Source organism: Cupressus sempervirens, chromosome 7 (assembly GCF_028749045.1).
Source record: "Cupressus sempervirens isolate cs-2001-9-10 chromosome 7, ASM2874904v1, whole genome shotgun sequence".
Taxonomy (NCBI): Eukaryota; Viridiplantae; Streptophyta; class Pinopsida; order Cupressales; family Cupressaceae; genus Cupressus; species Cupressus sempervirens.
In genome coordinates, this window is record NC_143124.1 from 76,821,724 (window position 1) to 76,893,812 (window position 72,089).

Genomic DNA, 72,089 nt, shown 5'->3' on the forward strand with positions numbered 1-72,089 from the left:
GGGTGTTTGTTTTCATTTTCTTGGCCTTTGAACCTTTCACCGCATATCTTGTGACAATGTCCTTAACTGGTGTAATCACAGGTTTGTAATATAAATCGTTAGTAATATAAATCGCATTGAACTGCTTTGAACTACTTTGAACTATTTTGAACTATTGTTCAAAATGGTTCAAAATAGGGGAAAAAGGGCTGACCGCGTGGGTTTAAGGCTTTGGCTGGGCACTTCAAGGGCATTAAGTTTCTCATGCGACAAGGTAAGTGGACGCATTTGAGAGAAAAATTAAAATTGAAAGTGAATTGGCGACTATAAATGTGGCTAACAGGGGCTCTGACTAGGGATTGTGTATGCGGAATACACAGAGAACTCAGAAACGGGGAAGAAAAATGAAACCAAAGCAAAAGAAAGAGAGGTGAAGCACAACAAAAAGAATTATGTACACGGGAAGAGGAAGGAACTACAAGAGCTAAAGGCTGACTAACTTTAGGTCCTGCCCATTATAGGTAAAAGGCAGAACCGTCCCATCTGGATATTTCAGTCAAAAGGTATTCAGACCAACTACTCCTAAAATGAGGAAAGGACCCTTCCAAAGAGATTCAAATTTTCCATGGGCTCCTTTAGGTTCTCTTTTTTTATCCCATAGAAGAACCTCATCACCTTTCAGAAATTGTCGTGGCCTGGCCCACTTGTCAAAGATACATTTCACCTTCAGCTGGTGTTTTGTTATGTGGTCAACCAATTTACTTCTTTCATTCTCAAGCTTATGAAGATACATTACCCTTCTCTCCAAAGAGTGTTTAAAAACTTGATCTTCAATTACTGATTGTAGCTTCCTGGCAGATAGTTTCAGTGGTAAAGATACTTGAGCTCCAATTCCATATACTAGTTCAAAGGGAGCCATGCCAATCGCTCTCTTTGGTGTGACCCGGTCTACCCATAATGCCTCATAGAGCTTTTTATGCCAATCTCTAGAGTTGTTAGATACCAATTTTTTCATTATTGCCACCAGATTCTTATTGCTGGATTTTGCGTGCCCATTCCCTTGTGGAAAATAGTCTAATGAATGAGCTAATGACACACCATATTCATAACAGAAAACAGATAGTTCTTCAGAGGAAAAATAAGAGGCATTGTCTGAAACTATTTTCTGAGGTACCCCGAACCTGGTGAAAAGATGCTCCAATAGGAAATCACAAACTACCTGTGAATTGGCTTTCTTTGTATGAATTGCTTCCACCCATTTGGTAAAATAGTCTGTCGCTGTCAGTATGTAACAATGCCTGGCACTGGATGGTGGATTCAGAGGTCCTATAAAGTCAATACCCCATTTCTGGAAAGGTTCATCAATGACCACAGGTCTGAGGGGTAGTGCCGCTAACTGAGGACGCCCGATGAAAAGTTGGCATTTTTCACATCCCTTCACATACTTGTATGCATCCCTGAACACACTTGGCCAATAAAAATAATTCCTGAGTATCTTGAAAGCGATAACTGTGGATGAGAAGTGACCTCCACAGGCTTCAGAGTGATAGGTCTTCAACAATGCCTTCTGTTGTTCTTCATCTACACACCTTACGAAAGTTCTATCAATCCCCCTTTTATACAGAACACCATCTAAAATCACATACTTTTCAGCTTTCAATCTGAGATTTTGCCTCTCTTTATGATTCATATGGGAAGGGAATTCACCATACATTAAGAAATATGCAATATCTAAAAACCATGGATCTCTCAAACTAACCAGCAAAACAAAAGGGGTTTCTTTAGTTTTTGCAGAAGAGATAGCTTTACTTTTGGCCATCAATTAACACAAGCCTTTTCCCCTTACCAGAGAAGTAGGTTTGATTTTTAGGTCAAACTCTTGAACTTTAGCCACCCATATAGCCCTCTTATTCATTCCTACTTCTTGTTGGGTTAAGATACTCTTGACTGTAGTCTCCGGTACGTACACAATGGAATGGCAATGCAAAATATAATATCTGAACTGCTTCAATGCCTTAACCACTGCGAATGCATGTTTTTCAGTTTGAGTATAATTCAATTCATGCTTCTTTAATGGGATACTCATAAAAGCAATCGGGGCTTCATTCCCTTTTTCATCTGGCCGGGTCAGAATACTCGATACTGAATGTTCAGAAGCATAGTAATAAATGATAAAATCTTTTTCAAAACTTGGGCTTACCAGCATGGGAGCGTTTGCATTAGCTATTTTGATGTCTTCAAAAGCTTGCTTGCCTTCTTGTTGCCATCTGAAAGGGTGCTTCTCACTCATCATATTTAGCATGTACCTTACCTTCTCAGAGAATTCTGGAACAAAATTTCTTAAAAAATTTATCTAACCAAAGAATGATTTCAGGTCACTTCTATTGGTGGGTAGAGTTAGTTTCTGTATAGCTTCCACTCTCTCCGAATCAATCCTTATACCATCTCGTGATACAATGTGCCCCAAAAGTTTACCTTCCTCTACAAAGAATATGGACTTCTTAGGATTCAGAGATTCTTATGTTGCCTGCATCTATCGAGCACTTTTTCTAGATCCTCAAGGTGAGATTTCCTCTTCTTAGAGTAAATTGTTAGGTCATCCAAATATATCACAATAATCCTATCTCTCAAATCCTTGAAAGAAAAGTTCATAGCTCTCTAGAAAGTGGCTCCTGCATTGATCAAACCAAAAGGCATCCGATTGTAAGCAAAGGTGCCCCAAGGGGTAATAAAGGCTATTTTATGTTGGTCCTTTGGTGCAACATAGATTTGATTAAATCCTGAGTATCCATCAAGCATGGACATTACTTCAGATCCAGCCACCATCTGCAGAACATGATCCATAGTGGGCAGTGCGTAGTTATCTTTGAGACTTGCTTGGTTTAAATTTTTGAAGTCTACACAGATCCTTATTTCTTCGCTTTTCTTTCTTACAAGGATGATATTGGCCACCCAGGTTGAATGATGTATGGGATATATTATACGGGCCTTTAGCATTTTCTCCACTTCTCTGAAAATAGCTTCTGATACCTTGGGATTATAGTTTTGGAGTTTTTGCCTAAAAGTACTAGCCCCAAGTTTTAAAGGTATGTGGTGAACAAACTCGCCATTTCTGAAGTTTTTTAGCTCTTCATATCCCCAGGTGAAGACATCTTGGTATGAAATCAAAAGTTCAATCTACTTGCTTTTTTCTTCTACAGAACATGTTTTTCCAATAGAAACTAACCTGGGGTTCTCTTTGGTCCCAATGTTGACTTTATCATGACCGTCCTTATTCTCTTTAGAATCAACCTCCTTATTTCAGGAACTATCGTCCTTTCTACCAAAAATATTTTCTAAAGACACCAGACCTTTAGGGATTTTATTTCCTTTTAGCTAAACAATTTATCCAATTTTAGTGAGCTCTTCTCTAACCCATTTACCATCGTGTTCAAAGCCTTCAAAGAAAACTTCGGCAAAATCTCCAACACACTCAAGGAATTTTTTCAACTGAGCATCATCATTGAAAACTTGCCAGTGGCTAATGTTGTCTGGGACCCTGGGTCTGTATATCATTTTGATTCTGTAAGTATCACTTTTAAACTCTGGATGTGGTAGTAATAACGATGACAATACAACCAAAGAATCAGCTTTTGTATTTTGAATGTGAGGAATGTATTCAATAGAGAAGGCTTCAAAAGATTCAATTTCATCCCATACTAAATTCCTGTAATGCTTCAACTTATCGCTCCTAACAAAAAATTGGTTCTTCACCTGTTTCACAATAAGTTTAGCATCTCCTCTTACCCTTAGCTGTTTCACTCCTTTAGATTTTGCTTCTTGTAGCCCCAAAAGAAATGCCTCATACTTGGCAGTGTTGTTAGTGTTATGAAAATCTAATTTGAAAGAGAAAGGGAAGACTTGTCCAGTGGGTTAAATAAGGACGACACCAGCCCCTGATCTAGAATGGGAACAACTTTCGTCAAATTCAAGGGTCCAAAGGATATCTTTGTAGTCTGTTACTTTGCTCACTTCGCATTTTTCCTCTGGCAAGATTACATAGTTCCCAAATTGACATTCTTGGAACAATATTTATGCCTTAGGGTCATCTGAGGGTGTCACTATATATTTGTTCTTTGGTTTAGACTCCAACTTTAATTGCTTCTTGCCTATGGGGATATATGCCTCCAACCAATCTAGTTTGATTTCTCCCCCCAAACCCTTGCAAAAGGTTCTAGTGAGGAGCATCCCGTAACTGGGAAGAATGTCAGCTACAAGGATGGTGAGTTTTACCCTTTTCTTAGAGAAAGCATATAAAATAGCTTGTGCATCTTTCACTTGCCCTATTAGTGGCACTTGTTTTCCGTCCATTGAATAGCAAGAACCAAGGGTTGGATTACAATCAACGCCTAGGGCTTGAGTGACAACTTTGGGCATTACATTATCTGAAGCCCCAAAATTGATAATACAGTTGCTAAGCTTCTGTCCATTTAATAGCAAGGAGATATAGAATGGTTCAGGCTTCCTTTCATCTCTTTCTTCTCAAACAGAGTGCATAGATATGTCGTCATAAGTAGCACTAGTCTTGAACTGTTCTGAAACAAATATTGGTTCCTTGCAATCATTTGGACCACTAGAAGTATCATTTGTGAATTGAACATTATTGGTAGAACTACCTTTCACGTAATGAACCAGCTTGTCTAGTTCTTTAGGGTTGAGTCTTAAATATTCAGCAGGGGAGATAGTTATAGAGGATGACTTGTAGAACTCAACAATATCAAAGGATGAACTACTATCTATTGCCTCCATCTTCTTCAAGGCTTTTGGATCAGCATGTTTAGGGTCTTTCCCTTTAGGAGCAGTTGCATTTGGATTATTTTCAGGGTAAGGTTTCTAGTTTCCCTGTCCCCTAGTCATCACTGTGCATGTAGTATTCTGTAGGGTACGTGAACACAATACCCCCTTTCTCAGAGTTTGATTCATATTCTAGAAAATAAGCCCCTTGATTTTCCTCCTGAACCTTTGATTCCTCAGATGCTTGTTCTGCAGCAATAGCGTTTTTGGCCATTTGTACACAATTTAGCCATTCAGGGCAATCATGTTCATCATGATCATTCGTCATATGGAAAGAGCACATTGTCTGCTTGGGCCTTTCTTCGATTTGTAGTCTCGTGGGAGAAGAACTTGCGGTGGGGTTCTTGTCAGAATTCTGAGGTAGTGATCACCTTTTTGTGTCTTGGTAGGGGTTAGGGAAAGGGCCATGGGTTTTATTCTGTTGTGTCTTCATCATAGCAATATCGTTCATCAATTTTTGTAATACAGGATCAGTGGAATTTGAAGAGCAAGGCATTCCTAGGGTTTGAACTTCTCTTTTCCATTTTCCTACATTGATAAATGCATCTTCCAATTGGATAGCAAGTGCTTGTGCCGCAGCAAGGGTGGCGCATGCATCTTTTATCAAGTGGAAACTTATATCAGGATGTACAACATTGATGAAGAATGACTTTTGACTTTCTACATTAGGCCTAGAAGCTATAGGGATTCTTTGAACCAGTCTGTTGAATTTAGCTACAAACTTCCTCATAGGTTCATGCATTTCCTTTTTTATCTGGCTAAGCTGGAAGAATAGGGAACTTTCATTGAACCTATCTTCGAAGGCATTTTTCATTTCGTCTCAGCTAGCGATGGAGTGATGGGGAAGATGATTAAACCAGTCTATGGTAGCATCGGTCAATGTTTTTACAAATAATCTTACTACGACTTCTTCTGTGGGAAAACTTATAACGGTGCAGGCTGAATGAAAGGTGCTCAAGTGGTCTTCTGTGGAGATCTTGCCATCTCCACCAAACTTGGGTAATACTTCGACGGCTCCTTTCGGCAATGGGGTAGGGTTGACTCCTAGGTTTAATGGTCCTATGTTCTGACCCCATAGTTGGATGGCAGCCATGTTTGGAGGTGGTATAGCTTGCAGAGGTTGGACATTAATAGCAAAAGGAATAAGCATATTCAAGGGGAGCAAAGACTGGACTAAAGGTGAGACAGGGGTTTGTTTTGGAGGCGAACTAGGTCTACTTTGAGATTTGACGATCTTTTTCTTTAGGTCATCAAAATCAAGCAGCAATTTCAAGTTCTTTAATGGCTCAAAGTTTTCATCAAGAATCCATTTTTCTCATTCTCCTCTTGTGTATCTTCGGTTAGCCAGCTCTTGGTGGGTGTGAGTTCAAGGCCTTACTGGTGCTTGAGCTAACCTATCAACAACTACCACTTCTTGGACGTCTGGTACTCCTCTCAATAGTTCAGCTCTTTCTTCTTCTCTTTCTAACACAATCAATACCTACTAGTATTGTGGACCATTCCTTCTTAATCTCCAAGTGGTTGTAACTAAGTCTGCTATCAGGTCTTCTTGAGTATCTTCGAATTGAAGATTAGGTTGTAATATAGGGAAGACCTCATTATGGGGAAGAACCATTTTTATACATAATTCTCCTTAGGGTTTTTAAGGTTATTTAACAAGACTCTCCCCAGTAGAGTCACCAAAAATCTGTTGCTGAACAGATTGTCCCATCTTTACAATTAATTGATTTTACTCTATGCCCATTTCTTAGAGGAAAACAACTATTCACAACAGTTGAAGAAGTTTCTACCCTACTCTTTAACTTCTTCTCTGAATTTTCTCAAGGTATAGCTCCCTTTTCGGATTTACAATGAATTGAAATTATTTTTTCACTTTTACCAAAAAATGCTTAAGGGTCTCTCGATTGCTCTTTGGCAACGAGGTGATTAACAACATCAATCACGAAACAATAATGAAATTGAAAACTAACATGTAAATAAAGTCCATTTCAAAGGATGATCTCGCTTCATTACATGCAACCTTTCAAGAAAAAATGATACTGAAACTAAACTAATTCTCAATCAACTTACATAAAGAAGGAACAACAGCTAAGAATTCAAGATTCATAGTTTTCACTCACAAAGTAATGAGACATAATGCCTCGAACACAAAGTCTCAAAGCGTAAACCCCAAATCTTTAATATATGAATACAATAACTTTCATGCTCAAAGTCTTCTGAAAGCTCAAAGATGCATATATTATCTCAGCTTGCTGTCTTTTTATTTTTAAAACACTGTCTACTACTTAACTATCTATTGCTAAAGATACTATTACTTGAAACTTAAAAAGGTTTAATGCCCCAGCATTTATAGTTTGAAATCCTGAAAAGAGCCTCCATTAAAGCCTAGCTCTTTCAGTTAAAAACAAGAAATAGTTATAAAAACTAAAAAAAAAGATGCCTAGCTATTCCTTTAAACTCTCACGCCTTCACTTGTTTCCTCTTCTTCTTCTTCAACCGTCTGTCGCACTAATTTCCAACTACAAAACGTGGCCACCAATTCTTGAGTTTCGGCAGGATGGGGGTTTTTCAGGCTTAAAAGCCAAGCCTGACACACATCTTTCTGCCACCTGTATTCTTTCATCTTCAAGTTCTATCATGGCATCAGGTTCTGGTTAAAGTGGAGCATGGGCTCAACACTCGCCAACATGGAGAAATCTTCGGCCTTGGGGTGTTCGCTATCCCTGATCTGCTCTGTCACTTCTATGAAGCTCTTCGTTAGCGCCTCTGCATCCATGCTTCTCTCATCAAACTGTAGGATGCCCGTTGGGTTTACTATCTTCATGTCCTTAATAAGTTCCTCATACATGTTAGTAATTCTGCTTTCAATGCTCTGGATTTCTTTAATTACTTCCCTGTAGACCGTTTCTTTCCAGTTCATGTTATTCTTCAAGATGAATAGCATGCGCTGGTCTACAGTTTTCATAGGGTTTTCACCCAGGAACTTAAGGATGCCGAAGCTTTCTATCTCTGTCACCTGGGAAACCAGGGCTTGGCATCGTGAGAACTCTGTTTCCCACACGGGTACTAACATTTGAATTTCCCCTGACAATGCTTCTCCATCTGCGTAGACATTTGTAAATTCTGAAATAAATGTGTTACCTTCCTGAATTATGTTGTTTACCCAGACTCCCATGGCCTCCATCAAGAGCTTCCCCCTTTGCACCTGTCTTGCTAGCAGCTGGCTTTCTGTAGAGTTGGGGTCGAAGGGTTGCGGCAACAGGATGATTGGCACGACTCCAAGATTTACCAAGGAATCGATGTACTCGGCCATGGAAGTCACCATAGCTTTCAGCTCCTTCTTTTCTCTGCTATCCTTTTCTGATTGTGTGAGCATATGATCAGCAGAAAACTTGAAAAAGTTGATCCTAGTGCTCCTGTTTATAGTCCCCAGGTCAATGGAAGTGACCTTCAGTCCTTCGTTATCGATTTTTGTGGAATCTTGCTTCTGTGTATAAGTGGCCACCTCTGTAGTTATCTTCCCAGTTTGTGGGTCCTTTACCAACTGGGCGTTTATTTTCATTTTCTTGGCCTTCGAACCTTTTGTTGCATATCTTGTGACAATGTCCTTAACTAGCGTAATCACAGGTTGTAGGCTTCTTTTCTTGTTTATTGAATTCGAGAGCTAGGAGGGGATGGCAAGGCTTCTTGGCCTTAATTGCATATCCCTTACCAGAGTCAGGAATTTGAGCTGATCTGTCTTGGGGGCTTCTTTAAATTGGAAATCTCCATCTCCACTATCAGATGGCTCCAATCCCTCTCCCGAGTCTAGGCCTTGAGATGCCATATCGATCTTTCGGTCCTTGACCTGTTCTAGAGTTTCAGATCTGGAGCGAGATATTGTCCTGGGGGCCGTTGTTTGTGGCTAGAGATGAGATTTTTCTTTCTTTGTTTGAATGACTGTGTCACCTACAATAGGGGGAGATGAAATGTCAGATTGAAAAAATTTAGGAGAAGAAGTTACTTCAACAGGAGGCTCTCTGATACTCCTATGAGCTCTCTGTTGCAACCAATCATCCATATAGGTAAGGATGAATCTAATTCTTCTATTAATGTCATCTTCCTCTTCTTTGAACCAGTCTACTACCAAGAACCTTGCTTCGTCTGACTTTTTCCAGCCAGGTTCAATCAGATTAAGGCCATTATCCATTATCCCTTCTACATTGAACTTCAATTTGAAAGCTTTAATTTGTTGAAGGGTTAGCCTGGTGTGATCTTTTTGTAGCACTTATTCTTCATTACTGCAATCTTCCCAAATATCTTCTAAATATGAAACAGTCGGAGGACGCATTTCTAGGCCAAGAGTCTCAATTGCATAGCTTTTACTATCAAAATCCCTCCTTCCATGATAGAAGCCAAAATTGAACCCTAGTAAATTGCTCCCAATGATGGAAGCATCATCCATGCTTCTGCAGACAAATGAACTCAATTCAATGGGAAAAAGTAACCTCCAGTTCTATTTTGGCAGATTGTCTTTGACAGCAGAAAAGAGTTGTCTGCACAATTCGGCCAAAATGAAACAATCCAGGGCATACCTAGGTAACTTCACAGGTTCTTCTTCAAAACCTCCAACTCTTAAGTATGTGAACCTGGGAAACTATATATAGAAGCTCCCATATTGCAGTACTAACTTTTGAGCTTCTATGGAGAGCCTTGGCATTTTCGTCTTTTTCAAAGACATATGGACATTATCCAGAAGCACATCATGAAGCTTGCAGAAATCTTCTAAAACATTATCTATTTGCAATAGAGGGCAATACTAAAACACACATTTCTTCATTCCAAGTACCATGAGGCAAAGGGGTGAGGTCGCAAGTACATGCAATACAATAGGTCAGATAGGAGGCCATGTAGAAATCTTCACGAAACTCTTTGGCATGCCTCAATTGTGTCCTCAAAGAGGTAGCAATGATTTCTGCCCAATCCATCCATTGCTCACCCCTCAAAACAGTTTCTATATATCAAAACATCCATTCCTCAAAGAGTTCACATTTGCTAAACCCTTCACACGATGCAACATTACGACCAAGTCATGAATGTGAGGTTGCATGTGATCTTTTTTAATGACTTTCAGCAGCCTAAACCCACCCCCATAATTTTTCTTCAGTCCATTTCCTATCTAAGGTATTTCAAAATATATTAGGATTCGCCCAATATTCAGCCAAGGCTTGGGTAGGTGAAAACACTGCAAAAGTATTAGTCGTTAGATGCAGGACTGAGGCAATAGTTTCTCTCGAAATGGAAAGAACAGGGGTGCCATCTTCGCTCAGAATAATTTTGCTCCTCACATCATAGTGATCTATACACAACTGCAAAAGTTTAGGGCTTACAAATGATGGGGGGAACGTTGCAGCCTCTATCAACCCACTGGTTAACACTTCCATGCACCCATTATTTTCATTAGAATATTCTAAAAACTTGGTTTGCAGGCTTTCTACCTTTACCCCTCATAGATCAATGTCAGATATAACTGGTCTCTTGCATTCCAAACTAGAAGTGTTACCCAGGAAATGCAAGACCATCCTCATGATAATCTTAAAAAATGCAGAGACTAAACAAACAAATCTAGAAATGAATATAGTTGTAGAGCAAACAGGATTGTCAAATTCTCACCTGTTCTTTGTCAAAAACCCAAAAAATCTTTCCTATTTCCTTAATAGCTCCCCATCTATACCAACTTCTCACATGATAATATAATTTGGAGGTAATTACATGAGTTTTAAAGGAAAGTAGTAACTTCGTGTGAGGGTATGGGATAATAATTACCCACTACTTCGACATCACCTCCGCTAGCTTTCGTATGCTTGAAAACCCTTTGCATGAGCTCCACATTAAATTCTTTCCTTTTTTGGATGCTTGAACATTAATCAAATTGAGTCCTTTTGATGGCTTGAAGATCTTCAGCACAATTTACAATGATTATCTTCCTTGGAAATAAGACCGTCCTTTAGACCGCGCTCATCTGACAAGATCACGAGTGAAAGGCAGCGCACTGTCTTTCCATGCTTGAAAGTGATCATTACGTAAGTCTTGAACTACTTTGAACGAAGGTTCAAAGTGGTTCAAAGTGCTTCAAAAGAACAAACCATCGAGTGAGATACATTACCTGTGCAAAGAAAGCATTAGTAATATAAATTGCATCAAACCGCTTTGAACTACTTTGAACTATTTTGAACTATTGTTCAAAGTGGTTCAAAGTGGTTCAGAATGGGGGAAAAAGGGTTGACCGCTCGGGTTTAAGGCTTTGGCTAGGCACTTCAAGGGTGTTAAGTTTCTCATGTGACAAGGTAAGTGGACGCGCTTGAGAGAAAAATTAAAATCGAAAGTGAATTGGCGACTATAAATGTGGCTAACACAATGACGAAAATGATGAAAATGATGACGACGATGATGGTGAGGATGATGATGATGATGATGATGACGATGATGATGATGATGATGAGGAGGAGGATGATGATGATGATGATGATTATGATGATGACGAGGATGATGATGATGAAATTTAGAGGTATACCATAAATCCTTTATCTATTTAATATTCATTTCTTGATAGAAATATATTTGTCTTATATATATATGGTTACATAGTTTATTCATTATCTATTTAAAAGCTACAAGTTTCAACTACATGTAGAATACTGCTAATCTAAATTAACTATTAATATAAATTAATTAAATAAAACTATTTAAAACACATATTGATGCGTGAATGTATTGAGCCTTATTTTCTTTTAGGTCAAAAGCATTTGTAAGTGTTTAGTTTAGAAAAGGGAATTCATTAAATATCTATAAAAGGGAGTTGTACCTAGAAAAAAATTCATAGGGAAAACATAATATAAGTACTTACCCAATTTGTTGGTTAATAATTCTGCCTTTATAGGTGATGCAGAGACCCTAGGTGGACTTGTAATCATTCATAACAAGAGGGACTTCCATAGTGTTCTCACAACACCAACCAAGAATCTTCATAAGATCCCTCTCCTTGATCCAAGCCAACTCCATAACCTATTAGAGTCCACACCAAATTCTTATGCAACCTTAGGTTCTACATCTTTGGAATAATCCCATGAATGTCCCTCAATCCATCCAATGGATTCATCCAAGAAATCTAATCAACAAACTATCAAATGCTCACAATGCCTCAATAGGCGCCAAAATTGAATTCACCTTAACTAGGTGTTTCCTCCACCTCCACACACATCAGACAACTTCAAATAGCATGTCCCCAAGGTGACTAAGCCCTCAACTCATCAGCTGATACAAAAACCCAGTTTTAGCCCTTCACTAGGCCTACTTCCCTAGTAGGCTTATAATGTGAGCCTGATTTAAGTGTTATATTGTGTACATTTTAATGTTTTTAATTTTTATGTGATGCTTATGATGGATTTGATTATGATTATGGTGTGATTATGCTCATGATAATTGAATTACATATGTAGGAAACTGAACCCCTTTCAGGAGCATCCCGCACAGTCTCATGGATCGACAGGTATAAGTCAATACTCCTTATAGATAGTCTATTTAATACACTTATCAATAGTATGATTGATTTCTTCTAAGATCTATCCCATTTGTAGGTACCAATGAATAGGTATTTGTCAAAAGTGTCTTCCTCTAGTGAGGGAAATATAGGAATAGAAGAGGAAAGTGAGACATGCAGTTTATCTAGAACAAGGAGATTAACTAGAGTTCAAAGGACTAGAAGGAAATCCAATAAATGCATGAAATTTTTTCTTGCTCAAGGGGGGTCATCTTCTTATGATGATGAGATAGAAGGTGACATTGAGGTGCCCTTGAGGTACCAACATCTACAGAAACATTGGGTATGCAAGGAACTTCCTCCAATAAACACTGATTTTTGTGTTAACAAGAGGATATATTGCATAGCACCATTATCATTACATGGTTTGGGCCTATTTTCTATGGATGGCATAAAGGTTTCTTACAAAAAAGTTTCTGAATTGATGGAGTATGTTGGACCATGTTACGATTACAAAAGTTGGATGCATATTGTTCAATATAAAAAAATTATGTGCAGGTATGCCCTCTCGATAAATTATATACAGTAGCAAGACAATAATCAAAGTAAAAGTGTGGCTATATACATTGATGGAAGGCCAAAAGCAACAAGGAATATTGTGGGTTTTATAAATAGTACATGACCTGGGTCAGCTATAAAGCAACCCAGTTGCATATTTAAGGCGTGCTAGGGAAATCGTGTATTCATCTGTGTGATAAAATCAATACGTGCAGGGGAAGAGCTTCTTATTGATTACAATTTGAACTGCATAGATGCAAACGAGGCTACTATCATGGGGGTGGTACATACTATTAAACCAACTTCTAATCAATGACTCCAACATACCATTTAGTAAATAAATTTTTGGCTAACATTTATATACTTGATCTTTGACACATGGGCACAATATGGAGCAACCACCTAGAGGGGATGCTGGCGATGTTCCTCCTTCATCTACACATGAGCTGGTAAAACTCATTGTAATTGTGCAAACTAGATAGAAGAAAAATGTTTTTTTTAAATGTTGTTTTCTTCATTGTAGTGGAGTAATTTTGATAATTCTAATACTATTGTTGTCATAGAGGGGCAGTGGTCGGAGGGAGGGAAAGGAACCTGCAGGTCCTGATCAGCAGCCCCCCCCCCCTTAGGAGGACCCCTTTTATATTGATTTAGTAGAGACTGATGACTTGCTCGATTCGATTAAAATGTTGCTAAAGAAAATTGGCAGAGAAATTATACGTTTGGCAACCATAAAGCCTACTACTTAGGAAATAAAAGATAGGGGATCTGAATCATTGCACACCTCTGAAACCTTAAAAGTAAGTATTAATGAATTTTTTAATTATAACAAGAGTTCAATAATGGTTTCTATGTTATGCTCTTTTATGGCATTAATTAAAATATGGATGCATTGTCTTTACAATTTTTTTGTGTGATTTCGATCCCTGTTCCCATGATGAGGGTGCTACAGGTGGTTCAGGTAGATCGCATGTTCCATTCCCCACTTGTGTTTTCCACTGAATATATATAAAAATTATCATAATCATTGACAATACATGCTCGAACAATCCTTTTTTTTAATGCTCTAACAATCTTTTCCATGCTAGTCCATGTGTTCTATATTTATGCATGCTCTAGCAATTTTATTCTTTAGCTTCAAATCAATTGAATCCTATGAAAATGCCACCTCCATCTAGGACAACCAAAAATCTCTTTTCGATTGCTGAGTCAACAACACACAACTTATAGGCATCGACTGTTGCACCATATACTGGTACACAAATCCCTCTTTTTCTCTCTTATGACATCAACAAATAGTTTTTTTTTTACAACTTTTTAACATCAATTATCATTTTTCCTTTTATACTTCATGACAAAGACTTATGAAACTTATGAAACTTTTTGCAATAGGAGTTGTAGCATCATTTCCTGGATGTTCCTATGTTCCTAGTATGAGAACGGTGAAGGATGTCATATTGATCATCAACGACGATGAAGACATTCCATTAAAAGTAGCCAAAGTTCTAGGTACTTTAAAGTTATTATTATTCTATAGTGATATAATATTAATTCAGTTTTTGATCACTCTTCATTAACTAATGATCTCATGATTATTTTGTAGGGAATGATGTTTTTTGGAGAAAACTTGGTGATGAGTGTTTGTGAATATTCGGGCCCATCCTGCATACCTGGTGGAAAATCATATCCTAACTAAAACCCCAAACCACTATTTTGATTTCATATCATTGCTAGAATAGTTTTCCTTTTCATCCATTTATTGAACTATATTAAAGGTAGCTTCACTTCATTTATGAGTCTAACATGTTTTTTTAAACTTAAAAGGTGGAATAACCAAGACAAACCATTGAAGGATGATCTTATAGAGAGCATGACCCAACTCTTTGGACCTCGTGCATTTGAGAGAAACATGCTCCTTGAAAAAGATGCTTTATGTTTGAAGTATATTAGGGACCAGTATAGAAAAAATTTATGGGATAACCCCAGGTATGAGTGTTCACCCTATGTTCCTAAGGCTGAGTGGCAGGCTCTGATTTTGGATGGAAAGTATAAAGCTGACAGGAAAAATAATATTACACCAGTGGAGAGTATAGAAAGGTATGTGATACTATTGAGAATCTAATTATGTACTAATTAACCTCTATATTTATACTATCTAACATATTTCAAACTTTTCATAGATTGCCTAACACATCAAAGGCAACAAAGGCAAGACTAGAAAAGCATGGGACACACAAGCTTGGCTCTGGTGGTTTTTTGAAACTTCAAGAAAGAGCTGTAAGTATTAGTAAATGAAAAATTGTATCAAATTTTTTATATAATGTGATGGGAAATGCTAGGATAGACTAGCTTGTCTATGCTCCTGATCCTCAACTTGGATCTCAGTGTTCCTTCACACCAATATATGATGCAGAGTAACACGCTTTGGAAGCACCAACAAACTCCTAGCACCTTGGAACAACTAAGCAATTCAAGTTATCACCCCAATCCTCTGTTCTCCACAAGAACATTCAAGGCTTGATTCACCTTCAAACAAGGAACTAATTTTCTATTACAACTGCTCCTTTAATTCATGGACCCAACTCATCACATAAGGCTACATACTAGTTACTTCTCCCTTGTACCATTCAAGGCCTCATACGCCCAACCTTGACACCAAGTGTTTTGGACAACTCCAACCCTCTAACATAAATAGAAACCAAAACAAACATCAACACAACCCAAAACAAATCAGGTCTAAGGCAAACTTGCTATTACCAGTCACAGGGTAGATTGCAGCACTTGACCTTTATTCTACACACCCAACCAAGAGTACAATTGGATCCTCTAGGACTCCCAAACACCAAAGACAATTTAGAACAACTCCAACATGACCAAAATAAGGTGTAACAAGGGTTGGAAACCTTGCTAACTATTTATCATTTCCTTTTGATATTTTAACTACCCTCCATTGGTCGATGAAACAATGCAAGTAAAATTCACCATACCATGCAAAAACGTAGGGCTCAGAGTTCAAGAGATGCCTCATAGAAGAGGATAAGAGAATTGGCTTCCAACAAGGCTATAAAGCCATGACTAAATGGCTATGAGCTGAAATCAGTGTGGAAGGTTCTAATAATGATGCATCTAAGCCATAGGTAAATAAGCTAAATGAAATTTATTTCAAATTGAATACTTTACCAATTAGTCTATTTGATGTTAAGTTCCAATATAAAATGAGTATATCTATTTTAAGCAAGCAATGATAACAATGCGTAGGATGTTGGAATGTAGCCTGACAATCCTTCTACACAATCTGTGGATGCTGAAGGTTCGCATGATGTGCATCCCAGTGGTGGAGGTATACATTTTCTATTAAATTTTTTATATGTAATTACAATTGGTGTTTGGATTAACGTAACATTTTGTATAGCAGTTGTAGAGGATCGAGGGGTCGATGTTCATGAGCATGTTGACATTGAGTCCAAACAAAATGATGTGGTTAGATTAGGTAAAGAGCACCACAGTTATGTTATTTAAAATAATTAAATACTTGTAACAATTATAATAAATTATTTTTAATTTAACTCTTTTATTTTTTATTGCAGAGGAGCCTCGTTTGCAATAGCATAGGAATTTGAGATCATCAAGAAAAGAGAACAGAACAACTGATGAGGGGGGAATTGATGATGACACTGATGCTCCTCTTAGAGCTTACATAGAAAAAAGAAATAGAAAGAAAAAAAAAATGATTGTCATCTACGTACCTTAATTGATAATGACTGAATTTTATGTCTCAATGAATTTAATTATGTGCTAGTGAATGTTCATGAATTATGTGTTAATGTAGAATATTGATGAATGTTGCATGTTAATGAATCTAATGTGTTAATGAATGTTATCATGTGATATTGATTGAATTTTACATTTTATTAATGGTTGAAAGAATGAATGAATGTTAGATGTTAACGGGGAATGTAGAGTGATATTAGGGGGAGGGGGGTGGGGCCAAATGATCTTCCACCTTCATGTGGTTGGCCCTATTTAGTAGAGAATATTAAACTATTCTCGAAACAAAGTGAAGCTCAATAAGATACTAACAATGACAGGGGTCCTGAAGTGAAAAACATTTTGGCTCTACCAATTTACAATATTCTTCAAAGTATGGGAGTTCTAGCTTTTCTTGATTCGAGAGAGATGGACTTGGGAGACTTGTTTCCTTCTACCCTTCAGAATGCTATTAGCTCTGCTTCAGTTCAAATTGCCATATTCTCCAAAGGTTATGCAAATTCTCCTTGGTGTTTGGCTGAGCTTTCTCTCATGTCACAAACTAAGTCTCTAATTATACCAGTGTTTTATGATGTTGCTCCTACTGATCTCCATCACATCCAAAATGGAGTCTATGCAAATGCATTTTTTGAATATGAAAAGAAGGGCAGGTACCTAGAAAAGCTTCAAGAGTGGAAGGAAGCCCTTCACTTTGTCTCATTCATCACTGGATATGAATTCAACAAACACTATCAGTAAGACTCTGTTTGTGTGTTTTCCATGAAGAAGTGTTTCTTACTTGATTTTAAACTTAGAGCATAAAATTTTGGCTTGTGTAGCATACTTTAGGTTTCAATCTATTTAAATGGCTCGCCAAAATATTTATTTATAGAGGGGCTTTATTGGGTAAGTTAGATTTTATTGGATAAGCTATTATAATTTCAGATGAACCATCTAAATAAATCATATCTTGAATGTTATGTGTAAGTTTGTTTCAATCAGTTTAAATGATTCATCTAAAATTGTACTTTTAAATAAGGACTATTATAATTCTAAATGACCAATCTAGACAAATCATAACAAATCAAAATTCTTGTAATTTCTTAGTAATCGGGAGCTTCTGCTTAAGAATATAGTGTCCACTATGCTAAAAGAGCTACAAAAGGAAAGATCTTTAGATGTAGCAAAACATCTTGTGGGGTTAGATGAAATTGTAGAATATTTTGAACAACATTGCAGATAGGAGGAGGAGAATAGAGTTAAGATAATTGGTATCATTGGAATGTGTGGATCTAGGAGCAAAGAGAAGTGTATGGCCATGAGAATATGGGAGGCTTCTGGTTGGAGGGTAGAGCATGCAATTCAAACCCTCAAAGATAAGTGTCTTATTGAAATGGTTGAGTGCCAAATTCATGACCAAAATGATGAGGAATATGGCGACAAGCTTGAATTCAAAATGCATGATCATGTCCGTGATTTGGGAAGAGAAATGGCAGATGAATTGGGCACCCATCGTCACTTGTAGCACCCTAAGAAGCTTGAATTTTTGGTGGGCTCTTTCTTCCATGAAAATTTTATACTCTACATGCTTTATTCATTTTTTTTTAAAGAGGAAATGGAAAATTTTGTTGTAAGCATTACATACCAAGAAAAAAATAAGTCAATTTTGATTATTTAACACTTTTTATAGAGGAAATCATGGGTGTAAAGAAGGTCAATGATCTCAATTTCAAACCTGCATTTCATCTGCTAAAGGGTTCTTATCATTGCTGGGCAGATTTATTGTGAGAATTTTGTCGTTATTGGACCCCAATGTTGCATGCCAGCATTACCAAGTTTTTGCAATTTGAAATTTCAGTGTGTGCATATTGCATTGTATATAGTTGTCATTGTTGTCTTAATTTGCACAATAACATATAGAAGGAAGGATCTGCACTTTCAACTCCCATGCATTGCTATATATTTCATATTCTGAACAAAGGAAAAAATCATATATTCAAAAAAACACAGAAAAAACATAAAACTTTCAATACACAAAAAATTCATCATTCAATATAGTTGAGTGTAAGCCAGCAGGGCTCATGACACTATGTTTATAAAGTTTACACACTATATTTGGCATGAAATAAGAGAATCATTTTTTGTTTTTTTTTATTCCAAGGTACTGTTTACACCCTTAACACTTCTTGCACCCTTGGCTATGGATTTAGATATCGGTTTGCTTGGGGGTATGCATGGGTATGCCTGGGCTATGTACCTAGGCATACTTAGGGTAGCCAAAGGCGTTGAGCACCAAAGAGTAACAAAATAAGCTATATTTTAACCCATTTTTTGCACACAATACCCCTAAAATGCCTCTAGAAGCACCAAGTAGTTCAATACAAGACTTTTTGTGCTCTCTTCACTCTCTCTTCTCATTTTGACATTTTGAAGGGCAACTGATAAATGGCATATGACATAATATTGAAAGTCTGAACTATGAATTGTCATTTATCTTTATCACTACCATTTTGGCATCTGTCATTGATCAATGATGAAGTATCTGCTATAGATTGTATTTTTTTATAATTATATATTTTTCTTTAGTTTAAATATTGGTATGTATAGTCACACAGTAACCAAGCATATTACATGTAGGGGGAAAAAAAATTTGTACGAGTAGACTCAGATCTTTTACCCATTCCCAAACCTATACCGAAAACATAGTTTTTTATCTATTATATGATTTTATTAGTTCCCAAAGGTTATGCCAAAATTTGCCCATTTTAAAACCAAGTAACTACATTCTAATTACATGTTTTCTACACCATGTCAATGTGTGCAAATGGAATGGTTATGGTCTTTGTAGTTAAGATTGTATTTTGTTGTAGTGTCTTGTTATCCTTTTATTCTCTTGAGTTATTTTTGTACCTACTCTTTGTTTTTTTGCATTTGCAGCTATTTATTTACTTTTCTCATGGTTTTTTAAGATGCCTCTTTGTTCATAGAATCTTGATTAATCATTCAGTACATAATATAATTCATTGTTTTAATATTTTTCTTCATAAAGAGTTCAGCCTTGTATGGTGAGAGATGCTTCATTCTTCTCAATGTATATATTCTTATACCAGATATCACTTGCAGGCCTATTTGACAATCTAGATTATGTGGTTTACAATTGAAGTTGCACTACCTCCTATGGTTTTTTCACATTTATTTATTATTATTCTTAGTGAGAATTCCATATGTAATACTTTTAACAGTTGCATTACATAGTGTACTTTATTCTGTTGTTGTCTGGCTTTTGTCTTTCACCAATATGAGTATATTTATCTATATTGTTTAATTGAATCACCTGTTGCTTATGAGAAGAGTCTAGTACATAAAATATTTGGTGGCCGACTCATAAGTCAGGTTGTGATTTTTAGTTGTTTATATTTTCAAAAAATTTTGTACTTTGTTAACAAGGATGAGTGAATGTAAGAAGATATCAGAAGAAGTTATTCATGTCTAAACATCATCTTTTTTAATATTAGTGAGGGAAAGAGAGGGGCTTATAGACACCTCTAGAATTTATTGTTCATTTCATAAATGGGATTTTTTGAGTCACTTAAACCTTTCAAAATTATTTTTATGCTGGGAACTCTAGGTTATAGTCTTAGAAAAGTATTTTATTCATTAACAATTGCTTCAACCCAGCTTGTAGGTGAAGTGCACACAATGTTCTTATTGCTCAAATAAATTTGATCATTTCTTAGATTTGAGCCTAGAGATCATTCGAGTAGATTCCTTATTGAAAGCATTATCCCATTACACGACAGTGGAGTAGTTAGATGGCGGTGTGAAAAGATATCAATGTGAATGATGCAAACTTAAAGTGAAGGCTCTAAAACAACTCAAAATTGATAAAGCACCACCTGTTCTTGCAATTCATCTCAAGTGCTTCAGTGTAATTGGATCTAGAGGAAAATTTGACAAAAAAGTAGACTTTGTTTGTACATTGGATCTCAAACCATTTTTTAGTAGTTCACATGTAAGTAGCCCTTGCAATATTATTTGTGGATCACATTTTTAGTGGAATCTAATAATATAGTTTTTGTAATATCTACTAGTTTTTAAATAATTTTTTCACATTTGAATGATATTCTAGTTTCTTTGTCTATTGATCAATCACAGGAGGTCAATTTTAAGTACACTCTTTATGGTGTTCTTGTTCATGATGGCTAGAGCACACATTCTGGTCATTATTTTTGCTTTATTCATTCATCCATAGGCATTTGGCATGCTTTAGATGATAATAGGGTATACATTTGCTACAATTGCGAAGACATGTTTAATTTTGTGGAGCAAGCTCATTATAATTTGTGTATAATAGAATACACAAAAGAACTGCAATTTTATGTAGAACCTTTTCTTTATACGGTAACACTAATTATACTGAAGTTGCTTAGACTGATTGAAGTTATTCTTATGACATTTTGTACTCTAGGTCTATTTAGTCAATGAGAAAAGTGTGCTTTCCCAAAAAGCTTACATGCTATTCTATATACAAGATAAGAAAACTAGCATTCAAACAACAAGTGGGTTTGAATCTCAGTATAATGGCTCTAAAGTAAAGAAGAGGGTGTCATTGAACATTGGACATCTAAAGGAAAACTAGTTACAAGATTCATATGCCCCCCAGGTGATAGAAAACATGCATTCTTTCCAAACAAAAATAATCTCTTTTAGTGTTGCAGGTGTAAACAAGATACCCCAATAGGTAGAAAATTTGTCAAATGTGAATTTCATTTCAGAAAGCCTAGAAAAGAACACAAGTTCTAGCTAGTCATGCAGTAAATCTAGATCATCAATAGATCATGATGCTACATTACAGATGATGCCTCCAAGAACCAATGGTATTCAAACAAATAATATCTTCTCAAGTCATGCCATTAGTAATGGATGCACATTGAATGGGTCTAGTAATAATGTTAAGAAGCAGGAATCTGAAATAAAGGGAATTGATTCTGTGGGTAATTTTAATGATATGGTTGTTAGACATTCTCGGAACTATGATGTGAGCAATGATAATGAGAACTATATTCATAGAAATTTTGAAACTTGTTCAAAAATTAATTTTAACAGTCATGAGAATGTCAAACATTCTACAAATGGTTTGACAGGTATTATTACTCGGCATCATGCTACTAAACTTCCAAAAAATGATTCAAATGGTAAACTTGTAGCTAGTGAGCATCTAGAGAATGGTAGTGTGGTCCACAATTCTATAGATAATGAGAGTGAGGCTGCTAAGCTCCTATCCCTGGAAGATGGTTTCTTATTTTAGGTGCTTGTTTTTTGTATTAATGTTGTAGTGTATATGTTTGTTTTTGAGAAAATTGCTTTTAGTCCTGATGAATCTTTACATGTTCCTTTTGGCAGGGAGGCAAAAATGTTTCTTTGCTCTATAAGGGAAGGGAAATGAATGGGTCATGTGTAAAAGCTATGCATCCACATAGGTTGCAGAAATATAGTCAAGAAACTAAATGTATTTCCAGCCAAAAGTACCAAAAACACCATGAAGACAACCACTACCTCATTAGTAGAAATAGATTGAAGCTTATAAAGCATCTTCCATGTCCTCAATTTTTACAAGCATTGTCTTTCAGGAGGCATTTTCTTCTAAGAGCAATGCATATTTTGAGGAAGAAATGATCCAATGAAAGGAAGAAATGCACGAAGTTAAAGCAGAAATGCTCTGCAAAAATGCCTTCTGAAAAAGAGTATCCAGCTACAAAAAGTTTTGCATGTTTAGTCGCTTCTAAGTATCCACAACAATCCTGTGGAAAGGGTTTTTGAAACAAAATAAATGGTTGTGTTTCTGTGTAGCAAACCAAGACATTTGAAATTACAACTAGTGTGGTTCAGAATGTGTGTAACATTGCTAAATTTTGTGATACTCTGATGCCTCTTGTAAATAGGCAGCTTTCTAGTGTAAATGGTACTAAGCTAAAGAAACAAAGAGAAGTTCCTGGAAAACTTGGTTTAAGTAAAGCTAGACAATATTTTGATGTTGAGCAAGACTCTAACATTAGCATAGAGAAAAACTTGTCTGCTCTTTGTATTTCTATGCAACAAACTGAGACATCAGAAATTATAGCTGGTGTGGTTCAGAATGGGTGTAACATTGCTAAATTTTGTGATACTCTGATTCCCCTTGTAAATGGGAAGCTTTCTAGTGGAAATGGTACTAAGCTAAATAAACATAGAGAAGTTCTTGGCAGACTTGGTTTAAGTAAAGCTAGACAATATTGTAATGTTGAGCAAGACTGTAAAATTAGCACAGAGAAAAACTTGTTTGCTCCCCATCAGTCAAATAATAGCTTTATAGATAGAGGAGAAACATGCCAAAAAGATGGGGCTATATCTATAAAATATTTTGAACCATCTTTTCTAAAGGCTAGATTACATGGGCCAGCAGGTATAGTCACAATTTTATTTTATTCTATGCAATGCAACTCAATTAAGCTCAATGTTCGTCCTCTATTTATGTGTTGGCTATTTAATCTTTTTTGACGATGGTTTACTATGGCTATTGTGCAGTTCCATGTTGGGATAGTATCGATGATGGCTTGGTAAAAAGTAGCAGAACTATAGACAAACATGCAAACCATGTTGGTTATGTCTTAGATGAATGGTAGGTTATCTTTGTACAAATACAATTGCATCATGGGACTTGGCATAACAGTCTATTCATGCATAAAGTGTTTCTATGGACAATAATGAATTATCTATGTCTATGCTGTTGTGTTTCCATAATCTTGTGTGGTTTATGTAGGGATGAAGAATATGACCGTGGCAGAAGGGAAAAGGTTAAACAAGTACAGGATTGTAAGGAAACTTGGCAATAAAGAATATACCATTTCCACATAACCCATAATAAATTTGAAATAAACACAGAATTAAAATCCACATGCAAGAGAATAGACAACATACCCACAAAATTGTGACACAAGATATACCCTGGGAAACCCTCATTGAGGGAAAAACCCAGCCTCCAAAAGCATCCATCACCATGTATTATTCAGCAAAAAATACCATTGCCATACATCCATGGAAGCCTTCATGGCCATAGCCACAACCGAGCAAACTATGTGAACAAGCATGAATCCACACATCCCATGCCATGCTTTCAACCTTCACAAATGCTCCCTTGGCTAACCTGTCAAGCCTTGTCCTGCTCGACTCTTGCCTTTTTTCTTCTCCTTGTCACTCTCTTTCTCTCACAAAAACTACCCTTGTGGCTACTTATATAGTAGCAAGTCCCACAAAACCACCAAGTGGTATTACATAAACCATGTGCTAAAACCATGTGCTACCTAACCCACTGACCCCACATTTAATATTGGGCATTTAATTCTTTTCCCCAATATTAAATAATTACATAAAATATTATCACAATGTTACAATACATCTCATCAAGAATATTCCATGGGAATCTTTACATGTTGCACGTCCATCTAGGTACAACATTACATAACAAAATAACAATATTATGCAATGTGTGCAACACCCATTATCTCAACAATCTCCCACTTGTTGTATACATTGCATAGGGTCAATCTGTAGCCACATAAATGAACAAGGGAACAATCCCTCCCAGCACATCCACCATCATGGATCAAAATATACTAAGTGCTCCATCCTGGTACCCACAACAAAACCAAAGTATCCAGCATCTCGAACATGAATGATCTCACCTATTATGCCACTCCCACTAGACATCCATAGAAGCCATCCAAAGAGAAAACCACCCAACCTGTCACATTAGAAGATCATAAAATCCTGTACCAACTAAAATTCCAAGCACAAAAACCTGATCCAAAGGTAATCACATGTATTTGTAGTTGTCAAAATATCCATAGCCGAAATAGCACCCACAGCAAATGCCAAACCCATCCAACTATCCATACCTCAAAGGTATAACAAGTGAATCTCATATCACCGACATATCCAATCTATAACCTGCAATCAAAAGCCTCAAGAGCAATACCTACCACATATATACCAAGAAGCTCTCACTGCAAAAGATAATGTCAAATCGATAACCAATCCACTCAACACATCTCAAAGAAGTGAATCCATGTAGTATCAAGGACATCCACAATACATAATCCAATATCCTACAAGAATAACTCTCATAACAAGTCTCCAACAGTCTCCCAAATTCTCCACAACCAACAGAGGAAAGAGAAAAAAAGAACCATGTCATCTCTCACATGACATACATGAGCGCAAACCAGTGATCACAATCTCTAACCAATCTCAAATCCAATGTAGTCAAAACTGAACATCCAAGAAGATAACCAAGACCAAGAGAAACCATGCAAATCATAACATGTATCATGTCCTTCTACACACACCTCTAGATGTAAATTATGCAAGTATGATCTCCTCCATAAAACCCCAACAAGAAGCCTCAACAACACCCAAACCATACCATATAACTAATCATGGATGTAAGCCTCTCACAAGAAGATCAAACTCAATAAACCATTCCTAAACCAAGGAATAACCATTCCTAATACAAGGACTATGCCCAGTATAAAACCATCTCCCAAACTCAACCAGCATAACAACATATGCACATGGAGATAACCAATGCTAAACCATCTCTCAAATGAACCCTCCAGAACTAACTCATGTACCATAGCTCAAGATCCATATCCATGAAAGACAAACATAAATATAATGCAACTGAGAGAAAATAATGGGCTATACCTCTCAAGTAGCAAACCGCCGAGTAGACCAAGAGTGGGGAATGAGAATGCTCATCAAGATACCCAAGTCTCCAACCAAGACTCATCTAAGAACAATCTCCTCTCAAGTCCATATCAGGTGACTACCCCTCGGACTTCCTGCTGAAACCATTAACCGTCCCAACAAATACTTCTCTAATCTAAGAGAAATCAGCGTCACCACCGTCTCTAAGTATCCATGAGCACCTGTAACCAATCAATCCATGCCAACTCCAAATGCAACATAGCAATATCATGAAGTATCCGGCTTATGATCAGTGTACTCAATACTAAGAAACTAAACCAAGATCAATGTCAAAAGTTCCAACCATGGCCTCAGGAACATAAACATGACAACATGATCTTACCATCTCAACTAAAGAGATAACATGCTCCACATGAACACACCATAACATGTCACAACTCTAAACACGTATCAAGAGTATAACATGACATAATAATGAAACCATCCTCATACCAAGGATAACATGCCAAATAAAAAATATAAACCACACCTTTGCCAAGAACCCTGTGAGTCCTCAAGATGCAACCATCTCCACACACCATGAAGAAAACCATCTCTACATACTAGGAAGAACCATCTCCACATACCATGAAGATAACCAAGAACTCCATGAGTCCTCAAGATCTAACCATCTTCAAACACCATGAAGATAACAAGTGCACCATGAAAATGTCAAAGATGCTTCTCCAGCAATAAGATCTAAGACAAAACTCCAACATCTACAAATACTCAATAAATATATCAATGCCAACAACTCCCACTCAATCGTGGTACCAAGTCACCTATGGCATCATAAAATCCATCCTCTCCAAACCAAGAAGATATAAACCAAACTAGAAACTAATCCTGCACTGTCACCCCATCACTGTCACAAGCTCTCACTAAACTGTGTATCCAAGCTATCCATGACATCATGATGAAAACCCATCTTCTAACCATGAGAATCAACCAAGGCATCAAACTATCAAAGAACTCAAAGTGCACATCATGAGCTCCTCAAAAGAAATTAAATAACTATGATCCTCAACCAAGAAGATATACCACCATAACTGAATAAAAAATCCAAGGTAATGAACATCAAGGATGTACCTGTATAACCAATCATGTCATGCCAAAATCCATGACACTATGATCACATCCATGAACCGAGCATTTGGCTCTCAATATGTCCAACCTGTCAGCATAGTCAACCATAATCATCTGCCATGACTGTACCTGGTAAAAACATCTCATCCCTTCTACATGAAGAAAATAGTAAATAATGTGACTTAGGGCATAGACAACCCAAATCCAAGCCGCCAATCTAAATATGCATCAATAATGAAAGATCAATGGGTAAAGACAACCCATAACCAAGCTATAAATGCAACCTGTAAGTATAGACCACTTACAACACTGCACAACTTGTAGATCCAACAAGTCATCATGCATATCCAAACCAAACACTGATAACCATATCATCATGAGACCAAACTTGAGTATACAATGACATCAAATCTTAAATCTCCAATGCCATAAACTCACAATATTACCATAGTCAAAATATACCATAAACTATTCAGATAAATATATCATAAAATAAATTATGCCAAACCTACACCAAATTTGAACCAATGTGTAGAGCTCTCCAAGAGCTTTCCGTTGACTACTCAAAGTCCAAAATCCGACTCCATATGCCCAAGTTATGCCCCAATCCATGCTCAAAATAAACAACATCTGACTTTAGGGCTCTTAAAACCTAAAAAAAATTGAAAATCATAGAACCAAACCTATACCATGTTGTAGTGCTCTGAATTAGCTTTCCAACGCCTATAAGAACTCTAAAATCCGATATTCTGAGAGAAAGTTATGGCCATTTTACTAAGACATTCTTTTTACCATTTTCAGTACGATTTTTCATTTTTAATTTTTTTCAGTGACGAAAATTCCGACGGGATTAAATTTGACAGCCATCATGGGCTGAAACCAAAAAACTCTTTCATTTCCTCTGAACATGGCCAAACTAGGGCATATTATATATCAAAATTTATGGAAATGTCGACCCGGATCCAATGGTGAGGTATGTTTTTACCCAGGAGGTCATTTCTGCAAGCTACCCCCCAAAACCCTCATTTTAAATGAAACATCCGAAAAATATTTTTGTCCAACAATTTCACATGCCCAAAATATTTTAACATCCCATCATAATAGCAAATCCAAAACTCTCAGATCTGCAATAAATCATTCATATATCTTGCCCTTTCTTTTATCCTCTCATGCATTCTCATGGATTCAATCTAGGGTTACACATAATAAAACCATAGCTCTGATACCACTTGTAAGGAAACTTGGCAATAAAGAATATACCCTTTCCACATAACCCATAATAAATTTGAAATAAACACGGAATTAAAATCCACATGCAAGAGAATAGACAACATACCCACAAAATTGTGACACAAGATATACCCTGGGAAACCCTCATTGAGGGAAAAACCCAGCCTCCAAAAGCATCCATCACCATGTATTATTCAGCAAAAAATACCATTGCCATACATCCATGGAAGCCTTCATGGCCATAGCCACAACCGAGCAAACTATGTGAACAAGCATGAATCCACACATCCCATGCCATGCTTTCAACCTTCACAAATGCTCCCTTGGCTAACCTGTCAAGCCTTGTCCTGCTCGACTCTTGCCTTTTTTCTTCTCCTTGTCACTCTCTTTCTCTCACAACAACTACCCTTGTGGCTACTTATATAGTAGCAAGTCCCACAAAACCACCAAGTGGTATTACATAAACCATGTGCTAAAACCATGTGCTACCTAACCCACTGACCCCACATTTAATATTGGGCATTTAATTCTTTTCCCCAATATTAAATAATTACATAAAATATTATCACAATGTTACAATATATCTCATCAAGAATATTCCATGGGAATCTTTACATGTTGCACGTCCATCTAGGTACAACATTACATAACAAAATAACAATATTATGCAATGTGTGCAACACCCATTATCTCAACAAGGATGAAGATGGCATAGACGACTCTTATGGAAAATATTCCAATTGACAAAACAATCCTTTTCAATCACTTTCAAATAGAAAAGAAAAGATTGCTGGTAAACGGAATTCATTCACGAGAACAAATCAAGAGAAATTGCAACATAATGCAAGATAGAGTTTTTTTTCAAGCTCAATGCCAAACCAATGTTGGGGCAAAACCTATAAAATAGAGGGAAAATCACATTGATGGCAACCATTCAGAAAATATGAAAAGCACTGTAGAAAGTTGATAATGAAGTCAAAATATCATGAAAAGATGCATTACTTCAAACTTTTTCAATCATGCAGTGTTAGATCCCTACAACCAATATTTCCTTATACTTCTGAAATTCATCAAATAAATGTGTGAAATGGAGATATATTTCTACCTGTCAAACTTGCAAATATGTTTGTGGTTGAAGAAGCAGACTAAATGCAAAAATATCAAACAACAAAATGTGTTCCACAGGTTACATATTGCATGGAGTTCTGTTGGGTCAATTTTTTCAGCTAACTATTCCAAGTTTGACTTTCAGTATTTTTCATTTAGCTATATATAATCCGAGTGGTTAGTAATGAAGGCAATAATGGATATTTCCTTTAAACTCGTTGTTAGATTTGGAACATTAAATAGAGGATGTTGCCTTGATATAATAGCAGCATAACTTATGTATTGAATAGAAATTAAACTTTGTCAAAATCTCAAATGTGCAAGAGTGATAGAAAACCAATAAATAATATTCGAGACCTTATTCCCTTCCCATTGCTTTTAAAACTTTGAGTAGCTGAGAATTTGTTTGCACTTATGAATAGAAATGTAAGGTTTATATAAGTTAATGGGACAAAACATAGTAAATAGGATTGTATGCTTGTACTTATGAATATGAATTAGGTTGGTAGAAATTTAGTGAGGTAAAATAATATTTTCCTCTTGAACTAAAATGTTTACCAGGTGTTTGTTGGTTGTGTGCTCTTTGGTGGATGGTCCATGGTAAAATGTACTTGCTCTAGTGGGAAAGGTAAATAACTATTTTATATTGCTTACAACATTATGACAAAAGTGGGCTTAAAATATCCTACACATCTTTCAATCTTAAGTAATGTATTATTTTCAAGTTAACTTCATATAAACCATAATTCCCCCAGATGATTGAGTGGACTACCTATTAAGAGACACTTTCCTATTATCATACACAACTTATTATTCATTTCTATGTTTGATCAAGATTAACAAAGAATTTACATGAATCCAATTTATTGATGAGGTTGCATGGGTGGCTATGTTTTGAGTTGGTGTACCTATATATGAAAAGAAAAATCATGGGTACATGGTCCTGACTCCTTATATATGGAAATAAAATCTATATGGTTTCTGATAACTGTAACTTTGGTAACATTTTGAGTATCTGCAAACCATATATTTATTGTTTCAATTTGAATGGACATTGGAAGTGTAATTTTTTTTAACTCATATATGCTCGAAGATATATATTGAGTTAATTCATTGGTAAAGTTGCTTATTTTAATTAATTTGATTTTGGTTGTCAATCAAAATGCTAACTGCAATGTGTATTGTATTTTAGTGCTTATTTTCATTTGAAAGATCGAAGAAAATTATATGAACAAATAGATAGTAATTGTGGCATGTATAACACTTCATATATGTATAGCGACCCAAGCTTGCCGAATCTATTACCTGTTGGACCATATAGACATGTACATCTAACCATAACTCAAGCTGTTAACTATTTCATACTCATTAACTGATTGATAAGAATTAATAGGAATATGACAAACATTAGACTTGAGTGATGATCGTAGAGGTCTAGAGAGGATGTAGATCTGACCTTTATATCAATCACATCAATACAAAAACACAGGTCCACTGGTCTCTGTTTGTCTATAATCAGGTTGTAGATTCATGATGAAATATCCTATTCTATTTCTTGGTCCATGTGAGTATTTGTTTGAGGAAATGAGGAGACACTATAAGGGTTGTAAATTCATAGAGTATCCTACTCTGTTTCTTGATCTAGCTGAATATTTGTCTGAGTAAATGCAGAGGCACAAGCAAGGGTCCAGGACCATGGTCAATCCAAGATGTTTTCAAGGACATGTAAACATGAATACATGCTGCACAGTAACACATTCCCCTTGACTTTATCTACCTTAAGGTGGATATTAGATTACATTGATTTTGTTAGTCATTCCTCCCTTTTGTTTCTTTATCTTAAGAATAAGATGATTGAGATTTAATAATTCATTAATGATGCAACAATTTGGTTTCAAATAATCTTGACTTTGGGCTGGTCATCTATCAGGTATTATCTTATCGCTTTGATTTTTTTGTGGTGTAGCTATTATGCTACCAGTTTCTCAAGTTGTGCTTTTTTGTTTTGATGCTCGCTTTATTGGTTCATCTTTCATTTTGTATAAAGGTCTGAGCCTTCTTAAATCACATTTTACCTTAATAAAAAATGTTGCATTATTTTTATTTACATACTTGCAATTTGATTTCATTCAAATCTTACTAAATTCTTGAGGCTAAAATCATCATCTGAAACATTAGCCTCTTTACCTGGTTTTCATGATGAATTGGCATTGCAACAGGGTCACTATGATAGTGACAGCAGTTGGTGTCGCTGCCACAGTGACCTTGTCGCAATGCTTGTGGTAGACATCACAATTGTGACATTTGCCACAAGCATTGCGATGGTTGTTGGCATCATTGCCACAGTGACCCCGTCACACTGCTTGTGGTGGACGTCACAATTGTGATGTCTGCAACAAGCACGGCAACGACAGTTGGCGTCGTCGCCATAGTGACCCTGTCACAATGCTTTGGTAGATGTTGTAATTGTGACATCTACCACAAGTATTGCGATGGGGTTGATGTCACAATAAATTGGTTGCAAAGTGATAGATAGGCATCGTAATTGTGATGACATAGGATATATTTTGTAATTTGTGACTAAAAACAATGACGTCTATTACCATCGTAGTGGCGACACATTGTTGTCGTAATTGCAAAACCTAGCTATTGCAAATCGATGCCAAATGTATTTGTGGAAGGATTTGAGCTCTTTGCAACTATGGGGAGGTGATAACTTTAGAATTGCTTCTATCTTTCAAGATCAATAAAAATACCAACTTCAAAAATAATGTGACCTAGTAGCTTTTCTTTGGTAACCCTAAATGAACATTTATTAGGGTTAAGAGATATGTTGTATTTCTAGCATCGATTAAAAACTTATTTTAGGTCAACAATATGAGTGCTTCTATCTTTTGAAAAGATCATTAGGTCATCCATATAGATAACTATGCATTTTTTTATCAACCCTTTAAATGCCTCATCCATTTCTCTTTGAAGTGTAGCTCCTACAATGATTAATCCAAAGGGCATGCCTTTATATGCAAATGTTCACCATTTTTTTGTGAATTTTGTCTTTAACCTATCTTCCTTGTCTACCATTACTTGGTTATATCCTAAATATCCATCTAGAAAAGACGTCATCTTAGACCCATTTGCAATATGTAATACTTCATCAAGTGAAGGAAAAGAGTAGTTATTGGGATTCTTGATTAAAATTCCAAAAATCTATGCAAAGGTGAATCTCCCTAGTATTTTTCCTTATTGGTACCAAGTTAGCAACCCATGTATAATGTTGGATAGGAAAGATAATTTTGGCATTGACCAGTTTCTAGACCTCTTTCATTATCAATGGTTCAATAATGGGGTTTGTTAGTCTTTTACTTTGACGAAAAGGCTTAGCATCAAGATTCAATGCAATATCATGAGTGATGATGTCCAAATCATATGTCTTGAGTTCTTCATAATCCATACAATGAAATCGAGCTTTATTTTGTGAGTAACTAGAGCATACTTTCTCATTCTTGGGAATTGCATGCCTTCCCAATTCTCACCAACTTGGGATCATCTTTTGTGCCTAGAGTATAAGAGTCACATTCTTCGATTGCATTTTCTTCAATGGTTCTCTTCCTATGTGCGGACTCATCTTGGTCAAAGATGCATTCTAACTCCATCATCCCCTTACAAATAGTACTTTTTTCTCAAATTTATGATCTCATCTTCATCTTCTAGTTCATCTTCTTTAGGCTTGTCATCAGCTGTGTCATCAATTTCTTGTCCTTTGAACAAACTATTGCACATAATGAAGTTTAGAATATGGTGATCATATTGGAAGACCTAGAAGTTAGTAATGTTATCTGGGATATATGGGGAAACCACAAGTTCAACTAAAAACCTTTTGAGTTTTGATCTTTCAATGGGTAGTAATGCACAAACTGAAATCACGAGGGTGTCATCTACTACATTTCTTCTTCTTGGAATAGACTTTATGTTTAGGGCTTCAAAATATTCCATTAAGTCCCAAACTCTCTTTTGATAAGTGAGTAGTTTTATGTCATTTCAAGAATAGATCAATTTAACTTGTCAAATCACCAACTAAGAGTCTCCTTAAACTATGAGAGCTTTTCCATCCTTTTCTAATGTGAATAAGAGTCCATAGATCAAGGCCTTATATTCTGCAACATTGTTAGTACACCTGAATTGTAAATGATATGAAGCATAAAAAGACCTACCTTTGGGATTAATTAGTTCAATAGCTTCTCTAGCTCCTAATTTGCATTTAGAACCATCAAACTTGAGTGTCTATATTGGTTGTTCTTTTGGTTTCCTTGAATTGTGTTTATTTGTCCGAAGCTTTTCTTTCATGTGGACTTTGAAGGAATGTTTCTTCGGGACCCATTGCATTATTTCACATTTTGGACTTGATGAGCTTCTACTATTTACCTTTGATATAGGGACTATCTATTTCCTTTTTTCATCTTTAATTTCTAAAATCAACTCTATGATTTTATCAATTTGTGGTTTGGGTTGAATGACCTCTAAGGTCCATCCTTCACCTTTCACAAAGCATCTCCTTCTAAGAAATTTAATCATCCCTAGTCAAGGAGAAGATAAAGCTCTGCCATCTAAAGAGGTGTCATTGTATGACACATTTAGAACTTATTTTCCCACTTCTTCATTATTCATGATTTTAGACATGTATGTGAGACTTAAATTACCTTTGAGTATTTCACTTGTGGCCTGACTAGTTGTTGAGTATGTTATTTGAATTAATAGATGAGTAATTATTTCCTAACAATCTAAGCACTCAAACTCTAAATGGATCACCTTAACCAAATCTTGCAAGCTACAAGATATTCAGATCTACCCCTTCCCCTAAACAATGAAAATTTACAACCATGTTATCTATGAACTATGTCAAAATCTCTTTCGTATGGTAGGGTTTATTGATTTTGCATCTATGTTATCAAGTTTTCCAACTGAACTTATGTCAAGATCCATTACCTTGTATGACCCTAAGTTTGATTGAAGAAATGCTACTTCATTCAAAGCATTTTACTCTATGATCATTGTGTTAGAAACAATAGTCCACCAAGATAACTAAGAGGGCGGGAGAGGGGTGAATTAGTTATGCAACAATTAAAACATTTATCAACCATAAACAATCTTATCCATTCAACCAAAGTAAACAAAAACCATAACAAGATGCACATAGACAATTACACCATATATGTTAACTAGGGAAACCCTTGATTAGAGGGAAAACAATAGTGGGAATGATGCCCAAAAGATGATGTACTAATATAAATATTCCTTGTTAGAGGATGGACCCTCTTAGGAGTCTATTACAACATTTAGTACATATGAGCCCTTGTTAGGAGACTTTGAATCCATGTTAGGAGATTCCAACCCTATTAGGAGTTGTAGTACAATGTATGCAAGAAGAGCCCACTACCCAAACATGCAATTTCAATTACAAGAAGAGCTCAGTGCTCAAACAAGTAATTTACTATTAAGTTTCTCTTTCCTCTATTCTGTCAACTAAACCAATCATTGTCAGACCTTGTAGACTAGGTCATGAACCTCAGATCCAAGTATCCAACTTCAAATTACTCAATAAAACCTCGATAATGAAGTTTCCTTCACTTTCGTTATGCTCTACTCAACTTCGCATGCATCTCTCTGTACTACTTACAATCACTTCTATTCAATACAAATGATAAAGGAAAATGTCCTTCCTTTATATCAAATCTATAAAAAAATTCCCTGAGTCGGCTATTACACCTTCTCAATTAATTATTATAGGAGCACATTAAGAACACGTTATATTTAGAGATAACATTAATCTTCCACCTTGTAACTTGAATATCTTTCCTTACATGAAATATTATGACAATCAAACTTAGCCATCTCATTATCAAAATGTCTTCTTCACATCTTTAACTTTGACTTCTCAGAATAACAATTTTGCTAAGAGACATAACAAGTTTACTAAAACATGCCTCTGTAAACTCTATCTTAGAATGGTCTTTACCAAAACTTGCATAACTTCTTCCAAACTTAATATCTTGTGCTTCTGAGGTTAGCTACATATAATAGACACTTAGTAGTATCTCCATTTAATCTTACTATTGAATGTATGCCATAATTTGTCTATACCAGCTTGATCTTTGAGTTGTTCTTTTGTCAAATACCATAAAAAGCTTCTATGTTGACATCAATGACAAACACAACCATGAATGTAAAATATCATCATGATAAAATATCTACAATACTCCCCAATAAGAATATCATCAGCATTCATGCTTCCACCAATCTCCCCCTTTGGCATTCATGGCAACATAGATGAGTTCCCAAAAAAATACCAATTGCAAAAGACAAATAATCTTACTTTTCAAATCCTCTTCATCAATCATTCTACCTCATTGTTATACCTCAATGTTCTTTCTATTTTTCCATGTTGTACTTCTCCAAAACTATTTTCATGCTAAACTTCTTTGAACATGTTGTACTTGTTCTTACTTGCTTTTCATGCTGAACTTCTCCCTCATTGACATCAATGTAAAACGTTTTAGCAACCAACAATCTCTGCAACAACTGTTCTTGTTAGCTCAAGTGTCCAAAGACACTGTTCAAAAAAATATTCAATAAGAGTCCTAGATGATTCTATCCATCATAGATACTCCCCTATACAGGAAGTAGAATCATTCAATCCAGGCAAATAATGGTGCTTTGTTACACTAGACTGATGCACTCTTGCATCTTCTACTCTGATGTAGGAAGGGGCGTAACCCCTAACATACCTCACAAATACTCAAAAGTCTCTTTGGGAAGAGGCTTAGTGAAAATATATGCAATCTTCTCTTTAATGCTCACATACTCCAATCTAATTTCCTTTTCTGCAACTTTCTCTCTCCACATGTGATACTTAATAGATATGTGCATACTCTTAGAATGCAACACTAGATTCTTAGACATATTTACTATGCTCGTATTGTCACAATGTATGAAAATAGGTTCATTGATTTCTATCCTTCTATCCTTTAGCATCTACTTCATCCAAACAACTTGATTGCAATTGTTTGCTGCTACAACATATTCTAATTTTTCTATACTTTGTGAGGTAAAATCCTACTTCTTGCTTAGCCAAGAAACCAATCTTCCTCCAAGAAAGAAGGCTCCATCACTGGTGATCTTTCTGTCATCCATACTGCTTGCCCAATTAGCATCAATATAAGCACTTAGAGTGAAATCACTAGATCTATCATACCACAATCCAAACTTTTTTGTTCCTTTCAGGTATCTAAATATCCTTTTGACTACTACATAATATGCTTCTTTGGGATTAGCTTGGAATCTTGCAACAATTCCAACAACATTTTCTATATCTAGCCTTGTGTGAGTTAGATATTGCAATCCTCCAATCATAGATCTGTACTTCTTCTACTCAATAGTATGTAATGAACCTTTTTAGGTCATTCATTTATTTATGACTTTTTCCTTTATTTGTATAATTTTTATAATCTTCCTATCTGATTCAATATGCAATGTTCCACTGACAAGCCATCTTGACCAAATATCTGAATCAAATAAAACACAGTCCATGATTGATCAACTATTTGATATTTTTAGATATTTCTGAGCATTTTTAATATTTGATCTGAGAATAGCTATGGTTCAATCTTCTTTGGATTACTTGAGTTTTTGAATATAGTAGTCTGAGAATATCGATCAATCTTCTAAGTGTTTGAACAAGTTTTCTCTGAGATCTTTCACACTGATATGAGACTATATAATTTGTTGTCATGTATCTTCATATACATGTAAAGTGTCTCCCTGAATGTTTCATTGATGATAGGATCGACACAACAGATATACCTATGTTGGAATGGTATGAGATTTCAAACAATGTAATTAAGAGTTGTACACGATTGATACTATATTTATTAGTTATAATTAATGTTTAACTATGAATAGTGAACGTTTGAGTCTAATACCATCGACTTATATTTGTCATTATGTTGATTGATTGTTAAGGCCATTAATTGCATAATGAATTTATCAATATTTGCTTGATATTAGAAACAATGATCAAATAGAGGGTATCCTAGATAGATGATTAATGTGGATCTCTATTATAATAATCAGCCACTATGATAATAATTTTTAGAGATGTGAAATCATAGTGGTTAAATGATTTACAAAATTAATGAGTACGAAGGATTTAAACATAAATGGCCATAAATTTAGGCAACGAAGTATTACTTGAAACAATACTGTGAATCGGGTATGTAAGCCTCTTGAAGCTAACTTCAAGACTCCCTCTTAGCTACAGAGGTTTCCATATTAGGTTATATTATAATGAAAGTATCATAATGGTTCACCATAAATATTAGAATGAATTCTCCATATAATATGTTATCAGTATCACCTCATGTGACATTGAACATTAGATATTGTAATGAACCATTTCCGTCATCCTTCTAGTTTACCTAATTTATAATAAATAGTCATTTTTGAATGCTGTTTTTAGTGATATGATTTCTCTATTTATATTCTCACATGTGAAATGGTGTGTCTATCCATCTCCTTAATTTATTTTATTATTAATCTCAATACTATTATATTTGTAAATTAATATATATTATTATATTATTATATTTTAAGATCAATTTATGCAGATATATCATTATATTATATTTTACTTTGATATTATTATTCTTAATTAGTATTCTTAATTATTATTATTATATTATTTTAATAATAATATATTATTTTAATATTTACATATCCTATTAATTTGGGCTCATGACAAGTCTGTCCTTCCTCAAATTGCTTACCCCAAGCAATTCCTAATTTCCACTCAACTTAAAAATCAACGGCCTATTCCTTGATCATTTTACTTTAGATTAGTAAAATAATGATTATGCTAACAAAATTATGAAATATAAATATATACAATATTTAAACATTAATGCATGAAGACACAAAGTAGACACGAATTATAGACATTAATGCAAGAAGACACAAGGCAAGCACGAAGTAGACACATAAGTGCATGAAAACACAAAGCATACATGATGAAGATAGATGATGCAATGAGGGCACAAAGCATACACGATGCAGACACATCATACATTCTTGTTGATTCTTTATAATTTAATTTTCATAATTGAGTAAAGGAAATAATTTATAAAATATACTCCCCTAATACGCCTTTTGATCATGGATCTGTAACAAAAATAATTATTAGCATATAATAGTTCTAAAGAAAGATGAGTCTTGTGGTATTCCTTTTTCTCACTTACATAATCCTTTGGAAGGAATCTTTCTCTCTCTCCTTATTATGATCATCACAAGATGGTAGATTTACGATGTAGAGGGCGCATGAAACAAGCTCCAAGTGGTTCTGACAAGTGCTCGAAATTACTCCGCCTTTCCCTCCACCAACTCCCTACCTTAGGATATCATAATGTGGATAAGAAGGTGAGTATTAAATTTAATTTACTTAGTTCATTTGAAAGATTTCTTCTTATAGTACACAAACAACTTTCTTTCTCCTTATTACGATCATATTGAGATGGCAGATTTACGGTGCAAAGGGCGCATGAAACAGGCTACAAGCGATTCCCTAGAGGATATCCATCATGTACCCGAATTTACTCTGCCTCTCCCTCCACCAACTCCCTATCTTGAGATTTAGTAATTCTAATGAGAAAATGAGTGTTAATCTAATGAACATAATTATTTGGCATAGGAATCTTTCTCTCTCCTCATTACGATCATCTTGAGATGGTAGATTTATGGTGCAAAGGGTGCGTGAAACAGGCTACAAGCAATTCCCTGGAGGATATCCGTCATGTGCCCGAATTTACTCTGCCTCTCCCTCCACCAACTCCCTATCTTAAGAGATCATAATGTGGATGAAAAGATGATAATTTCTAGGTTGAGATATGGTAGAATTAATTTTATTTATTTTCTAAAGTGCTATGTTTAATACGCTTGTCATTTCATTGAACATGTTACAATTTTCCCAATGTTGATATTGGAGAATCAATCATAGGCATATTATTTGGAAAACCCCCTTCCAGTTGAGGGTTCTTGTACCCAACTTATTCCTGGTGAGATCTTAGTTAGTAATCAAGTTGTCAATCTTAAGTTCATCAAATAATTTCATTATTATGTAATGCATATGTCACAAGAAACTGAGATCAATATATTCATGGCACTCATTATAGGTTATCGACATCCCAATCAACTGATGATGGATGGACAATATTCAGATCTCTATATATAATAGTCAATAGCCACTCCCAACACCTTAGCATCATAGGTCTTTCCCAATCAACATGCAACATTGATTGCTATGAGACTTGTGCAAACTCTATTAGTAGCTCCTGACACTATATCAACCATGTTGCTTATGTTTCTTTCACTTGTTAATTTTGGATCAGATTTGTGTAAGAAACTTGATTTATGTTCCCTTGACAATAGGTCTGTACTACTACTATGAGTGTAGACTATTTCTTTCATTAAAACTTCATATAATCTTTGCTGGTAATCGAAGACTTGAAAATTGTAGAGATGTATGTCTTCGTTGTTAAGATTCAATATTGGAAATACTATTTTGAATCCTATTAAGTATACTGATGCATCACTCCATTAGTGAATCAATTCACAAATCCTGGAGTCTTCTTTACTGCCCAAGAATATTATAGAATTGTTCTAGCTGAGGAAAATTCTTATCTCCACATCTTATCCTTATCACAAGTTAACCCATGATGAGTGAACTAACCACTTCAAGATATATTGGAATCTCAATGGGTGTGACTCAGATTCTGACCCATTCATTACTTCTATATATATGACGGATGGGTTAATCTCAAGCAGTTATAAAAATTAGTAACAATCTGCATATAATAGACTAGGTATATTATATTATATCCATCTTTGGTCTTCTCCAAGTCATCTTGCATCAATGAACACATCTTAATAATTTTTGTTTCCAATAAAATAAATCCTTTGTTTGTGTATTACAACAATTTGTAAGCCTTTCAATGGTCCCTTTGATTTATACCAGACGTATTAGAGCCAATAAAATTGAGATGACCATTTTTCATCATTTTTAGGGTTGGTGCATTTGATGTTTGGAATCGGTCCCTGCAGCCTAAGTTGCCAATTAGAGAAATGCTTGAATGTGTGTATCTCATTGCCCTCTTCTCTCTTCACAGTCACTGGCTGTGTTCTCCGTTGGTGTAATTTTCTGAATATAAAAGAGTACTACACATTCTGTGTAATATGCTCCTTATCTGCTACTACAAACCATTCACCTCTGATCCTATTTCATATATTTCTTTTTACTTATATAGCTATACTAGATAATATATGGATGTGCAACGATGAGAATGCTTTCTTAGCAGCAAAGATAAGGGCTTACCATTTGAGTTGAGTTAATCCAACGTTGTGTGTTGCTTGAACTGATGGCCATAATGGAGGCTTAAATAACTATAATTTAAGAGATGATATAACCTCATTCCACACAAAGATCAACTGGGTCAATACGGCTATAATTAGTAACCCAAGCCAAGAAGGAATACTCATAGGACAATTCACCTTCCTCATCAACCAAGATATTGAAAATCCTTCTCTAGAGCTTGGAAGACTCTAAGCATGCAAGGGCTGTGTCATTACTTCCCGTGATGAACTTGTAATTCTCAAGCCACTCAAAAGCTAGCTCTTCTAGCCATGCCACGGCTACTGCCATTATTGGGACTTTCACATCCTCTTAACTATAATATCGAACTATTCTAGCATTATCTTTGCTTGACTGAAATTTCTGATCATATATAGTTCCTTGGGTTGTGCCATGTTGTTGATCTCTATTATCTTATTGTTGCTACTGCCTTGCAATCTCAATCTTATTTTCATTATCAGTTTACACCTCTTCGATTAAATTAAACACATAAATAGGTTGTAATAAGTCTAAATTTGTGAATAATAAACTGATAACGTCAAACCAATTCTTAATTGCTCATTTCCAGTTAACAAAAATTCTTTGACCTTACAATTTTATAACACTAGACTTATGCTGCTTAATATTATCTGTAGATATCTTTGCAATAGTATAACCTTTGCATTACTTTCATACTTGTCTGTTATTGGATATATAATTTGAATGTCTTATCTCTATGATAGTCTCAAAATAATGACCTTGTTTGTGCTTATAGTGTCTATGTTTCAAATCAATTTCTTCTTTTCAAGATCAAGTTCATGCCACAATTTCTCTTGTAGCTTCTAGATTTGGAAGAACACTACTTCCCTCTAAAAATCTCTATATGTTTATCTATTGAACACCTCTACATATATGCAACTGATTGCACAAAAAAGAACTACTGTCAATTTTTCAGGACTATGTTACATGTCATACAGTGGCTCTTTCAGTAGCTCTTCCTTGGCATTCATGATTCCTTTATTCGGTTATACGCTGACTATTGTTTTTGTCCTTGGATTATATACGATATTTTACACTGGTGTTCTTTTATTTTTTGCATATGAGAACATAGGAAGCATGATATAAAAGTTTTGTATAATGCTCTCTTTTTGGTGCATGAACTCAATCGATCTTTGTTCAATCCTCTTTTGTTTGTTCAGTGCCAATTATATGTTATTCCTTGATAGTTTCCCAGGATAATTATCAAATTATTACCATCAAATCTTCACTTGCTTCTTTGTTTGATTCTCCTTCTTAATTCTAAATTTAAATCCTTATACGTTGGTTCCTTCTATTTTCCAGCTTCTATCGTTATCTCTCTACCTTCTATATTCTGCTGAATCTACCCTTGTACGCTGACACTACTATGGTTCAGTCATTTTTGATGCTTGAATTGGATGTCTTGTTGTAATACTTGGCACAGACATTGTGCAATGCCTTCTTAATCCTTCCTACTCAATGATGAGTTGTATTGGACAAATTTTCACACAGTCGGATCTTGATTTCTCTTTCCGTATTTATGAAAACTAATTAATGTCTTTAACATTCACAGGCTGGCAAGATGTTCGCTCTGATATCAATTGTAATGACCCTTTTTAGGTCATTCATTTATTTATGAATTTTTCCTTTATTTGTCTAAATTTTATAATCTTCCTATCTGATTCAATATGCAATGTCCACCGACAAGCCATCTTGACCAAATATCTGAATCAGATAAAACACAATCCATGATTGATCGACTATCTGATATTTTCAGATGTTTCTGAGCATTTGTAATATCTGATCTGAGAATAGCTATGGTTCGATCTCCTTTGGATTACCTGATTTTTCGAATATACTAGTTTGAGAATATCGATCAATCTTCTAAGTGTTTGAACAAGTTTTCTCGGTGATCTTTCACATTGATCTGAAACTATATAATCTGTTGGGGCACCGTGTATCTTCATATACCTGTAAAGTGTCTCCTTGAATGTGTCATTGATGATAGGATTGACACAACATATATACCTATGTTGGAATGGTATGAGACTTCAAACAACGTAATTAAGAGTTACACACGATTGATACTATATTTATTAGTTATAATTAATGTTTAACTATGAACAGTGAACATTTGAGTCTAATACCATCGACTTATATTTGTCATTATGTTGACTAATTGTTAAGGCCTTTAATTGCATAATGACTTTATCAATATTTGCTTGATATTAGAAACAATGATCAAATAAAGGATATCCTAGATAGATGATTAATGTGGATCTCTATTATAATAATCAGCCAGTATGATAATAATTGTTAGAGATGTGAAATCATAGTCATTAAATGATTTATAGAATTAATGAGTAAGAAGGATTTAAACATAAATGGTCATAAATTTAGGTAACGAAGTATTACTTGAGACAATACTCTGAATCAAGTATGTAAGCGTCTTGAAGCTAACTTCAAGACTCCCTCTTAGCTACGGAGGTTTCCATATTAGGTTACGTTATAATGAAAGTATCATTATGGTTCACCATAAACATTAGAATGAATTTTGCATATAATATGTTATCATTATCACCTCATGTGACATTGAACATTAGATATTGTAATGAACCATTTCCGTCATCATTCCAGTTTACCTAATTTATAATAAATAGTCATTTCTGAATGCCTTTTTTAGTGATATGATTTCTCTATTTATATTTTCACATGTGAAAGGGTGTGTCTTTCCATCTCCTTAATTTATTTTATTATTAATCTCAATGCTATATGTTTATATTATTATATTATCAAATATAATACTATTATATTTGTAAATTATTATATTATTATATTATTATATTTTAAGATCAATTGATGCAGATATATCATTATATTATATTTTACTTTGATATTATTATTCTTAATTATTATTATTATATTATTATAATAATAATATATTATTTTAATATTTATATATCCTATTAATTTGGGCTCATGACATAGTAGGTGTCTCATCCTTTGTAGATAACTTGTGTGAAGTTACCATAGGTGTTCCAATGGGTTTACATATTTCCAAACCAAACATTTTTAGTAAATCCTTCAAATACTTAGTTTGAGAAATAAAGATTCCTTCTTTATCCTGTATAATATGTAATTTTAGAAAATATTTCATTTCTCCTATCATACTCATTTCAAATTCCTTCTTCATTTGTTCTACAAACTTGTCACTTTCATCATCATTTCCTCCAAATATGATATCATCAAAAAATATTACCAAAATCATCAATTTGTCATCAATTTATTTCCAATATAGATTACTATTTGACATACCTTTTCTATATTCATGTTTTGTCAAATTCTTGTCTAACCTTGCATACTAGGTTCTGGGTGCTTTCTTTAGTCTGCATACTATGTCCTTGTCATCTGTCAAAGGGCAAACTTCAGGTTGTTCTATGTATAATTCTTGTTTTATGTTCCCCATTTAGAAATGCTAACTTGACATCCATCTGATATACTTTAAATTTCTTATATGCTGCATATGCTAAGAATAACCTTGTTGCTTCTATTCTTGCCATAGGAGCATAGGTCTCATCATAGTCTATTCCTTCTTTCTATGAGTAACCTTTACATACCAATCTTTCCTTGTTCCTTACAAATTTTTCTTATTCATTCATCTTGTTTCTAAATACCCATTTAGTTCCTATCACATTCTTGTCTACTGGTCTAGGGACCAATTCCCATGTCTCATTCTTTACTATTTGATCCAATTCCTTTTCCATAACTTGTTTCAAATGATCATCTTTACATGCTTCATCTACATTCTTAGGTTCAACTTTAGATATCAAACATAGTTCTTCATTGACTTTACTTCTTGTCATCACACCTTTATCTCTACTTCTGATGATCTACTTGGGTGGATGATTGTTTGTCATATTCTTACCCAAAGTAGGAGTTTCTATCTCAACTCCTAGCTTTACTAAAGGTTCTGAGCTTTGTTCCTACCTATAAGGAAACATACAAGAAAGAATATAACCATTTCCATATAACCCATAATAGATCTAGAATAAATATGCAATTTAAGTCCACATGCAAGAGAATAAATAATAGACCTAGAAAAATGTGACACAAGATATACCCTGAGAAACTCTAATTGAGGAAAAAAAAACCCAACCTCCAAAAGCATCCATTACTATGTATTATTCAACAAAAAATGCCATTGCAATAAAACTATGGAAGCCCTCAAAGCCATAGCCACATCCAAGAAATCCATGTGAACAAGCATGAATCCACACATCTCATGTCATGCTTCCAACCTTCACAAATGCTCCCTTGGCTAACTTATCAAGCCTTGTCTTGCTCAACTCTTTCCCCTTTTTGCCTTAAGTCTTCTGTCACCAACAACTACCCTTGTGGCTATTTATATAGTAGCAAGTCTCACAAAAGCACCAAGTGGTATCACATAAACCATGTGCTAAAACCATGTGCTACTTAACCCATTAGCCCCACATTTAATATTTGAACTTTAATTCTTTTTCCCCAATATTAAATAATTACATGAAATATTATCACGAGGTTACAATACAACTCATCAAGAATATCCCATGGGAATATTTATATGTTGCATGTCCATCTAGGTGCAACATTACATAATAAAATAAACTAATACAATATAACAATATTATGCAATGTGTGCAACATCCATTATCTCAATAATCTCCTACTTCTTGTATACATTGCATAGGGTCAATCTGTAGCCACTTAAATGAATAAGAGAACAATCCCTCCCAACTGATCCACCATCATCAATCAAAGTACACAAAGTGCTCCATCTTGGTACTCAAAAAAAATCAAAGTATCCAACATCTCAAACATAAATGATCTCACCTCCTATTATATCACTGCCATCGTACATACATAAAAGCCATCCAAAGAGAAAGCCACCCAACCTGTCACATTAAAAGATCATATAATCCTATACTACTAAAATGCCAAGCATAAAAACCTAATCCAAAGGTAATCACATGTATCTATAGTTGTCAAAATATCCATAGCTGAAATAACACCCACAACAAGTGCCAAACCCATCCAACTATCCATACCTCCAAAGGTATACCAATTGAATCTCACATCCTCAACATATCGAATCTATAACCACAATCACAAGCTTCAAGAGCAATACATACCACATATATACCATGAAGCTCCCACTACAAAAGATAATGTCAAATCTATAACCAATACACTCACAACATCTCAAAGAAGTGAATCCATAGAGTCGCAAGGAAATCCACAACACATAAACTAATAACCTGCAATAACAACTCTCATAACAAGTCTCCACTACTCTTCCAAGTTCTCCATAACTAACAGAGGAAAGAAATAAAGGAATAACCATGTCATCTCTCACATTGCATACATGAACACAAACCAGTGATCACAATCTCCAACCAATCTCAAATCCAATGTAAGAAAAACTGAACATCTAGGAAGATAACCAAGACCAAAGAGAAACCATGCAAATAATAACTTGTATCATGTCCTTCTATACACACCTCCAGATGTAAACTATGCAAGTATGATCTCCTGAATAAAACCCCAACAAGAAGTCTCAACAACACCGAAATCATACCATATAACTAATTATGAATGTAAGCCTCTCACAAGAAGATCAAACTCATAAACCACTCCTAATCCATAGAATAACCATTCCGAATCCAAGTAATATGCCCAATAAAACCATCTCCCAAACTCAACCAGCATAACAACATATGACAATGGAGATAACAAATGCTAAACCATCTCTCAAATGAACCCTCCAGAACTAACTCATGTACCATAGCTCAAGATCCATATCCATGAAAGACAAGCATAAGCATAATGCACCCGAGAGAAATAATGGGCTATACCTCTCAAGTAGAAAATCCATCGAGTAGACCAAGAGTGGGGAATGAGAATGCTCATCAAGATATCCAAGTATCCAACCAAGACTCATCTAAGAGAAATCTCCTCTCAAGTCCATATCAGGTGAATGCCCCTCAGACTTCTTACTGAAACCAAATAATTATCCCAACAAATAATTCTTTAATCCAAGAGAAATCAACATCACCACTATCTCTAAGTATCCATGAGCACCTATAACCAATCAATCCTTGCCAACTCCAAATGCAACATAGCAATATCATGAAGTATCTAGCTTATGATCAATGTACTCAATACCAAGAAACTAAACCAAGATTATTTTCAAAGTTTCAACCATGGCCTCAAGAACATAAACATGACAACATGATCTAAACAATCTCAACTAAAGAGATAACATGCTCCATATGAATATACTACAACATGTCACAACTCTAAATGTGAATCAAGAGTATACCATGATATAATAATGAAATCATCCTAACACCAAGGATAACATGTCAAATGAAAGCATAAACCACATCTTTAGTAAGAACTCCATTAGTCCTTAAGATGCAACCATCTCCACACAAAATGAAGAAAACCATCTCCACATACCATGAAGAACCATCTCCACACACCATGAAGATAATCAAAAAACTCCATGAGTCATCAAGATCTAACCATCTTCACACACCATGAAGAAAACAATTTATCAAATCATGTGACTTAGGGCATAGACAACCCAAATCCAAGCCACCAATTTGAATATGCACCATTAATGAAAGATCAATGGGCAAAGACAACCCATAACCAATCCATAAATGAAAATTGTAATTATAGACCACTTACAACATTGCACAACTTGTAGACCCAACAAGTCATCATGCATATATAAACCAAAAACTAATAACCATATCATCATGAGACCAATCTGAAATATGAACCGAGTATACAATGACATCAAATCTTAAATCTCCAAACATACAATGTCATAAACTCACAATGTTACCATAGTCAATATATACCATAAACTATTTAGAATAATATATTACCAAATTTACATCAAATCATAACCAATGTGTAGAGCTCTTCAAGAGCTTTCCGTTGACTACTTAAAGTCCAAAATATGACTCTGTATGCCCAAGTTATACTCTAATCTTTGCTCAAAATAAACAACATCTGACTTCTAGGCTTTTAAAATTTGACTAAATATCTAAATTATAGAACCAAACCTACACCAGATTGTAGTTCTTTGAACTAGCTTTCCAACTCCTGTAAGAAGTCTAAAATCTGATATCTTGAGAGAAAGTTATGGTCATTTTACTAAGATAGTCTTTTTACTATTTTCACCACAATTTTTATTTTATTTTTTGAGATGAAAATTTTGATGGTATTAATTTTGACAGCCATCATGGGCTGAAACTAAAAAATTCTTTCATTTCCTCTAAACATGGCCAAACTAGGGCATATTATATATCAAAATTTATGGATTCATCAACCTAGATCCAATGGTGAGGTTTGCTTTTACCTAAGAGGTCATTTCTACAATTTCCTCCTAAAAATCTTGATTTAAATGAAACATCTGAGAAACTCTTTTGTCTAACAATTTCACATGCCCAAAATCTACCAATATCCCATCATAATAGCAAACCCAAAACCCTCAGATTTTCAATAAACAACTCATATATCTGGTCCTTTCTTTTATCCTCTCATGCATTCCCATGGATTCAATTTAGGGTTATAATAATAAAAGCATAGCTCTGATACCACTTGTAAGGAAACTTGCAAGAAAGAATTTAACCATTTCCACATAACCCATAACAAATCTAAAATAAATATGCAATTTAAATCCATATGCAAGAGAATAAACAACATACCCACAAAAATGTGACACAAGATATACTTTGAGAAACCCTCATTGAGGAAAAAACCTAGCCTCCAAAAGCATCCATCACCATGTATTATTCAACAAAAAATACCATTACAATACAACTATGGAAGCTTTCAAAGCCATAGCCACATCTAAGCAATTCATGTGAACAAGCATGAATCCACACATCCCATGCCATGTTTTCAACCTTCACAAATGCTCCCTTGGCTAACCTGTCAAGCCTTGTCCCACTCAGCTCTTTCCCTTCTTTGCCTTATGTCTTATGTCACAAACAACTACCCTTGTGTCTACTTATATAGTAGCAAGTCCCACAAAACCACCAAGTGGTATTACATAAACCATGTGCTACTTAAACCATTGAACCCACATTTAATATTACTATTTCTTCTATTACTTGCTCTTCATTAACCAATCTAGACTTATTACCACAGTCTTTCAAGGATCTTTCCATACTTGCTCTAAATTCTTTAACTTTATTAGTAAGCAAGCTCTATCTAGCTTATCTTAATCTTTTAGGACATCTACTTGAAAAATGATCAAATTCTTTACATGTCTAAGAAAAAAAATTAATTCATACCTTCTGGTTCTCTCTTTATAGGTAGATCAATACCTTCCTTTATCTTTATGTCTTCTTCAGATCTAGATATATCTTTGTTTGTGCTTATATTATTTTGTATACAATAGAAGGATTCTAGATCTGAAAACTCAATGCTCTGCTCTTTACATAAATATGATAACTCACCAAGAATTTCCATCATTTGAGTGTCAACATTTCTTCTGCCAAATGTAGGACTATCTTTCCTGAACATGCTTGCCATGGATCTCCCAAAGTCGTCAAATTTTCTCTTCAAGGACCTGATGCTATGATACCAATTGTTAGAAACAATAGTCCACCAAGATAGCTAAGAGAGGGGGGGGGGGGGCGTTGGTGAATTAATTATCCAAAAATTAAAACATTTATCAACCTTAAACAATCTTATCCATTCAACCAAAGTAAACAACAACCATAATAAGATACACATAGACAATTGCACCAGATATTTTAACTAGGGAAACCTTGTTGACAATTGGCTAATGAAGATATTTAATTGTTGTCATTTATGGCAAGACATGATGTGCATGCTTATAGGAAACCTCAAAAATATTATGACTAGAAAAGTTAGATGGAGATAGTACACATGTTTATGATGATGTATAAAACCTTGAAAGTCAGTACAGACTGTATGAAAAACAAATATTCATTTTTTATCATTGAAATAGGACAACAAAATTTAAAGAAGGAATTATTTTGTTTACAAAATAATTACTTGACCAATTAAGGCCAACATCCTAGATGTTTACTCTAAGTTGGAAAAGTATATTGTGGTCTTAGCCGACCTAGTAGAAATTTTTGTAAAGGCATGGTATTTGTGCAAAGGAAATCTTGCAAATTCAAATGTAGTAGAAGTTGATATGTTCTATTGAACAATTGTATGTGGACTTCCATGGAAGCAATATATGTGAAGTTCTTGTAAAGCTATTTTGTGATCCAAGATCAAGCTAAAGATCAGAGATTAGTTAAGGAATAAGTTACATAATCTATATTCCAGAAGTCTAATTACTTGTTTGGGCAATGATCTTTTCTTTTGATTGGAAGTGCATGTTTGGGCAGTGGGCTCATCTTGCATCTACTATACTACAACTTTTAACAAGGACTCTCTATAATGAATTTTCTCAATGAATCCTAATAGGGTCCATCCTCTAAAAATTAACTTATATATCAATATATTATCTAGAGGGTATCATCCTCGCTAGGGTTTCCTTTGGCCAAGGTTTCCCTAGTTAACAAAATATGGTGTTATGAGTTATCTTTATGCATGGTTACTATTATTGTTCAACATTACTTGTTTAACTTTTTTCGTATGGTTTAAAGTAATAAAAAATATCTAGTTTGTGACTAAAGTTTTTAGATTACTAATTCAACACCCACCCCCACCTCAGTAATCCCTATTTCTAAAAATTGGTATTAGAGAACAATTACTTAGAAGAGGCTTAACAACTTGAGTAAGATCCCTATGGATATGGAATAGTTGATGAAGAACCTTGAAGAATCACTTGAACAAATTGATCTCCTTACTAAAGAAAGAGATAAGTTGAAGGATAAATACAAAGAATCCAAAGTATACATTGGACAATTGAAGGATAATATTGAACATCTCAAATCCAAGCATGAATCTACTAAATCTGAAATTAGTGATGATGATTATTCAAAGCTAAAGATAGAATACAAGATCTCGAAGCATGAACTAAAAATTATGAATCTAAAGTGTACTTTGAGGAGTGATCCTAGTAAAGTTGAATTTGATTTGAAGATTGAGAATACAAATCTTAGAGAAAGTCTAGCAAAGAAGACATCTAAGTTTGAAACATTGAAAGAAGATCATGAAGAACTTCATAAGTACAACACTATTGTAAAAGGTGAATTAACTTAGTGCAAGAAACAACTTGAGAAGCTTTATTCTAGCAAAAAAATTCTTGATGATTCAATGTCAATGCAAAGACCTACTTATGATAAGTCTGGACTTGGTTATTTATTAACATGTCTACAACGAAACCTAAGTTTAGATATGATCCAAAAGAAAAAGATAAATCTGATGATAAGATTGAATCCAGTCAATCTTCTGATAAACCTAAAGAAGTTGGAAAAGATAAGGTAGTTGAGATATTGGATGAACCAAAGTGAGTGGAATCTCCTAAAGAAACCAGGTATGAATTTAGAGTAAGTGTTTTTCATGTAATGAAATAGGTCATATAAAAAAGATTGTACAAATAAGTCATTTAATCATGTTAAGGATTTTTATTGTCATAATTGTCATGGTATGGGTCACAAAGCAATTAATTTTTGGAAACTTAAATATGATAATGATAGAAGGAATAGTAGAATGTATAGAAATACTAACATTGCATATAGAAGAATATCTAATGAAAGGACATTGAGAGAAGGAAGACCTTATGAAGAAAGAAGATAGATCATGTGTTATAAGTGTAACAACTTTGTCCACACATATGTCAAAATTGTCATGCACCTGATGATCAACAAAATCCTTGAAGTAGAACTCTATTATGTCATTTATGCAATAACTTCGAACATACAACAAAGTTTTGTAGAATGGATAGAAATTTTGGAGATAGAAGGAACAATGGAAGAAACTTTGGAAACAAAAGGAATGATGGAAGAAACATCACAAATGATAGAAGGAACCATGAGAGGAAATCCAAAACTAGCAAAGACAATAAGAAACAAATAAATGTAGTTAGTGAACTTCAAGAAGATCTCAACGAGGAATTTGTAAAAGGATTAGACATCTCAAAGGAAAACATAGAAGATGATGAGATAGGAAGATCAAAGTCAGTAATCAAGTTTGATTCAATTAAGTTGAATTAATCTTGTTCACAACCCTAGAATTTGAAACCTTATCTAGAGATTGGACTAGAGGTAGTGATGTCTGGAAAATGTGTATCAAGATAAGTTTAGATGGTATCTAAGCTCACTTGTAATTTGGAGCTTATCTAAACTAGTTACGAAGGAATTAAGAGTTACTATTATTACAGAGAAAGTTAATGCTATAGTAGAAGATGAAAACTATGTTTTTACAGAGAATTTCATGGATTGAAGATTATTGGAGTATTGTTATGATGGAAAGAAAACTATGGTAAACTTTGGGTAGCATCTGAAGATTGGATAGAAGATCTTGTGCAGATATTTGATTTTAGAATGTAATTGACAACTTTTTCATGTTTGCAAAGTATGCAATTAATGCAAGTTTGAGTTGAATGAATAAAATAGAGTACACAATTGATTACCACTTTATTGTGATTACATTAGAAGCATAGAGCACTTAGAAGTGACTTTTTAAGGTGATTTCAAAGAAAACTTTATTTTTGAAAAAAAAAATTATTTTATCATTTATCCACAGAATTTATTCAACAAATTTTATATTTGATAGAATCATGGACATGTCAGTAGTTCATAATGTTGAGAATGAGGAGAGACCAAAATTGAAGGTTGTTTCCATAAAACCTATAGAAGGAAACCCTAATTCAAAATTATCCATTACTTCAAACAATGTAGTGTATTTGGAAGATATAGGAAGTTATCTTAATAGTAAGTTTGAATATATTGGGAGCGAGTATATGAACAAAGCTATTGAATTAGTCTTTAACCATGATATGACTATGAAGCCCATATTTGAACATTTGAAGGAACTAGATCTTTTCAAATATCATTTCTACTGAGAATTGGACACTGATGAGTGGACACAAATCATACTAAGTAGAATTCATGATGAAAATTTATTGATGAAAGACAATGTATTTGATATTTCAGCTGACCTTATTCATGAGGTAACTTGTCTTAGCAAACAAGGCAGTGTACCTATAGGTGAGAAACTAGTTAAGAAGAAACTTGAGAGCTACACAAAAGAAGTTTATAATGGGAAGGACATTGTGATCAACACCATCAAACAAGATGTAATATTTCTAAGTAGAATCATTTCCTACTCTATATGTGCAAGTTCTAAGATTGATGAATTGTCAGCCAGATTCATCTATGCAGCTTACAAGATTTGTGTTGAGAAGGAACAAGTTAACCTTAGTGAAATTCTAAGAATGCAACTTCTTGAAAACTTGGAGAAAATAAAGAGGACCAAGAATGGTGTGTTTAGATTCAAGTCAATGATGAATCATATATTCTTTCATGTACTTAAGAGATTTCCATATTTGTCAGTCGTAGAGATTATGAGCAGTGAGAGATGTACAATGGAGAAGATTATAGATGTATGTAGAAGACATCTAGCAAATAAAATCTTGGATAGTTAGAAGTTGATAATGAGAACATTTCAGAATGAGATGAGACAAAGATTCAAAATTGCACCTGCAATTGTAGAAATATTTAAAGAAGATATATGTGTTATGGTTGATATCTAGATTTTACTTATATTCAAGTAGTAGAACCCTGAGAAACATTTCTTGATCCCTTAGGTTATGAATTAAGTGATGAAGTAGTAGTTGGATACATTAATTTATTGTTGAAATCTAAGAAGGACCAAGTTGAGTATAGATTTGGGACTTATGAAGAGATTACCCAATCAGCTCATTAGGCACCCTTAGAGAAGGTATCTCACAAGGAGATAGAGACAATAATGAAGAAAGATTTAATAGAGGCTAGTATGATAGAAATTGAGTCACATGTAGTTAGATAGACCATGAAACAAGGTATAACATATGTGCAACCTTTATCAGTGTCTATTGCAGAAACATCTTCAGGACACAACATTCCTTATGCAACAGTGTTAGATGTTCAGCCAAGTGAGCCCAAGAGGAAATCAGAATGGATAGTGGAAGCTATGACCATGAAGACAAAAAGGGTCAAGGAACAAGTGACTAGACCAAGAAAGAGAAAAAAGACATCGTTGACAGTTGTTGAATCTAGTGAAGAAGAAGAAGAAGAAGAAGAAGAAGCTAAATAGATAGAGAAAGTTACTACTTCTAAACAGTTAGGAGAAAAAGCTCGACAACCCTGGAAGCCAAAGATAGAGAAGATAGTAACCTTGGAAGTGTCAGTAAGTGGTGAGACAATGCAAATTGATCGAACCAATGTTACCATTAACATTAATGATACTAACCCTTTTGAGAGTTTTGAATAGACCAAATCTCATGTTGGTGATATTATAGATCAATTAAAACAAATTGAAGAGGAGAAGAGGCTATTAGAGGAAGAAAAGAGGAAAATAGAAGAGGCCAAGTAGAAATTTCTTGAAGATGAAATGAAAAGAAAAGTTGAAGAAGGAAAGAAAAGAATAGTTGAAGAAGAAAAGAAGAAGAGAATAGAGGAGGAAAAAAAAAGAGAAAAAGAAAGAAAAGAAAAAGGAGAGAAAGAGAAAGAAGAAAGAAGAATCAAAGAGGCAGATGAAAAGAAGCAAAGGGAAGATGAATCTAAACCATCTAGTTCATCTACTTTGCTTTTTCTTGTTATCCTGACAATTGATGATGATGATCAAATTAAATTGATCTCATCTTTGTCAAAACATATTGAAAAGAACAAAATAGTGAAGAGTCTACAAAGAACCTTGATGGAGGTTACTGACAGATTACATAGTACTCTAGTAGTCTAGCATATAGAAGTAGATCTTGAATAGAGGGCACAAGCAGTATTGAAATCTTTTGATGAGAAATTTACAAATTTTTTGAATGTTGCAAAATCAAAGGAAAAAATTTCACATGATGCTAATTTATTTAGCACCATTTGTCAGAATATCAAGAATGATTTGCTAATTCTTGATACTTGTATCAAGGAACTTCAAAAATATCAATAGGATGGAAAGGTAATGTACATTAAGTGTACCCTATCTCATAACTTGACAAACAATCTTGATAGTAAGATTGAAGGTATGTTGAGTGAGCTAGAGGCTCTATCAAGCCAGATACAACAACCTTCTAGTAAAATTGATGATTTTGAAGGACAAGTGGCCAATATTCATAGTGATATCAGGAAATTGGAACTTCCTAAGGAACAAATTTTGAAGAGAGTATCAGATTTTAGAGAGTCTATTTCTCTGAAAATATCTATTTTTGAGAGACAATTGGAGGAATGTGTCAAAGCGAAGGACAACTACTAAAAAATTGTATACTCTGATCTTAATGTAGTTGAGATTGCATCATATGCCTTATGTGTAATTATCACCTCTACTAAAACAACTAAGGATACATGGATAAAAGGTTTAATCAGTCTTAAGGAAAGTTTTGATGATTTCATGAAGATACTATTAGTTTAAGGAATAAGAACAAAGTTTTTGACAACAATTTTTGAAAGTTTTTTTGACATACCTTTGTCATTGATGTCAAAGGGGGAGAAGATGCATAAGAAAATTGTAAATCAAGTAAAGAGGAGAAGATAAAATTGTAAGGTATGAAATCATATTGTAAGGGGGAGCATATGAAGGATGGACAAGTTGTCATAGATGATTAATGTAATGTTACTATATTGTTTTTTGACAAGTTTTTGATACTTAGCCAATTTTCACTATTTTGTTGCCATCAATGCCAAAGGGGGAGATTGTTGACAATTGGATAATGAAGATATGTAATTTTTCTCATTTATGGCAACACATGATGTACATGCTTACAATAAATCTCAAAAATAAAGATACTCAGCTTTTGGTACTCAGAAAATTGTCTAAGTATGAATTTGGTTTACAATAGTGTATTATTTTTTATGTAACTTGTTACTGACATCATATTATGAGTATCAATGTTAGATGGAGATAGTACAAATGTTTATGATGACATGTACAACCTTGGAAATCAATACAAACTATACAAAAAATAGATATTCATTTTTTATTAGTGAAATAGGACATTGGAATTAAAGGAAGCAATTATTTTGTTTACAAAATAATTACTTGACCAATTAGGACCAACATCCTAGATGTTTACTCTAAGTTGGAAAACTATATTGTGGTCTTAGCCAACCTAGCAACAATTTTTGTAAAGGCATGGTATTTTTGCAAAGGACATCTTGTGAATTCAAATATAGTAGAAGTTGATATGTTATGTTGAGAAATTGTATGCAAACTTCTATGAAAGTGATATATGCAAAGTTTTTGTAAAGCTATTTTGTGATCTGAGATCGAGCTAAAGATAAGAGATCAATTAAGGAAGAAGTTATAGAATCTATATCCCAAAAGTATAATTACTTATTTTGGAAGTGAGCTCTTCTTGTAATTGGAAGTGCACATTTGGGCAGTGGGCACATCTTGCATCTACTATACTACAACTCCTAATAGGGTTGGAATCTCCTAACAAGGATTCAAAGTCTCCTAACAAGGACTCTCTATATTGGATTTTCTCATTGACTCCTAAAAAGGTCCATCCTCTAACAAGGAACTTATATATCAATATATTATCTAGTGGGTATCATCTCCATCGAGGTTTTTCCTTGGCCAGGGTTTCCCTAGTTAACAAAATATAGTGTTATGAGTTATCTTTGTGCATGGTTATGGTTACTATTCAACATTACTTGTTTACTTTGTTATGTATGGTTTAAAGTAATAAACAATATCCACTTGGTGACTAAAGTTTTTATATTATTGATTCACCCACCCCCCACCACCACACCATCTTCCCCCCCCCCCCCCCCCCCCCCCGTCCCTCTATAATTGTTATTTCTAAGAAACCCTTCATCAGAGGGAAAACCCTAATGGGAATGATGCCCACAAGATGATGTACTAATATAAATATTCCTCATTAGAGGATGGACCCTATTAGGAGTCTATTACAACATTTAGTACATATGAGTCCCTATTATGAGACTTTGAATCCCTATTAGGATATTCCAACCGTGTTAGGAGCTATGCCAACCCTATTAGGAGTTGTAGTACAATGTATGCAAGAAGAGCCCACTGCCAAAACATGCAATTTCAATTATGTTGGTGCTTTAAAATGCACAAAAACTACTAAGCAACAAAATGCTTAATACCAAGATAACAGTACATACACAATCTAAAGACTAGCCAATTCTTATTAACAATTGCATATGCAAAGTACTTTGACCCAACTTCAACAAAACCACAGACGGTTTTCTGCTCTTTTGGCTCTGTAAAACCAAGGTAGGTATACCCAGGGATGATTCAAAACTGGAATAACTGTATGAGGTTTACTCTTAGTTTCATTATGATTCTCATTTCAAAATCCTCAAAACATATACATAATTCCTACTAACTTGATAAACACATCCCATAAAATAGATATGGCCAAGAAATCTTCTATAGATCTACAGATGTTCTTAACAATAGTGGCTAATTGAAGCTAAAACATTCAATGCAGAAAAGTGCTGGCCAACTTTGAAGATCTACAGGAAATAAAAGTAAAATTTGATTTGATGATGCATTTGAATAACCATTTATGATATATTTCTCGTTCACCTGAATCAAATTGATCAGTGCCTAATCCATTGGGGTTAAGAGTCTATAGCAAATTATTAGATCTAATTTGTTGCCTCACAACAAATTCTATCAGCAATTCTTATCAAAATTTATCATTCAAAATCCTTTTCAATACTAAAGAAATCTCATCACATTCATTAAAGATTTTATTTAATCTATTAAATTAACAACAATGATAAATGGATATACAACCTAACTAGATTGCATTCAATTGCATAAGCCTTTACTCATACAATATCAAGGTAGGCAAGTACTTAAAAGGAGACAAGATTCAGAAAGAACTGAATGGGGACAGTTCACAATTGTATTTATTTTCTTTGAAAATTTCCTACCATTTACAATAGACTCAGAATGACCTTCAGAAAAGAGACACAGTTCATTCTATATTCATGTATTCTTAGAGAATTGATAGAGAAAATACATCATGGATTTGCTTTCAAAATTTTGGACCAAAGCCAAACTAAGTAAAACTACTTAGAAGAATAGAATTTGGACCCTTCTTTTAGCCTTGGAATCTCACTTAAATAGTGTGAGATGCAACAAGCTTCAAGCTAAAAGAAAAGATAGGTGTCCTTTACAAAGAATATTTACATACACCTATCCCAAAAAGACAAAATGCAGGTAACAGAAGATGTCCTAGATCAAAACATTCCTTTAAGTGAATGAGCTTTTGTTATACGATTATGTGTTGTTGATTGGTTATTGATCTGTTTTCTCTATATAGGTAACTGCCAAATTGGCCAATGATGAAACTTGTTCTAATGATAGCATATTAACTTCCACCTCTAGGCTTTCTTTGTCTTTATCTTGGGTGGCAGGAACAAATTTTATCTTGTCCTCTTCTCTAGCGGTACCAACATCCTGTGGTCCCAAGTTTGTAATTGAAAATGGCAGGTTTCTCCTTTCTTCTTCTTCTTATTGGTTTTGAGAAATGATAGTATCAGTGGTTTGGAATTCCACAAATCACACATTATCACTGTCAGTTTCATCTGCATCCAATTGTTCACTAGAAGCCATTTCTGCCATCCATCTGTCAAATAATGCATCATCTAGCCAGTTGAAAAGCAAAATGTCCTTCTATTTTTTTATTACATAATCAGCCATGTTATTAATATCAATGAAATCCTGCTTTAAAGAATCAAAGAATATTTTGGCTTTCACCATATCCTCTATTGTGGTGGCCCACCATGCATGCCCGGTTTCATTTACTACTTGATTCATTCTTAAACAGAATGCATCATCAAGTTCTTTTGTCCATTCCTCTTTGCTTTTTAAATTATTTTTCTTATCCAGGGCATGAGGAAATAATTTGAAATTTTGACTCCTATATTTGTCTAAATGATTTATTGCTATCTTCTATAAATGTGTCCTCTTATTATGAAAGTTAGCAAGGTCAGAAACAATATCAAAGATTTTTTCAATCTGATCATGGGAATTATCTATAACAGATAAACACAAAAAGGTTACTTCCTTTTCCCTTCTTACCCACTTGTCCACAATAGGCTTTAGAGCCTCATCATTTCCTTTTAATTTCTCCCAAATGTTAATCACCCTGACCAATTGATGATGGATTAATGGCCATTCAACTCTGTCTCCCAGATATGTAAGAGCTTTTCTGAGTTTATCTTCATACTTAGACTCCAACTCTATATGTAAGGCCCATAGTTTAGCCTTTTCTTCTTCAAATTCCTCAGCACTATAATACCGTGGTCCCTTGTGTGTATCTGGCATTTCAATGAGGGGGGTAGATTTGAAATGTTCTACTGGGACAAGGATAGGTTATTATAGGCCTGGTGGATTATTCCAATAGCTTATTTTCAAGCTCAATACTCCTCTTTACCTCTTTGTTGTATGCCTCCACCACTATCTCATACTTGCTTTGTAACTCAAACATAACCTGTTCCTCCTTCTTAGGAGTGGCCAAAAGAAACTACGAAGACTCCACATTCCAATAGGCTATCTATACATGGGAAGTGTCAGCAACCCTTCTTACAAGTATGTTGCCCATCAGTCCAGACTCATCTGGTTACGTTGATGTGGCTCTAGATCCTTTTTTCAATGACCAACTGACCAAAGCAGCTTGATCCTCAATGAATGCAGTTCCTTGGAAATCCTTTTTGTTTGGGTCTTGCAATTCCAATTTATTTGAGACAGAATTGAAAATTAAAGCATCTTCAATATCCCAATTCGGCAACAATAATATGTTAGAGCTCTTTACCATTTGCCTTCCTTCTTCAGGAGCAATGTTCTAGAATTCCTTCATCATTTCTTCTTTAATCTGGTTTTGTATGGAAGTTTCATCCATTTCTAGATGCTTTGTCTTCATCCTTTTACATTTCTCCTCAAAGATGTTCATGTTTGTTCTCCATTGAAATTGTTGAAAAGCTCTTGATTTTACAAAATTGTCATCAGTCAAAAATTGATGACTTGCTTGTTCTAATATAGGGTCCAATTCCCTGCCTCTATAATCAGCTCTTATCAGATCCAAAGTTGGGAGAGGAGGCTTTGGAGGGTTACCTTCATCAAATTCTACTTGGGTGATAAAAACACCTCCTTGTGATTCAATCTCTTCAACTTGCTCACTTGTGAGCTACTCTTCTCCAATTCTCAAAGGAGATTGGGTGGGTGAATATTCCTCATCTTGAGGTCTCCCTTCTCTTATTACCTTCTTCCTCTTTAGGCTAGGCTCATTAGGTCTCTCCTCTAAAACTATACTGGTGGATCCCATTATTTGTTTGCCCTTATCTATAGGAGCCTTTTTATTCTGAATTATAGTGTAACTAGGTTTTTTCTGTACAATTATTCGACCAACCCCTATATTAGGAGTGAAGGCTGATCTCTTCATGACTTCTCTAGCCTTATCAGGAGAAGAATTAATAAAAAAATGTTTCTTCTCATTCATGGTTTCCATTATTGCAGGAAAGTTATTTATAAGCTTATTTATTCTGTTAGCCTTTGTATTAGCATTGTCTAAAGGACTATAATTCTGATCAAAACAATGAATAAATTCTAGGACCCAAGAGTAAACCCTCCATTTTTCTTTTTTAGTTTCTTGTTCTTGTAAATAAAACTCATTTCTTATAATGTCTTTTGGGTAATATGAATAATGTTGTACTGGTCCTAGCTTGATCCTATGCCTTAGAGTCTGATTAAAAAATCCCTCAGAATCACAAAAACGGGGGTGGGAGATAGCCATCATATACTGATCCAAAATTTTATACAAAAAGAGCCATTCTCCTTTAGTAATCACAAATTGATGGGCCACTATGCAGGTAGGAAAAATCGACCCTAGTTGCCTCTTTGACAAGAACATTTCCTCTACTCCTCCTAGTTGCCATAAGACTTCTGCCATCCCTATCTTTAGGGCCACTTGGTAAGGTAGGACATGAGGGCTCCCTTTAAAACCATAAATTCTGAAAAGCTATGGAAATAGGGTATGGAATAATATCTCCCCAATTGTGTGAGACTTTCAAATTACGAGGGCTATCCATAGGTCTTATGAGATTCATTAATACTTTAGTAATCCTTGGATTATCACTCAAAAATAGACATCTCAATTTAGGTGCAAAATATCTATCAAATCTGACAAAACTGGCTTTATTTGCATCCCAAGTCATATTTGCACTCCACAACTAGACTGGCAATGTTTCCCCATTTTCTTCTCTATTTAATTTCATCTCATTACCAAAATATGTTATCCCTTTGAACAAGAACATGTGCATTAATAAGGAATAGTGCCCAAAAGCTTTGTCCACCTTACCTCTCGCAATTCCAACCAAACCGATGTGAATTTCTTCAACTAGAAAGGAGGCAAAATCAAAAATGACATCTACACCAAAAGAGGAAATTTGAATCATCATATACATGAGGTCAATGGGCATGAAATCCTACTCATCTTCACCAAGAACATGGCACAGGGTCCTGTATATCTCTATAGCCCAGGAAGTGAAAAGGCTCTTCTTAAAAGGTTCTTTAGAGGCTACAGTTATTACAGGTAGAGTTCCTATGGTACCAATGTGTGCCCTCAATGCACCTCCCATAATTATATCTTTTTTCGCTTTGTATTCCTTTTCTAATTCCAGCAAATTGATTGGCACATGGATATCTGATAATGGTTCTAAGTGAAAAATCTCTCTAATTTCTTCAGGGTTAATTGATACTAGAGGCACACCATCACTTCTTCTCACAACCCTAATGGCTTGGTCATAGTTTTTGGCAATATCTTCTAGCAAGTCGTAGTCCATAAAAACACTAGGAACTACTAACTTTTCCAAGTCAAAATTTTGTATATTAGCATGAGGGGCAAATAGATTCCTCTCTGAAAACCATTTTTTAAACAAAAAAAGGTCAATTTGATTGGTTACTGCATCCCTTACCTAGTTCCCTTTGTCATACAAGCCATCAACAATTTTAAGCCTAGGACTCAATGAAATTAATCTTTTGACTTGTGTAGACTCTGTAGTGGATCCTGGGAGTAATTTAAAGAAATCATCATGGACAAATGTCCTATTCATATTATTAACTTGCCCAGAGAATGATTTCTTAGGAGGCATCTTGATCTTAATAATGGAAATTGGAATATTACAGAAGTTATGATTGAGTACTTACTTGATTTCACCAAAATTAGCCTCTTTTGAACTTTTGCAACTACTTTCAAACAGATATGAAACTGTCTTCGCGTCTTCACCAATGCTTAATCACAAAATGATTGACAGGTGCCTATTCTCAGAGAAAATAAAATCTTTACTAGAGTGGACTATAGTGAATAATAAAAGAAAGTCTTACATATTATACTTTTCCTTTTTCTCACATGTGAAAACTCCATTTATCATAAATGCGTGGGACAGAATGTCATCACCCTTCCCCTCTTTTTGAAAAAATGCGTCGTCAATTCTTAGAAAAACTTGCGATCTGGTAATGACAACTAAGCTAGCTCATTTCCTTACGTAACATATTTGCAATCAAACCAATAGGATAGTTCCACCTACACCTATCCTTCAATGCTGGTGCTTTAGATTGGGGCCATGGATGACCACGTACAAGTCTCATCACGTCGCTAACTCACTATGCTTATACCTCAAGCATCTTTCCATGGTGAGCTAGCGATAACCTTTGATCTTATGTCAATCATGTTGCATACATTTGAAACAACTTTTCAAAGAATCAATGGTGGTCCATCATGTCACTAACTCGCTATGCTTAACATCTAAGCATTTCTTCATAGCGAGCTAACGACAGCCCTCGATCTTGGCCCAATCTTATAGTAAAAAAACCTTGTATTACATTCCTAGGAAGTGGGTCCATGGTACCTCTATTTCTGAGCTAGCGGAATGCGCTGGCATACACATATATATATTTTAATCATACTTTATCTTAGGTTCTGTCATGTTTTTTGACTGTTGGGTCAGTCATTATGTCGCTACCGGCAAAACATAACAAAATCTTGCTAGCGATGCAGTGACCCATCGGAAAACAAGCACCGGGAAGAGTAGCGCAGCCTGCAAAGAATTTTATCGAGCATTTCCAAATAATTTCTGGTCATAAAAGAAAGCCACCTTTAGCAATGATTTTTTCATCGCTATGTCGCTACCGATAACGCGCTTGTATATTCTAATAGCGACTTAGTGACTTGCTAGAGTAATTTGGACTGCAGATTTATTATTCCTGCTGACCACATACACGTGTCATCACGTCACTAACTTGCTATGCTTATATCTTGAGGATCTCTTCATGGCGAGCTAACGACAATCGTAGATCTAAAAGAAATCTGACGGTGCGGTAAAACACTTTCATAGGATTAAAACAACAAATTCAACATAGGTGAATAAACTCATCTGCTTAACTTCCTTCCCTCCCCTTTTTTTTATTTTGCGCCAAGGAAAAATTTAAAAGGAAGAAAGGACTAGCCCAAGAAAAACACAACTTAGTTGGAAACCTAATCACCACTAAATGATCATAACCTAAAATTTTATCTGGGCAAGACGAAACCTATTATACAAAAACTCAGGCCAACAAATTACAAGAAGAGTTCACTACCCAAACAAGTAATTTATTGTTAAGTTCTTCTTTCCTCTATTTTTTCAACTGAACTAATCACTGTTAGACCTTGTATCACAAAGCTCAGATCCAAGTATCTAGCTTTGGATCACTTAATAAAACATGAACAATGAAGTTTCCTTCACTTCCGCTCTACTTTTCTCAACTTTGCATTCTACCCTCTCTATTGCTTACAATCACTTCTCTTTAGTACACATGATAAAGGAAAATGTCCTACCTTTATATTGAATCCATATAATAATTCCCTGAGTTGGTTGTTACACCTTCTCAATTAATTATTATAGGACCTCATTAAGAACACGTTACACTTAGCGATGACATTAATCTTAAGCCTTGTAACTTGAATATCTTTTTGTACACATAATATTATGATGAGAAAAGTTAGCCACATCATCAACATGTCTTCATCACATCTTTAACTTAGGATTCTTAGAATAACAACTCTACTAAGAGATATAACAAGTTTACCAGAGCATGGCTCTATAAACTCTATCTTAGAACAACCTTTACCAAAACTTGCATAAGTGCTTCCAAACTTAATATCATGTACTTTCAAGGTTAGCTACATATACTAGACACTTACTATCATCTCCCTTTAACCTCACTACTCAATGTACATCATGATCTATCCATACCAACTTGATCTTTTCATTGTTCTTCTATCAAATACCACAAAAAATTGCTATGTTGACATCAATGACAAACATAGTCATGAATGTAACATATAATCATGAAAACATATCTATAATACTCCCCCATAGGAATATCATCAGCATTCATGCTTCCAACAAACTTTCTTTAATTTTTCCTTGGTGTCTATTTTAATTTTCTTATTTAATCCCTTCCAAGGAAGCCACAATTGGGTGAAGTCAGTTGATAACTATCCTCATAGGCATTGGGTCCACTCTCTTCTTAGTAGTAGGTTGTATGTTTCCAAAATCTCCATGACATGTATGTCTATGATATCTAGAATCTATGGTTTTATAGTAAATTGTATGTGAATGTCTTGGAACACTCCTATAATCTTCACTTCTAGTTTGTCAAGTTGAATCACTATTCAAAGCATGGGTTGTGGGGTGACTCCCAACTTATGAGCTATCAAAAGTGGAATGAGATTGCAAGAAGCTCCTTAATCTATGAAATATTTGTTAAGGTTTCCTCCAACTATTCCAAGACTGAGAAAGAAAGGGGGAACTTATGCCTTGTCTTTATACATGGTGGGCATAGCCTCAAAGGTGTTAACTTGTGGTGATACAATTTTTTGAGGGTCAACCCTAGGCATTTTCCTTTTACGATCAAGAGTTTTCAACAATGCTTCTCTTTGAGTAGGAAAACTTTGTAGTATACCATACAAGAAGATATTGGCCTTGATCCTATTTACCTCTTCAATGGAACTATACTTTTTAGCTGACTAGGAAGGATTCTTTAGTATTATAGGTATGTTCCCTTGGTTCTAAATTTGTTGTCCAAAAAAAAGTTTTCGTTTAGGTACTAGATTATTATTCACTCTTGGTTCTAGAGTTGTTGGTTGTAATCTAGGGGGAATTCCATCAATCATGGGTTCCCTTCGATTTCATAAGTTGTAAGTATTCTGGTTTTCATTCCAAAAAAAAAACATTTTAGCTGGTTTAGGTTTTGATTCTTGATTGAATGGAAAGAAAAATTCCTCGATGTTGACTTGGTTTTCCTTTTCAGTGTTCTGTGGAGAATCATAAGATTCAACATGGCATTGAACTAAATTTGGGGCTCATTACTAGTGCACTATGAATTATGGTTTGCTTCCTAATTTCTATTGAAATATGAAGCCCCATCATTGTGTATGTTTTGACTAGTGTCTAGTTGATTGATATCCATAAATTGAGCATTGATATTGTTGTTTGTTGGGATACTTCCATTGTTTGGATGGGTATTCCATTGTCGATTCCATCTTTGGAAAATATTTTTATGATCTAGTGGATTGAAATTATTCCTTGCATTATTATTTCAACTTAAATTCTCATTGCAATATTTACCATAGTTATTGTTGTAAGGGCCTATATTTATTCTTTGGAAGTTGCTATTTTGCCCTTATGACAGACTCGGGTGAGTTAGTTCATTGGTTATCTAAGACATGGTATTTTTCATTTGATCTAGCTCAGCTGTGATATTATTTTCTGCATCAGTGGATGGTGTTTCCTTTTTCTCAATGAAGGCCTCCTTTGGAGGTTCCTATCCTAGGTAGGTTATAGCTAGAGCTAGCGTAGTTGGTTCCTTTTGTAGTAGAATTTTCATTAATGGAATGAATTGACTAAGCATTACTTGTGCTCCAATAGGGTAGGTTGGTACTATCATACTGGCATGTGTTGGAATCAGCATCCCTCCTCCATTAGGTTTAGCCTCTTCAGTAAAGATGATTGCTTCTTCGAAGACCTTTTCTAGTGCATCAATATTTGTAGTAGGCAATCTCCTTAGGAAGATAGTAGTGAGGTGGTCCATAGAGTTTAGATAAATCTGAATTATAGCCCCAACTAGTATGGTGTAAGGGGCTTCCAACTTGGGGTATGCTATGTGAAAGTGATGATTGAAGTGTGAAATGGTTTATGTTGGATCCCTCTTGGCAAATATGAACTAGTGGTGTATCACGACCAGGTCGATGAATGTTTTGCCTTGATCCAAAAACAAATTTTTAGAAGCTTCCTAGTTTTGAATAGATCTTGAAGGCATATCATGTACCAATTAAATGCAACCTCTCCCAATGTATATGGGAACCAAAAAAAAGGACTACATTCTCTTGTTGAATATTTTTTTGATTGCATGTTTTTTCAAAAAACGTGATGTGATCCTCATCTATCCGAGTTTCTCCATAGATGAACCTTGGGTAGAATTTCTCAAGGTTCTTGGGAAGGTCACTGTGTGGTCCTGATGTAGTGCAAGGTAGGAGTATCCCCAAAGGAGATGTCCTAGCCCCCAGCAATATAACCACATAGTAGAAACACAATAGCAAGAAGGAATAATGCAAGATTTGATACCAAATCACAACTCTTTATTCATAGATATAACTAATTACATGAAATATGCCCAGCTATAAGGCCTTCTAAGTTAGGGAAAGATACAAACAACAATTATAAAACAATCAATTTTGCAAGATCCAACAAAATCTAACTTACAAACCCAATCCTAGCTAGTCCATATTCACAACTGGATAAGAACAGCAAGAAGAATCCGCACTTCTACCCTTGGGTCCACCAAACAATCCTCTGGTTCGCAAGTTGCAATCCTAGCTTTCCAAAATTCACATCTCTACTTCCTTCCCCAAAACTAAATGACAAAAAGACTCCACAAGATCCTTATTTATACTTGCCAAAATGGCTTACAAAACATTTTAGAACATTACAAAATAGGAATGCCAACCCAACAATGGTTAGGACACATCCCAAGGTGAGATGTTATCATAAATGACACAATAAAAATAAATTCCACAAGTTAGCTTGCACCAAAAATGTGTAAAGCATGTCTAAAATGATGACACTTGACATAAACAAGAAAACTCAGCACATGAAGAGTCACTCAACATCCACTAGGAGCTACAGTAACTTGACACCCATAGGAGCTATAGTAACTTGGTACCCACTAGAGCTATAGTAACTCATCATCCATTAGAGCTACAGTAACTCAGCACCCACTAAGTGCTATTGTAACCCAACATGAATTAGAGCTACAGTAACTTGGCAGCCACTAGCACTCGGCTCTAACATGCAGGATTGCAAGAAAGCCTAGTATGCTCCTACATTAGACACCTTAGGTTCAAAAAGATGTTCTAATAGCTGGAAGAACATCTTTTGGGATTCAACACATAAATCCCAAACTGGTTCTGCACATAGATAAACTCCAAATCTTCAACTTGTACACTCTTCCCCTTGTTCTTCTTCTACTTCTTCACATCCATATGAGGTGTGCTACAGGTCTTCTTTCCATACTGATCTCCAACTTTTTTAGAATCTACCAACTCAACTTGGCTGCCCATGCTTAGGTTCCTCCTACTGAGATCTTCATTCTACAAAGGAATCTGGGAAAATTTCTTTCCACCTTTCTCAATAGTAAACACATTCTTAACACAATCATGTACAACCCTACAATCATACTGCCAAGGTCTACCAAGCAACACATGAAAACTATTTATGTCCATAATATCACACAACACTTGATCCTTATACTACCCAATCTAGAAATCAACAAGGCATTGCTCTCTCACTTCCAAAGCATGTTCACCTCACAACTAGCCAATCCTATCAGGATAAGGGTGTCTCACTCTCTTTAAACCAAGTTTCTAAACCATCTCCTTAGCAAGAAGGTTATCATTACTACCACCATCCACAATCACCTTGTAGACTTTACCACTAGACTTACAATGAGTCCTAAACAAACTAGTCCTCTAAAAAGGATCCAATGTCCTTTCACCAACCAATACTCATTGAGCTAGTAAACTTTCTCCTTTCTTAGGCTGAATATCTTAAACTACAACATCATTTACAACAACAAATATCCTAACAATCGAACATTGAAAAGATCTATACCCTTCTTTCCCACATCTAAATCAATTACCTTTGAATCCACCTCCACCTATCCTTCATTTCTATTCAATAGATTTTGGTTCATATTATACTTTTGGTTTAGCTTGTGTTGAACTATCCTACTTCTCCTTCCCTCATAAGCTACCTTGATTCTTCCTCTTTAACTTCTCCTCTACTCTCAGAGCATACTGATAAGCATCCTCAACTAAAGAAATATTCAACATACCAACCTCATCTTGAATACTAAATCTCAAACCATTAATATATCATGCTACCTTCTCCTTTGACAATTCTCTATGTCCATACCAAATAGTCAACTTGTAGAACTCCTCTATATAATTTTTCATAGTCATATCCTTATATTTCAGATTCTACAACCTCTTAAACAACTCAAGTTCATAATCAATAGGAATGAACTTAGCCTTCAATTTAGTCACCATCAATATCCATCTAGAGATCTTCATTTCACCTTCCTCTTCTCTATCACTTTGCAATTCCTTCTACCCAAGAGTAGCATGTCCCTTCAACTTTGTTTGTGCCAACCTTACTCGGAGTGGATCCTCAATATCCTCAAGCTCAAATTAGTCTTCCAATTCACCAATCTAATTAATTAGGTCTTCAAGAGTCAAAGTACTTGAGAAATTAGAAACCTACATCTAATGCTTTAGCTTCAACTGAGATCCAAGTCTAGCAAAGTGACCAACCCTAGTTCTAATAGGTCTTTCCACATGATCAGTTATATCCTCACCACTAGATCCAATAGCTTCAAATTCTTTAGCAACTTCCTCATAACTACCTTTAGTACCCACATGCCTAGGTACACCAACTAAAGCACTTACAATTTTAGCAATCATGTCACTTTTCATCGATGCAATCTCTAATCTGAGCTCTACTCTTATCTTTTCTAAGATCTTTTCTTCCACAACATCACAAAGATCATTAATTTCCCTAGGGTCCAATCTTCTTGGAGGCATCTTCCAAAATTTTAGCAAAACCTAAGCAATAGATCCACCAATCAAGAAGATCAATCAGCCACAAGATCAACATTCTTTTTAAATCCTCGTGTAAACTACCTTAGCTATGGCGATTTGTCAACACACTCAAGAACAACCTTCACTCTGATACCATTTGACATAGTGCAAGGTAGGAGTATCCCAAAAGGAGATGTCCTAGCCCCCAACAATATGACCACATAGTGGAAACACAACAGAAAGAAGTAATAATGCAAGATCTGATACCAAATCACAACTCTTTATAGATAGATATAATTGATTACATGCAATATGCCTAGCTGTAAGGCCTTCTAGGTTAGGGCCAAATACAAACAACAATTACAAAACAATTAGTTTTGCAAGATCCAACAAGATTTGACTTACAAACCTAATTCTGGCTAGTCCAAATTCATAATTGGATAAGAACACCAAGAAGAATCTGCACTTATACCCTCATGTCCACCAAGCAATCCTTTGGTTCCCAAGCTATAGCCCTAGCTTTCCAAAATTCACATCTCTACTTCCTTCCCCAAAATGAAATGACAAAAAGACTCCTTGGGATCCTTATTTATACTTGTCAAAATGGCTTATAGAACATTCTAGAACATTACAAAATAGGTAAGCTGACCCAATAATGGTTAGGAAAAATCCCAAGGTGAGATCTTATCATAAACATCGTAATGAAAACAAATTATGCAAGTTGGCTCGCACCAAAAATGCAGAAAGCACATCCAAAATGCTGACACTTGGCATATATAGGAAAACTTAGCACATGAAGAGTCACTCTACACATGAAGAGTCACTCAACATCCACTAGGAGCTAAAGTAACTCGACACCCACTAGGAGCTATAGTAACTCAATACCCACTGGAACTATAGTAACTCAGCATCCACTAGGGCTATAGTAACTTGACACCCACTAAGTGCTATAGTAACTCAGCACCAACTTGAGCTATAGTAACTCAGCACCCACTAGGCAGCTCGACAATAACATAAGATTAAAAACCACTGGCACTCAACTCCAACATGCAGGATTGCAAGAAATCCTAGGATGCTCCTACATTAGGTCCTTGCAAATTCATTTTTGAATCTAATTCATTTGCAAATAAATCCATTTATGAATTATTAGGTGGAACAATAGGTGGAGGTAAGTTTGAAGATGGAATTGAGAAAGATAATGAAATTTTAAATTGGAGTGGTAGAATTATTGGTATCCCCTTATCACTGCAAGGCTTGCGAAAGTGACTGAGTTCTAGAAACTCATTTCAACCAAGTGAAGACCTTAAAGATCACTATAATAGAGATGGTGGATAAAGATCTTCCAATTTTTGTTTATTTTGAAAAGTGCACTCTAAAAATTGCACATTCAAAAATCACACCTCTAAAAGTGCACCTTTAAAAAGTGTACCTCTGGAAAGTGCACATTCAAAAAGCACACCTCTAAAATGTACATCTTTAAAAAGTGAACCTTCTGATAGTGAAAGACTTCAAAAAAATTTAAACTTTTGAAAGCTACAAAATTTTCAAACAAAAACTAGGGTTTTTGGGTAGAATAGTTTTGGCCCTCCTTCTAGCGCTACTTCTGTTGAGTAGTCATTTTGTATGATGCTAAATGATAGAGATCCTTTCAAATCTCTCTCTTGAAAAGATGATCAATGACCAACTCCAAGGTTCCAAATGGTTTTTTTTCAACCTACTAGGTAACTTAATTGAAGATAAATATATATGTTCAAAAGGAGGCCCTTTCGGGTGTTCAAAATGTAATGAAAAGCGAGTGAGAGGAGGAGTGAATCATGAACCACTTAAAATTTTCTCACTTAGATTACTTCTTCTTTACTTCTTTAGATTATCTAATCTAATTTCATGCATGAACATAAATCAATTAAGAAATCAACACCATAACACTTTGACACAAGATTTGGTAACCCAGAAATCCTCCAAGGATAAGGTAAAACTAGGGTGGGGATGACACGCACAATGTTTCACTACTACAGTAATAAAGTTGGCATGTTAGGGCTTAAAATTGATCACATCTAGTGGTATAATCTATTAGGAGTATGAAGTACTATTAGGTCCATCTTGCAAAATTAATTTACAATATCACAAGATTGGTTCTCCTCTCTCCTTGGTTATTCTACTTCTTAGGATACTTGTTGGTATAGTGACCTATTTGATTGCAATTGTAGCATTTGATCTACTCATTATTTCTTCAACCATTTTTGCCTCTTCCATTTGCTCTCCTTCCTCTATATCCACCTCTTGATCTTATTTCTCCTTGGGTGTTTGCATTATTGGAATCTCCTTGTGGCTATTTTGTGTTCCTCTTCCTCCATAGTTTCCTCTTCCTCTGTCATTGTTTCCTTTATTTCTACTACTTTGTTTATTCCTTCTCTTGAAATTTTATTTAACCTTGAGTTCCAATTGGTAGCAATGGTTTCCTATAGTAGGGCTTATTAGACTAAGTTCATCTTGAATGGAAGTCCTTAGTCCTTTCATATATCTATCAAGTTTCACACTTTTAGGTTCAGCAAGCTTTGATTTCATCACCACTTTCTGAAATTATTTAGTGTAGGTAGATATATCCATCTCTTTTTTCCTCAAACTCATTCTCTTCTTCTGAAGTTGGACTTCATAATCTTCACGAACATAAGTTTCCCTAAGAGTCACCATCTTCCTCCATGTGGTGACTAGATTCTTTTTATTCTTTTCCCTATCATCTTGAGTGAAGTTCCACCATGTGAGTGTAGTGCCTTTGAGCTTGGACTTGGCAATCTTCACCCTCTAGTTCTCAAGGATGTCTTCACAATCAAAGAGACTAGTTTGGGCATCTACCTAATCCATTGAAACATCTGGGTCCATCTTCCCATTATACATAGGAAAATTAAGCTTAGCATTTTTGGTTCTCCACTCCATAGATTTTAGAGTCCTCACAAGAAGCCTCTAATCAATAGGACATTCTTCTTCCTCCTACTCAAAGAATTCTTCATCACTCCCTTATCTAAGCTTGTCCATCTCTTGCCTTGTCAACTGCGTCTCCTTTTTCCTTTTCTCATCTTGCCTTAGTTTGTTTCTCTCTAAGGTATTTCACTATCTCTACATTCATCATGCTTGTAGAAAACCCTCCTTCATCTTCTCCTTCCATGGTGTTAGTATATCTACACCCTAAGGGATCTTAGGTTTCTCAGATACCACTTGATGTAGAACTCTCCCTTGATTAGGAAAATTTGATATCATGTGTCCTTATAACTTATTCTATACCCCAAAATGGTCTTGAGAGAGGGCTCTATACCTTTGTACAATCCTGCAAACAAAACATCAAACCAAGCACTGCAAAGAGTACTACTAGGTCTTTTAGTAGAACACAACCAAATACTTGGAATTTTCTTGAAAAGGGAACCTATGGGTAAATAGAGGAATGGAAAGGTTCCAAAACATATACTAGC

General features: G+C 35.0%; 1 long non-coding RNA gene across 1 annotated transcript; it reads left to right on the forward strand.

The window, feature by feature from the left end:
- Positions 1-22,942: 22,942 nt before the first annotated feature.
- On the forward strand, positions 22,943-23,468 carry LOC149545588 (uncharacterized). Its single transcript, XR_016354271.1, has 3 exons — positions 22,943-23,078; positions 23,201-23,294; positions 23,436-23,468. It is a non-coding gene; the product is annotated as an uncharacterized LOC149545588 (long non-coding RNA).
- Positions 23,469-72,089: the final 48,621 nt, after the last annotated feature.